Source organism: Vulpes lagopus, chromosome 3 (assembly GCF_018345385.1).
Source record: "Vulpes lagopus strain Blue_001 chromosome 3, ASM1834538v1, whole genome shotgun sequence".
NCBI classification, from domain to species: domain Eukaryota; kingdom Metazoa; phylum Chordata; class Mammalia; order Carnivora; family Canidae; genus Vulpes; species Vulpes lagopus.
Window position 1 is genome coordinate 100,057,953 of NC_054826.1, and position 69,117 is coordinate 100,127,069.

General features: G+C 51.4%; 4 protein-coding genes across 8 annotated transcripts in view; 3 read left to right on the forward strand and 1 right to left on the reverse strand.

The window, feature by feature from the left end:
- The first annotated feature begins 8,101 nt into the window (after nucleotides 1-8,101).
- ZNF853 (zinc finger protein 853) lies at nucleotides 8,102-15,581 on the forward strand. 2 transcript variants are annotated; one of them, XM_041747901.1, is made up of 3 exons: nucleotides 8,102-8,449; nucleotides 9,261-9,378; nucleotides 11,936-15,581. In XM_041747901.1, the coding sequence occupies exons 1-3, from the start codon at nucleotides 8,438-8,440 to the stop codon at nucleotides 14,200-14,202; spliced, it is 2,397 nt and encodes a 798-aa protein (XP_041603835.1). In that variant the 5' UTR covers nucleotides 8,102-8,437; the 3' UTR covers nucleotides 14,203-15,581. The 2 variants fall into 2 exon arrangements, with proteins under 2 accessions (XP_041603835.1, XP_041603836.1); XM_041747902.1 differs by having other exon boundaries at nucleotides 8,103-8,449; nucleotides 9,256-9,378.
- Nucleotides 15,582-26,376: 10,795 nt separating this feature from the next.
- Nucleotides 26,377-44,760, forward strand: ZNF316 (zinc finger protein 316). Of its 2 annotated transcripts, none has more exons than XM_041747898.1 (6): nucleotides 26,377-26,511; nucleotides 30,564-30,949; nucleotides 31,127-31,266; nucleotides 32,134-32,260; nucleotides 32,796-32,909; nucleotides 40,549-44,760. In XM_041747898.1, exons 2-6 carry the CDS (start codon nucleotides 30,592-30,594, stop codon nucleotides 42,876-42,878), a joined length of 3,069 nt encoding a protein of 1,022 aa, XP_041603832.1. In that variant the 5' UTR covers nucleotides 26,377-26,511; nucleotides 30,564-30,591; the 3' UTR covers nucleotides 42,879-44,760. The 2 variants fall into 2 exon arrangements, with proteins under 2 accessions (XP_041603832.1, XP_041603833.1); XM_041747899.1 differs by lacking the exon at nucleotides 26,377-26,511 and adding an exon at nucleotides 26,844-27,109.
- A 16,362-nt stretch (nucleotides 44,761-61,122) lies between these two features.
- Nucleotides 61,123-61,791, reverse strand: LOC121487067 (vegetative cell wall protein gp1-like). The gene has a single exon (XM_041748516.1). The coding sequence runs from the start codon at nucleotides 61,789-61,791 to the stop codon at nucleotides 61,123-61,125; it is 669 nt and encodes a 222-aa protein (XP_041604450.1).
- A 376-nt stretch (nucleotides 61,792-62,167) lies between these two features.
- Nucleotides 62,168-69,117, forward strand: part of LOC121486271 (zinc finger protein 33B-like) — a 40,122-nt gene continuing 33,172 nt past the window's right edge. For all 3 annotated transcript variants that reach the window (XR_005986592.1, XM_041747124.1, XM_041747123.1), the window contains exons 1-2: nucleotides 62,168-62,295; nucleotides 63,907-63,965. Coding sequence is in view for 2 of the 3 variants with exons in the window: in XM_041747124.1 (XP_041603058.1) it covers nucleotides 63,909-63,965 (57 nt within the window). In the remaining variant the exon portion in view is untranslated. The remainder of the gene's footprint in view (nucleotides 62,296-63,906; nucleotides 63,966-69,117) is intronic.

The following is a 69,117-nucleotide window of genomic DNA, read 5'->3' on the forward strand; positions in this document are numbered from 1 at the left end:
CTCCCTGCAGGGAGACTGATGCGGGGACTCAATTCCAGGATCCCAGGGTCACACCCTGAGCTGAAGGCAGATGCTCAACCACTGAGCCACCCAGGTGTCCCTTAACAAATACTTATTAAGGGATCCCTGGTGGCTCGGCGGTTTAACGCCTGCCTTTGGCCCGGGGCGCGATCCTGAAGTCCCGGGATCAAGTCCCGCGTCGGGCTTTCGGCATGGAGCCTGCTTCTCCCTCCTCCTGTGTCTCTGCCTCTCTCTCTCTCTCTCTCTCTCTCTCTGTCTATCATGAATAAATAAATAAATCTTAAAAAAAACACAAATACTTATTGAGTGCTTATTGTAGTGAGTGCTCAGGAAACAAGGATGACCAACCTAGACAGACTCCTTGTCCTCAAAGCTGGCAGTCTTGGGAGGGAGGCAGACCCCAATCACATTGTAAAATCAGAGATCAGGCAAGTGCCATGGGTTCTTGGTGCTCTGAGAGGGAACACTGGGGGTTTGACCTGAGGAAGCAATGCCCAACATTTGGCCCCTAGGCCACCACCGTGCATGCTTTAGATACATTTCAAGCCATCAGTGCTGTTCCCCAGCTTGTCATTCTTCCCTGGATCATATTCCAAACTTCCTCCATCATCCTCAGTGGAAGATGAAACTTCGGCAGCCCCAAGCCGCCATTTGGGTGCAAGTCTGTCACATTCCATTCGCCAATGGGGCCCCCTGCTCCGAACCCACTGTCTTTTCCCTTCTGTCTCTCTTTCTCTCTCTTTTGCTCACTGTCTCTTGTCTGTCACTCTCAGTAAGGAAAAAAAAATTAAAAGCACAAAATTTTAGAAACTAGAACACAGATGAACTGATGAGTCTGACATAACAGAGTACAGAAAGTTGAAAGCTAAGCTATCAAAGAGGGAAGCCAAAAAGAAACAATGAGATTCCCCCCCAGAAAGCCTGCAGAATCTAAGGCTCCCGGTATGGCTGAAAACAGAAAGGTGGCTACAAAGTATCATAAGGGGCCAGTGGGTCTCCTTCTTCGCATCTACTCTGGCAAAAACCTGGTACCAAACAGGCTCTGACTTTGGAAACACTGGGCAGAGCCAGAGGCATGAAACCATGGGGATTTATGAAATCTGCTTCCTGAAATGTGAGACCTCTTCCCAGTCTTCCCCTCAATCCCCATTTGGCTTCTAGAATGCTCAGGGCCAAGTTACTTCTCCAGCCAGGAGGTCTTTCTAGAGAAATTGAGTGGCTTGAGAGAAAACACTACCAGATGTTGCAGGACACCCCTCCCCGTGGCGTCCTCTCCTTCTCTTGCTTGCTGAGCGACTTACTCCACACATGTCACTGAATAGCCCGGCGTCACCTGGCATATGACGAAATCCTCCAATGGAGGAAATGAAACAAACACACAAACACTTTTTTTTTTAATTAACTAAAGAAAACAGTGATAATGGAGGAAGCAGGAACAAAGTTGACTGTCTTCAGTGAGACAGAAGCAAATATCGCAATCATGCAGCAAGAGCATGTATAAGAAAAAAAATCCAGTCTGAGAATAAGAAAGCTCTGGAAATTAAAGACAGGATTGCAGAAATAAAAGCAGATGGGTTAGAAACAGTGACAAGAAACTCTTCTAGAAGGTGTAACCAAGAGGGGTGCCGGGGTGGCTCCATTGGTTAGGTGTCTGATTTGATTTTGGCTCAAGTCATCCATGATCTCAAGGACGTGGGATTTAGCCCCATGTTGGGCTTCTCATTCAACACAGTCAGCTTGTCCCTCTCCCTCTGCACCTCTTCTTGCTCATTCTTTCTCACTCTCAAATAAATAAATAAATAAATAAATAAATAAATAAATAACATCTTTAAAAAAAAAAAAAGAGAGAAAGTGTAACCAAGAGAGTAAGTGATGAAAAATGGAAAGCATAATGACGTCAGAGGATCAGAACAGAAGGTCCAACATCCAAATAATCAAAACTCCAGAAAAGCAGAAAAGAGAATATGAAAGGGGACACTATCAAATAAATAACTCAAATTCCTTCCTCAGACAGAAAAGCATGAGTCTCCTGATTGAAGTGGCTGCCTGAGTGTCTGTCATCATGGAACTTCAGAGTACAAGTTTAAAAAAAAAATATTTTCTCAGTTCCAGAGAGAATATACCAGCAACACAGAAAGGATCCAGTATCAAAATGGCATTAGGCATCCTCAATAGCCACACTGGAGGCCAAAAGACAATGAAAGGCTGTCTTGTTTTTTTTTTTTTTTTTTAAGATTTTATTTATTTATTCATGAGAGATACAGAGAGGGAGAGGGGCAGAGGCACATGCAGAGGAAGAAGCAGGCTCCATGCAGGGAGACTGATGTGGAACTCAATTCCGGGACTCCAGGATCACACCCTGAGCCAAAGACGGCGCTAAACTGCTGAGCCACCCAGGGATCCCCTGAAAGCGTGTCTTTAAAATCTCAGGAGAAGTTCGTACTCAGTCACATATAAGAATAAGTTTTTTTAATCTTTTATTTAAGATTTTACTTATTTATTTGAGAGAGCCATAGTGAGTGAGAGAGAGAACACAAGCAGGGTGGCATGGCAGTGGCAGAGGGAGAAACGGGTTCCCCTCTGAGTAGGAAGTCCAATACAGGGAGGGATCCCAGGACCCCAGGATCATGACCTGAGCTGAAGGCAGCTGCTTAACCAGCTGAGCCACCCAGGTGTCCACCGAATAAAAACTTTTTAGATGTGAGGGCTTCCCAGATTTTACTTGCCATATACTCTTTTCTCAGGATGACCACTGAGGAATGTGCTCCCTTGGAATGAAGGTCAGGATAATCAATACTAGTGGCACAGCATTCCCATCTCTGCCTAGCTCACAAATGTCTGAATTCCCAACATGGGTTGGCAGGAGGCTTGCTTTACAGAGTCACCAAATCTCTTTGCCAGCTCTGCCAGCTCTTTGCCTGTTGCCTCTTGACTCAATCCCCATCCTTCCATATGCTCCACTGCGGGAGCCTGGAAGATGGGAAATGACACTTCCCTCAGCTCCCCTGCCAGCTGGCCTCTGGCTAGATTTTGCTAATGGGAAGCACCAAAGAGGGATCAGAAGTCAGGATGGAAGAGAAGACATTTCCTGTTTCTGGTGGAGCCGTCAGTGGCTGGTCAGTCTGGGCTGGTTGCTTCTTGCTTACAAATCACAGTTCCAATACTGGTCACACCAGCCTCATAAATACAGCAATTGTGTCTATAATATCATTTTTCCCTCTTGCCCCTCTAGCCTAGAGATCTTTTTTTAAAGATTTTATTTATTTATTAATGAGAGAGAGAGAGAGAGAGAGAGAGAGAGAGAGTCAGAGACACAGGCAGAGGGAGAAGCAGGCTCCATGCAGGGAGCCCGATGCGGACCTTGAACCTGGGCCTCCAGGATCACGCCCTGGGCCGAAGGCGGCGCTAAACCGCTGAGCCACCCGGGCTGCCCTAGCCCTAGAGATCTTAATCCCTGGGTAGTCTCATCATCCCCTATGTAATGCTCCAGGCCTTGTAATTTTTATCATTATTATTCATGAGAGACACAGAGAAAGAGGCAAAGACATAGGCAGAGGGAGAATGGGGAGCCTGATGTAGAACTCGATCTCAGGACCCTGGGATCACAACCTGTGTCAAAGGTAGATGCCTAACCACCCAGGTACCCCTATACATTTGTTTCTTTACCACTACACATCTCCTCCAAGTTCCCACGGCAAGGGAGGTGTGAGAAGGAGGTGGCACACCAGTTCCCATGTGTTTTGACTTAGACATAGCACAGGTCACTTCCCTTCATAGTCTCCTGGCCACATTAATCATTTAACCCTAGCTGAACTGCATGTAACACTTGGAAATATAAGGGAACACTTGGAATATTTGGTGAGTGCTAATTGTCTCTATTATGACTTAAGAAGGAGAAATATGTGGTATGAGAAAACAGATTAATGCAGGAGAGAAAGAGACACAAAGTCCCAGATGATGACACTAGACTCCCAGGCTGGCAGCAGCACTCCAGAGGGCAAACTGCCCAATTTGGATGCAAAGGAAGGAGGCTCCAGAAGGGATGTCTGGAAAAAAAAATGAAACAAATAGATTTTCTGACGAGTTTGACCAGGTGGAAATTTGGGTTCACAGGCATTTATAGAGCCAAAGGAGGACACAAAAAGACTTTTCAGGAGTTTCTAAAAAGGAATCAAAGCAAATTTTAAAAAAGAAAAGAAAAAGGGGCACCTGGATGGCCCAGCAGTTGAGCCTGTGCCTTTGGCTCAGGTCATGATCCTGGGGTCCTGAGATTGAGTCCTCATAGGGAGCCTGCTTCTCCCTCTGCCTATGTCTCTGCCTCTCTCTCTGTGTCTCTCATGAATAAATAAATAGTTTTTTTTTTTAAGGGAACTCATACAAATACTTTTACTGGACTTGGCAGTGAAAATTATTTCCAGAGATGTACTTATGGGAATAGTAAATGTGGATTTACCGCAGACTGTGATAAAACTGTGTGGAAAGGGCCATCCTGCCCTGTAGTTCTGCAGCTGACCACCAGAGTTGTACAGACTCCACAAGATAATGGCATCATGCCCAGCAAGTAGACAACAGCTGCAAGTTCAGGAGTCCCCAGGAACCCCGGAACTTCTCACTAACTGGCTACAAATTCAGGGATTCATTTGTCCTACTCAGGTTGGATAATTAACTAGATTAACTCACAGAATTCAAGAAAGTGCTGGACTTATGATTACAGTTTTACTACAAAGATATAAAGCACGACCAGTCATGGTCCCTGAAGAGATCCAAGGTCTGGGAGAGTCCTGAATGTAGAGCTTCCGTGTCCTCTATTCTGGACACAGAGTGGCTCTCGCCAACCAGGAAGCTCACCTGAAGCTCACTGTGGTGCCCACAGTTTTTATTGATATTTCATTACGTAGGCATGATCGATCGAATCCTCGGCCATTTGACTAACCTCAATCTCTAGTCCCAGAGGTTGGTTTGATATCACCGGGTTCAGAGCCCCAACCCTGTAATCACATGGTTCTTCTTTCTGGTATGACCAGCTCCCATCCTGAAGCTAATCCAGTCCCTTCGCCCCCTGAATAACAAAGACATTCCTATCACTGGAGAGATTCCAAAGGTGTAGAAGCTCTATCCCAGAAAACTGGATGAAGACCAGAAGTTATTGCAGGTAAAAGGAGGACATGTGCGTGCGTGGCATAAGGAGTTAAATCTGCATCTTCCAAAGTGGGATGTCCACAGATACTACCTAAAATGGAAAAACCAAATAATAGCATTATAAGCATATTATTTAGAAACATGGGAAGAAATATCAGAAGAAATGGGAGGGGACTCAGAAGCGAGGAGAGATTTTTGTGGTTGTTAAATCCTCGCAGAACAATTTGACTTATTCATTCAGAATATGTATTGCCTGGATTTAAAAAAAAAATCGAGAGGGGCACCTGGGTGGCTCAGTTGGTTAAGGACTGGACTCGTGGGCAGCCCAGGTGGCTCAGTGGTCTGATCCTAGAGACCCGGGACTGAGTCCCACGTCGGGCTCCCTGCATGTAGCCTGCTTCTCCCTCTGCCTGTGCCTCTGCCTTTCTCTCTCTCTCTCTCTCTCTCTCTCTGTCTCTCATGAATACACAAATAAAATCTTTTTTTATTTTTAATTTTTATTTATTTATTTATTTTTATTTTTATTTATTTATGATAGGCACACAGTGAGAGAGAGAGAGAGAGGCAGAGACATAGGCAGAGGGAGAAGCAGGCTCCATGCACCGGGAGCCCGACGTGGGACTCGATTCCGAGTCTCCAGGATCGCGCCCTGGGCCAAAGGCAGGCGCCAAACCGCTGCGCCACCCAGGGATCCCCTAAAATCTTTTTTTTTAAAAAAGGGTTGGACTCTTGATTTCAGCTCAGGTCATGATCTCAGGGTTGTGAGATCGAGTTCCATGTTGGGCTTCATGCTGGACATGGAGCTTGCTTGGGATTCTCTCTCTCCCTCTTGCTTGCCCCTCCCCACCCCTCTGCCTGCTCTCTCTCTCTCTCTCTCTCTCTCTCTCTCAAAAAACAAAAAAAATTTTTTTTAATTTAAAGGAGAAAGAGGAAGAAAAGAGGTGCTCAGTCATAGACAGGAGAAGTGCTTTTCAGGACAGAACCATTGATTTGGGAAGACACCTTACATAGGTTTTGATAGCGTATAGATGAGCAATGTGTTTGGTAAAGGAAGTGGAGCCTGCAAAGGAGTCAGAAAGGAGGCAGATAGAGAGGAAGGAGGAACCAAGGGTGGTACCTCTCATCAGCCACCAGAGAACTGTCCAAAGCTGCCTAGAGAGGAATAGCATGCGAGCTCTAGTGACGTGGCGGTCAGTGGTGACATTAGAGAGAGCTGTCTGGATGGAGTGATGGGGCTGAGGCCAAGTTGGAGAAGGAGAAGGAGGGACAGGTAGATGGAGATATGGCCAGAGCTGCTATGGGGCATCTTTCCAGGAACTTTGGTCATGCAGGGCAGGAGAGAGAAGAGGTTGCATATTTTTAAGATGGGAGAGCCCGGAGAATGAGCAAATGCTCTTGGAAAGAAGCCAGCAGAGAGAGAGAGAGAGAGAGAGAGAGATTAAAGATTCAAGGAGCAAGTGGATCATCTGGATCCTCTGGGCATGAGGTCTCCCAGGAGGAAATAGGAGGCAGAGACAGCTCTGCTCCCAACCCTCCCAGGGGAGGGAAAGGTGCACATCTGGCTGGCCAGAGGGGAGATGCTCACTTATCCTTAAACTCCTGGCTAGCAGAGTGCTGTTCCTATTCCACAGGTGCAAGGTAATAATTTGCCCCATTACCCAACTGGAAGAGGCCGTTGTGAATCCAGATTTCCTGCCTCCTTACTCCCTTTCCTGCTGCACTTACTCCCCTGATGAGGCAGAGGTGGTCCTCTGTCCTCTGGAGCATCTAGTCTGGGGGTGAAGCTGCCAGACAGAGTGCAAGCTTTTCAGAGGAGGGTTAGAGAAATCCAGAGCTCCACTACCTGTAGGGTCAGGAAGTATCCAAAAGTGGGTGGCCACGTGAGCATGGAGACAGTAAGGAGGGCAGAGGACTGTGACCTATGAGGGCTCTGCCCTCCTCCAGTGAGGCATTCTCATACTCTACCCCAGGAACAGCTCTCCAGGGCCAGATCTTTGGGTTTTTAAAGAGAATTCGAGTATCCCGATCTCAGGGTGAACTCTCCAGATTAGGACAGTGCGGTGCAGCAAAGTGATGGGATATCAAGATGGTCAGGTAGGGCGTCCGGGAGGAGGAGGCCCTGACCCAGGCAGGGAGGCCTCTGCACAGCCCCAGTAGGGACGGGGTCCTGCAGAGGGCGAAGGGGGTCAGCTACTGACGGGGGTGGGGTGGGGGTGGGGGTGGGGGTGTGGCTCTCGGACTTACCCTTCAGTTAACAAGGGTGGCGTCCCAGGGCCCTGTCCGGTCCTTTGGGGTCCGAGCGCGCACAAACTCCGCGCCGCCCCCCCCATCGCCATCCCAGGCTCCCGGAGGAGGAGTGCCAGGTGCGAGGTGCGGAGGGGGCGGCCTCCCCTGGGTCCGCTGCGGCGCGGAATGGGCCTCCTCAGGTGAGGGCCATCTAATATGCTAATGACCCCCGCTGGGACGGGCCCGGGGCGCCCCGAGGCTGCACGCGCGCCCCCGGCGGCCGCAGGCCCGGGCCGGGAGCCTGCCCGCAGCCCCCGCGCAGCGCCAGGCGCCACCCGCCACCCGCCACCCGCCACCCGCCACCCGCGGGCGAGCGGCCGGGCCTGGAAGGGTTAAGCCCACCGAGCTCGCGGCGGCCTAGAGCGGCGGCGGCGGCGGCGGCGGCGCGGGGGCCGGGGCGCGGGGCGCGCGGGGGGCGGGCGGGGGACAGGATGCGGATGCCGGGGGGACTTCCTGTGCCGGCCCCGCGCCCCCGCCCCCGCCCCCGCCCCCGGCCCGGCCCGGCCCGGCCCGGCCCGCTGCCCCGCCGCCGCCGCCGCCGCCGCCGCCGCCGCCCGCTGCCGGCCCGACGCACGCTCCCGCGGGCGGGCGAGCCAACGGGACCCCGCGCGCCGGCTCCGGGCACCTGTGGCCGCGGCGGACCCCGGCCGGGCGGAGACGGTGTCGCCCGCCCCGCACGCCTCGCGCCGGCCCCGGCCCCGGCCCCGGCCCCGCCCGCGCCCGCGCCCGCGCCCGCGCCCTCTCCGGGGAGCCGACACCAACTTGGGCTGGTGAACTCCGTTCGGCCCCTTTGGTGGCCCAGGGCGACCTCAGCAGCCCTGACAGCGACAGCCCCGCCGCGGCGCCCAGAGAGGCCCCGGGGGCCCGGCGCCTCCCCGGCGCTTTCTGGATGGAGGCGCCTCAGGAAGCAGCTGGCTGACGCTCTGGCCTGCACCTCCGGCGCCTGCTGACCACACCTCCCTGGCGCAGAGGCCGCGGTGAGGGGCAGGAAATGCTGAACCAGGTGAGGCCCGTGGGTCGGCGGGTCGGGGAGCCGGCCAGCCCGGGGGCGCTGCCCTTGAGAGCTTTGAGCTGGGTTCTGAAAAGGGGGGGCTGGAGTTACCTTGTGAGGGGGGGAGGCAGGACAGGACTGGATGCGCTGACACATCTGCAGGGGCCACGGTGGAGGCAGGAGAGAGCTGGGGAACCCTCCAGACTTCAGGATCCCCTGGGCCAGGCTGGTTCCGTGGGTTGCAGTGCTCTGGAATCCCGCCTTCCCAGGGAGCTGAGGTGGCATCTGGAACCTGTGGCCTTGCATGTGGGCTTGGAAGACCGGATGAACCCCAACAGCCGTCTGGGAGGCAAGAAACCAGGGAGGTGAACCCACCTGTCAGTTGCTTTGAAGGAGGCGGTGGAACGTGAGATGTGTCTCTTTTTCTGCAAACTTCCTCATGTGTCCCTCCTGGGACTCCAGCTCCCCATCCCACTGAAGGCGGGTTCCCACAGTTGGCCCTCAGTGTGGAGCACATGCACCCGCAGTCCCGAGGCAAGGGGCTGAATGTGGGCCTTGCAAGGTTGAGAGAGAAGAGAGAAAGGATTGCCTCTGCAGGGAAATGAAGGGGCCCTGGGAGCTGAGCCTCCAGGCAGCCCTGCTCTTCCCTTCCCCAGCTGTGGACTGCACTATCCTTTCCAGCCTGGCTGGAGCTGCTGGCTCTGGGGCCCGAGGCAGAGACTGGGGGGCTCTCTGGCAGTTACCGCCACCAGGCAGGCCAGAGGTGGGGTGCTCCCAGCACTCCTGCCCACCTGAACAGCTTCCTTCCTTCCTCTCAGCACAGCTGGCTCCTCAGGATCTGGGTCTGAACGCTAGGATGGAGCTGGGGGCAGTGGCCAAAACCTTCGTGCTGGAGCTTCGGTGTATTGAAGATGGGGCCCCAGGGCCTGACACCCTCTCAGGTGAGGGGCTCAGAGGGGTGTGGGCTCTGACCTAAAGTAGAAGATAGTCCTCAGGCTCCCAGAGGATCTTTTGACAGAGCCCCAGGCCTGCTGTGGCCAAGGGGGTGGGGGTGTGCATTCTGCAGGATGGTGGGCAGCCTGCTGTCCACAAGGGTGCTCACCTGGTGGTTTCCAGGTGGGGAGGGCACCCTGCAGCCACTCACATCACACCAGCCCACTTCAGTTCGCCTCAGGATTTTCTGAGGCAGCTGAATCAGGCCATGGCTTTGCTGGTGACAGGCTCTCAACAGTGCAGACATTCTCAGCCCATGCCCTGAACCCCAGATATGTGCTGGCTGGGAGCTGCTGCTTTGTCCCCAGTGGTCAGGGAGCCTCCATTGTCCTCCTACCTGTCCCTGGCTCCAGACTCAAGTTCTCATATTTAATTCAGGGGTTCTCTCCCCCTGCCCCTTGTACCTCAGGCATTGGCCCCTTGGCTTGGCTTCCCTTTGTCCTGTGGCCTTCTCTGACCTTGTCCACTTTTCCTGACCTCTGCTTTTCCATCCTTCTCTCTCCCCTTTTGCCCAGAAGCATAGGTGGCCCTGTAGAACCTTCCAAGATGCCTTCTCCATCTGAGACCCACTCTGGGCCAACTTTCTATGATAGTCATGCTCCTGGGAGCCAATTTCCCTCCCTGTGCTTTGACCACACCAAGTGGGGGCTGGGCCAGGGTTGAACAGCATGAAAAGAACCAAGGGAATTGGAAGGTTTGGTTAGGGATGTGTGGACTGAATGAAGGGTCTTCAGGCTCAAATATTTAACTGAGAAAAGTCTTGGAAGGGTATGCACTTCAGGTGACACTTAATATGTTTACTAAAACATCATCGTTAAAAAATGCTGACATTGCTGCAAGAAGCCAGGACTAGCCACACGGCCAAGTGCTGTGCTAGAAATGTGAGGATTCACACAGAGGCATGATGTGTCCCTGTTCCTCCCAGAGGTGCTGGGAGGCTGGTGTGGCTCAGACCTGCTGTGGGGGAGTCAGGTTTTCATGGCTGTTTTTGCTCACCAGCCACATACTCATTGCTGGTGTGTGTGTGTGTATGAAAAATACTTGTCCCTCTCTCTGTGTCTCTCATGAATAAACAAAATCTTAAAAAAAAATAAAAAAGAATGTTATTAGAAATAGTTTTCTTTTTTCTCTTTCTTTCTTTCTTTTTTTAGAAATAGTTTTCTAAAAGGAAATTATTTACATGGAGATATCCTTTCATTTTTTATTAAATCAATATGCTCCTAGAAAAAGTGGCCAGAAAGCAAAATTTTCTAAATCGAACCTCTGCTTTCTGTTACAAAACTGAACATACGAGGCTATAGGAAGAGCAGGGTTGAAATCAGACTTGGGAATGGAACAAGCCTCTTGGGATTTTCTATGAACACGGCATGAATGCTCAAAATGAGAAATAACAGGTGGATATTGTGCAGACAGTGAAACGTGACAGTGGAGTAACACCTATGTTGCACAACACTGGGTTGCACTTATACCCCCTCGAATTTTCACTGTGGCCCTGAGAAGGGTCTATCTTCTTTTGCTTTTCCATCTTCTCTGAGTCAGGAAAACTCAGGTTCCCAGAGGTTACATACCTGGCTACTCACCGTACTGACATGGGGCTGTGGAGATAATTCTTTCCATTCCAGACTAACAGTCTCAAACACGTCCAGTCTGTAGGCTGTTTCAAACGGAGTCAGTTGTGTCCTTGCTATTTCCAAACTGTTCATTACTTTGCAAACTAATTTCCTAACCCGTGGGCAGAGTGATTTGTCAAGCACCTGCCAGGTTCTAGAGGATATGCCAGGGCCCTACCTCCTTCACCACTGAAGCTGAAAGTGTGGATATCCTGAAGCTGTTACTGCAGCTCCGAGGCTGCAGGAGGTTGAGAGTTGCTAACTGGTAGAGTTGGGGCCCAATCTGAGAACTTCCCTCTGGAAGCCTTGTGCTCTCCCTGACACTTCGGTGACTTTTACAAACCACCTGTGGTAATACTTTCAGGCAGCTTTACAGAAATTCTTTATTATTTACAGAGAAGGAAAGTTTCACGTATTTAAGGCATGATCCTCACTGAGGTCTGAGTTCATTGTGCTCCTGTGGCTTGGCTGTGGGAATGGCTTGTTCACTGATTCCTACTAGATGGTGGTTAAGCATGAGAGGCTTCTCTGGGAATGGTGTTGGGGAGCCCCTGGAACCCAGGCTCTTGTCACTGCCAAGATCTAAGCATGGAACCTGTGTGGAGGAAAGCCCAGAGAAGAGGTTGGAGAGCCAGGGCCCAGAGTGACTTGACCCACAGTCCTTTGGGCACATTTCTAAGCCAACCCCACACCTCTGGGCATTTCAGTTTCTGCCACGCTGCCATGGCCTATCGATCCAGTGCTTTGGGGGCCTGGCTGAGAGCTCAGCAGTGTGTCCTAGAGTGGGCATCTGTGGGCCAGGGTAAGCCAAGGGGTGGAGGGGGGTCAAGGGGGTCGGACCCTGAGAGCTGTCTGTAGATCTTTCTCTCCTGGCTTCCTACCATTTCCACTACAGGTGGCAGCGGTGGGAGTGAGAGTCAGGAGGAGGAAGAAGCTCAAGAGAAGAATAGCAGCCCACCACGGCCAACAAGCTCAGCTCCAATGGGGGCCAGGGAACTCACCGACAAAGCACAGCCCAGACAACAGGAGTTGCAACTACAACAGTCAGAACAGCAACCAGAGCAGCAGCCACAAAGCCAGCCATCAGAACAGCAGTTGGAGTTGCAGCAGCAGCAGCAAGATGGGGAAGATCAGCTGCCTCAACAAAAGAAAGACCTGCAGGGAACACCCAAACCTGTGCCACCTGGACAGCAGAAACCCCAACTGCAGCTGATACAACAGCAGGAACAAGCACAGGAGCAGCCACAGGAGCAGCATGTGTATGAGCAACAACTGTGGCAGCAACAAAAGGAACAGTTACAGCAGCAGGACCAGTTACAGCAGCAGCAGGAGGAGGAACAGTTACAGCAGCAGCAGCAGCAGCACCTGCAGCAGCAACAATTACAGCAGCAGCAGCAGCAGCAGCAGGAGGAGGAACAGTTACAGCAGCAGCAGCAGCACCTGCAGCAACAGCAGGAGGAAGAACAGTTACAGCAGCAACACCACCAGCAGCAGAAGGAGGAACAGTTACAGCTGCAGCAGCAGCAGGAGGAGAAACAGTTACAGCTGCAGCAGCAGCAAGAGGAAAAACAGTTACAGCAACAGCAGCACATGCAACAGGACCAGTTACAGCAGCAGCAGGAGGAACAGTTACAGCACCTGCAGCAGGAACAGTTACAGCAGCAGCTGCAGCAGCAGCAGGAACAGTTACAGCAGCAGCACCTACAGCAGCGACAGTTAGAGCAACAAGACCTACAGCAGCTACAGCAGCAGCAGCAACAGGAAGAATTACAGCAGCAACAGTTACAGCAGCAGCACTTGCAGCATCAGCAGGAACTGTTACAGCAGCGCCAGCAGCAACAGTTACAGATGCAGCAGATGCAGCAACAACAAGAACTGTTAGAGCAACAGCAGCATCAACAGTTACAGATGGAGCAGCTGCAGCAGCAGGAACGGCTACAGCAGCAGCTGCAGCAGCAACAGTTACAACAGCAGCTGTTGCAGCAGCAGCAGTTACAGCAGCATCAGCAGCTGTTGCATCAACAGCAGCTGCAGCAGCCAGAACTGTTGCAACAACAGCAGCTGCAGCAGCCAGAACAGTTGCAACCACAGCAGCAGCAGCAGCCCTGTCCACTGGAGCCAGACGAGGAGGAGGAAGTGGAGCTGGAGCTCATGCCAGTGGACCTGGGGTCGGAGCAGGAACTGGAGCAGCAGCGGCAGGAGTTGGAGCGGCAGCAGGAGCTGGAGAGACAGCAGGAACAGCGGCAGCTGCAGCTCAAACTGCAGGAGCAGCTGCAGCAGCTGGAGCAGCAGCTGGAGCAGCAGCAGCAGCTGGAGCAGCAGCAGCTGGAGGAGCAGCAGGAGGTGCAGTTGGAGCTGACCCCAGTGGAGCTGGGAGCCCAGCAGCAGGAGGTGCAGCTGGAGCTGACCCCCGTGCAGCCGGAGCTGCAGCTGGAGCTGGTGCCCGCCACGGGGGGCGGCGGGACTCCGGCCCCGGGGGCTCCAGCCGCAGTCGTGGTGGCCCCCCCGGGCTACGTGGTGCTGCAGGAGCTCATGGTGCTGCCTGCCGTGGCCGCGCCCGCGGTGGTGGCCATTCCCGGCCCCGCGGGCAGCGCGGCTCTGACTCCGGCCAGGCAGCGGCGGCGGCGGCGTGCGCGGGATCGGCCCACCATCTGCGGGGAGTGTGGCAAGGGCTTCAGCCGCAGCACAGACCTGGTGCGCCACCAGGCCACGCACACGGGCGAGCGGCCGCACCGCTGCGGCGAGTGCGGCAAGGGCTTCTCGCAGCACTCCAACCTGGTGACGCACCAGCGCATCCACACCGGTGAGAAGCCCTACGCCTGCTCCTACTGCGCCAAGCGCTTCAGCGAGAGCTCGGCGCTCGTGCAGCACCAGCGCACGCACACGGGCGAGCGGCCCTACGCCTGCGGCGACTGCGGCAAGCGCTTCAGCGTCTCGTCCAACCTTCTGCGCCACCGGCGCACACACTCGGGTGAGCGGCCCTACGTTTGTGAGGACTGCGGCGAGCGCTTCCGCCACAAGGTGCAGATCCGCCGCCACGAGCGCCAGCTGCACGGCGCCGGCCGCTCGCGGGGCCTGGGCCTGCTCCGTGGCACACGCGCGGCCACCGGCGGCCCAGCACGCTCAGAGCAGGCAGCGGGGGCTGCGGACAAGGCACCGTGACTGGGACGGGCGGGGATGGGTGGGGACGGGGTGGGGGGGCACGCTGGGGTCCAGGAGAGCGCAGGCTCCTCCCGCCCTGATCCATGGTGTGTGCGCGCCTCCTGGAAGCTGGCTGTGGCCAGGCTTCCGGCTCTCCCCCTGGTTTGCAGAGGGGAGGCCAAGTTCACACATGGACCCTCGGGAAGGCTGCACCTCCATAAGAGGGAAGCCGCTGCGGCCAGGCAGCACAGATGTTGCACATCTGTACGAACAGCTCGCCGCACAAATTTCTTATTGGGTACCAATACGTGAGGAGTCTGCAAAGCCCTTCCCCTGGAAAACTGGACTTCGTAGAAGTGAGAGCCACAGCAGAAAACTGCCGGTGATGCGTGTGACAGTTGGTGACGTTAGACATGCATTGAACGCTAACCAGGGAATCAAATACATGTGGTGAAACGCACAGGAATAGGATTTGATCCTGGTGAAAATTTCTTCAAAGAAAAAAAATGGGGGAAGAAAGGAAATTTATCTGCACTTTGTAGAAAACTGATCAAGGCATTGAATTGTCCTCAGTGGCATTTGCCTTGAAAGTACTTTCTAGAATGAAAATTCATCAGGGTGGATATAATCCTGATTAAAATGTGTTCCTAAGCACAGGGTCAGAGTGTCCACTGGGTCAGTGCACATATGCCAGGAAGCCCTTCCCTGGGTGGGAGCTACACCTTCCCTCCAGGGGAACTAAGGGCTCCAATAAGCATGAAAGTCAGGCTCTAGCCGGCTTTGCTGCCAAGTTCCCGAGCCCACAGGGGCCTTTCAGTGTCCTCTTGACCAGGAGCCTGCCGCTGAAACAAAGGGCATTCTGAGAATGCTCCCTGAGGTCCAGCAGAGTGATCCCCTTGGGGACAGAGTTCTGAGGAAGCCCCACCCTGACCTCCCTGAGATCCACCAGCTCTAAGCATCTCTTTTGCTAGCCCTGGGGACTAAGGCTGTGGGGTGGGGGCCTTGAGACCCAGGGGCAGGGTTCTCCTGGGCCAGGCTATGCAAGGTGCTGGCCCGAGCAGATCCTGCCTCATCACTGGGAGAGGGGGGTCAGAAGGATAAATTGGGGGACAGAAGTTGGAGGCAACAGAAATGCTTTTTACAACGTTTACAGAATTGTCTGGGGGTCTGTGAGAGCTTCAGCAATGTTAATCCCTGTGGGAAGGCAGGATGGTGGAGGAGGCTGCCCGCCCCTGCTGCCCCCAAGGGTTTCCTGCTCTCGGCTTCCCATGTGTGGCTGCTTAGATCCTGCACCCCTCATTGTCCCCCTGCTTCTCCTTTACTAACACAGCCTGCTACATCTTACAAATGTGTTGGTAAGTGAGAAACAAAAATTGACAAATAAATTTAAATGGAAGAAATACATTGTCTTATCTCTGTGTTTTCACTCCCAGGTTTTGTGTCTTGCCATAAAATGGGATGAGGACCTGAGTGTAGATGCTCAAGAAGGCCAGTTTGGGCATCTCCTAAGGACAGCTTGAAATCATTTCAGAAGTGGCTGCATTTTCCCTTGCTCTGCCACTGTTTACAGTATTTGTGTACAATAGTGATTTCCTGGGTCCCTGCTGCCCCCCATAGGCCCTGATGGGCTAAAGCCATTTCCCTGAGTAACCCATTCACTGAGGGGGTGGGGTAGCAGATCTTTCAACTGAGGCTATGACCCCTCAGGGGTGAAGGTCTGAGTCATCTTGTTAGGCCTCTGAGACCAGCAGAGATCCTAAGGCAAGGGGACCCAGGGATAGTGGGGAAGATGAGGGGGCATGCGGGGTGTGAGTGGATCTGTGTGAGACAACAAGTGGCCTGGACAAGTGTTGATTCTCTGCCCACATCTTGGGTGGGTCCTTGTGCAGATACGTAGGCTCTCACCACCCTGCCTGGCTTCCCCCAGCAGCATCTGCAGCTCTTCTATCTCACACACTCTCAGAGAAGGGAAAGTGGCCCCTAACCCAACTCTGAAGAGTTGCAAAAGCCCAGCTCCCTTTCTCACGCTGGGACAAGTCTGAGGCACCACTTCTGCTCCAGAGGAGCCCTGAGACAAGGTAGAAGGCTCTTGCCTCTGTAGGGCTTTGCCTAAGAGCCTCTTTATCCCCTCCCCTGTGCCGCACCCCTGCTCCCACCAGCTTCCCCTGGCTCTTTCCTTGAGGGAACATTCTGCATTCTACTTCTGCGGAACCAAGGACAGGGACCTGCATCCAGGTGGAGAGGCTGAGCCTATTGGTAAGTGAAGGCCATGTGCTGGGGCCTGGGGTGGGGAAGGGGACGTGTTCCAGGTGTAGAACAGGTGGCCCCAGGTGTTGACAGGCATCGCTGAAGAGCTCACAGCCCAGTAGGAAAGAGACACGTGGTCATACAATGGGATGGGCTACAGGGGAGAGAGCACCTGACTCTGATATGGGGAGCCAGTGACCTCACAGGAGGTCTTGCTCCTCACAGGATGTGTTTGCAAGGTGAGGTCGGGAGGGATTGGAGGGGAAGGTGGTCCAGACAGAAGTCACATGGTAAAGTGGATCAGAGCCAGAGGGACTGATGTGATTAGGAACTGTGAGTTTCTGGGTGGCTGGGAGGTTGGTGCTACAGGAGACAGGTGATGGAATGAAAGGGAGAGCTAGGGGCTAGATTTTATAGAATCCATTAGCCTCAAGATCCTAAATTCCTCCTGTTTACAGCCCTGACTTGTCCCCAGAACTTCTCAGCATCTCTGTCACCTCTATTAGGCTTCTCCATTTCCATAGGCATCTAAGACTATGCAAACCTGCCCTCTGTGTGCCCCCTCCATAACTCCTGAGTCTGGAAGCCCAGCCAGGTGTGGCTCCTGGAAGGCTCCATGAGGCAGGCTCTGTCCATGGGGGCGGGGGGAACTGCCCACCCCTGATCACTGCCCTCATCACTCAACTGTCCTCCACCTTGCTTTTGCCACCTAACCACAAACCAGCTCAGTCCCCAGTCCTGGCTACCTCCACCCCCATTCCTATCAGCAGTCTAGCCAGCTGATAGACTGCTCTCCTCAGTTGAGACTGGAATAGGCACCCTCTTCCGCGCCTGAGCCATCTCTCACTCCTGTACTTATGTCTTGGACAAATGTCCAAATGTCATGGGAAGAACCCATGACACCTGACTTGCACCTGACTTGGTGCAAGTCAGGGTGGGGATGGGGGGGGCCTGATATAGAAGCTGCGCTGCCCACCCACCTGCCCTAGCCAGGGTGCCTAGGGCTCCTGCCTGCTGTCCCCACCCCAGTGTCCCTGCATCCTGAGCTCCTGTCTGTGTGGCCAGAAACCCAACATCGGCTCATCCCCATTCACAGCTCCCAGGACCAGTGCTTCCCAGACTGGGATTCCTGTGTCCAGAGTGGGGGAATCGTGGGCACAGAGACACTTGACACGCCAGGGCTATGTAGCAAGGAGGTAGGCTCCTCATCTCCTCGGCCCTGCAAGCATTCCCCCTCTACCTGGTAGCTGCAGTTCCATCATGTCCAACTCTTTTGGCTGGCCCTTGGGCTGTATTTGTGCCATATCAGGAGCTGGCTGGCTAAGCTCAGAATTCTCTAAAATGGAAAATCCCCAGGGAATGAGATAAAATCAAATCTATAAAGCAGAAAAGAGCCTGACTCATTACTGGTCTTTGCTTCCTTTGAGTCAACTTGGTATCTTTTAGGAAATATTAATGTTTCTCCAGGGAGGACTTGGGGATTGGAATTCTGGCCACCAGTTACTGTGTGACAACTTTCCTTGCTTCTAAAATGGGAGCAAGATTGTCTATTGTTCTGGGTTACTGTGTGTCAAACACAAAAGGCTAAGTAGTACAGGGAAACAGGCCCAGAGTTCCAATATGTTTGTTGCATCTAAAGCAAGAAAGAGTCACACACAAATTCTTTCCTCTGGTTGGATTTTCTATGAGATAAGGCTTTCTACTATTCCTACGTTAAAAATTTTAGACATTGTAGAAATGAACTGTGAGACCCCCCCCCTAGACAGTCAAAGGGCATAGCTGTGCCCTTAGGATCCTCCCCTGCAGGTAGGATCTGGTAGGGTCCCCAGGCAACTCCATCCCAGCCTATGACATCAGGATCTACCCTTGAACTTCTCTCTTGGACTTGAAGACTCATCGGTCTCCCAGACTTGGAGATTACAAAAATCTAAAGCTCAATAAGATCACACAGAGCTCTTAATTCCTGGCCAAGCCTGCATCTCCTGATTCCTCCCTTCACTGGCTGGCAGCACCAACTACCTGGAGACTGAGACAAACACCCAGGAGTCCTTCTAGATGTTCCCTGTTTTTCCTAATGCCCTCTGCTTCAGTTAACTATAATTGTGCAATAATCCACTTAAAATAGTGGCTAAAAACAACAGATGCTTTATTATTTTTCATGGTTCTGCAGATTGCCTAGGCTCAGCTGGGTGGTTCTTCTGCCCCATGTGATCATCTGATGGCTCAGTGGGGCTGAGACACGGGTTCATCATGAGGCTGGTAGTTGATCCTGGCGATCGGCTGGGAGCTCAGTGGGGCTGTCCACTGGAGCGCCTACCCATAACTTCTCTATGTGACCAGGGAGTAGAGTGTCTGAGTCCCAAGAGACCTGGGCTTAGATCTGCAAGGCTTCTTGTGATATAACCTTAGAAGTTGTGTGGTGTCACTTATGCTGGATGCTGTTTTTCAAGCTAAGTCACAGTCCCAGCGCAGATCAAGGGGCTGTGGAATCAAGCCCTGAGTCGGGCTCTGTGCTGGGCATGGAGCCTGCTTGGGATTCTCTCTCTCTCTCTCTCTCTCTCTCTCTCTCTGCCCCTCCCCCTCCCTAAAAAATAGAAGGCAGCTGTAAAAATAAGTACAAGGAAAACAAAACTGTTGTTAAATTATGGTGAGACCCAGTTGCTCAGTGGAAGTTCCAAATTCAAGGCCTGCTCTGTCTTTGTCTAAAGGGTGATGACCATGTGTGGGAGAGGTATTGGAGACCAGCAGCCCCATAGAGAGACCTTCTCTTTGATGCTATCAGAGGACCTGGAGGAGAAGTGGCAAGAAAGGTGACAAGGTAACAACTGGGTATTACCAAAAGTTCTTCCCAGCACCCCTTTAAACCATCTCTGTCTCACATGATCTGCAGGAGAAAATTCGAATTCCTTGCCTCGAATAAGAAGCTTTTCAGGGGATGCCTGGGTGGCTCAGCAGTTGAGCAGCTGCCTTCAGCTCAGGGCATAATCCCGGGGTCCAGGATCAAGTCCAGCATTGGGCTCCTGTGGGGAGCTTACTTCTCTTTCTGCCTATGTCTCTGCCTCTGTGGGTGTGTGTGTCTCTCATAAATAAATAACATAAAAAACTTTTCAGGTTTTCTCTGGCTGCCACCTCACACCCTTTTGAAAACCTTTTAGGCTCCTGCCTACCACGTTCTGTCAGGCAGTACAAACTGGCCATAAAATTGACTTACTCTCAACTTATTTATCTGTTTTCAGAATAAGTAAGCAATCAATGGTGAGGTAAGTAAATACATAAACACAAATCAAATTTGAACAAGGCCACTTAATCTGTGCACTGATGATTTTTGCCCCTTGCCCCAGGGGTGTGGTTTAGGAAACTGCTGCGGGACTCAGTCACGGGCAGGGGAGGGAAGGAATGGGCCTAGGGTGGGAGAGGTGGCGAGGGGAGGTTGTCCGCAGCCTTGAGGAGCTGCTGGAGCAGCCTGGGACTACCCCCATCAGAACACCTCTCACCAGAGGGCAGTAACACCTTGGTTTTCATAGACTGCTGCTTAGCTGGGGTTTTCTGCTACTCATTGCTGAATTCAATCTCGACAGATTTCCCAAATCCACCTGAAGAAGAAGTAACTAATTTAAAAACAGATTTTAAACAAGATGTAAGAAATCAAACGGTGTCCCCCAAAACACGGACTTTTGCTTTTGGGGGCCTGTTAAAGATGTAGTCATGAAATTGAGTTTACCAGTAGCCTCTTCTGCCTAATTCCTGCTCACCCCTCCAAGGGGATGATGGCCGTAAAGAGGTTGTCAGCCCCCCAGTGATTGTCATGAAGCTCATTCTGTGTGTCAGCCTTCCTGTGGTTCAACAGCAGGGGCACAGGAATGTGGGAGGTATGCGGCATACAGGTGCATTTGGAATTCTGGGAGGCCCATGCCAGCCATCTCCGTCTCTCTAGGAGCACACACACTTAGGGCTGGCGCTGCCTCTGCACAGACCCACTGCAGGTATTGCCACTGCCTTCAGGGACTGGCCCCTTGTCTGGGCAGAGCTCCCTCCCACTCTGCTCTCAGGACTTGCTCAACTGGCTCCTCCTGCAGGAAGCCCTTCTGGGATCCTCCTGGACTCTCATGCCAGGGACTGGCAAGGAGTCTAGCACAGAGGGATGCCAACCAAAGTTCCCACCCAGCCCCACATGCCCAGCACGGTGAGATGGCAGAAATGCCACTGCGAAAAAGAACCAGAGTCAGACAGTAGTTAAAGCAGTAAAAACAGGGGCAGCCTGGGTGGCTCAGGGGTTTGGCGCCGCCTTCGGCCCGGGGCCTGATCCTGGAGACTCAGGATGGAGTCCCACGTCGGGCTCCCTGTGTGGGGCCTGCTTCTCCCTCTGCCTGTGTCTCTGCCTCTCTCTTTCTCTCTCTGTGTGTCTCTCATGAATAAATAAAATCTTTAAAAAAATAATAAAGCAGTAAAAACAGATTTTATTCAGGACCTAATGCAATAGGGAAAAAGAGACCTCAGAATAGAACTGGACCAAAATCGGGATTCAGCAAGGACAAGTGCAGATTTATAGCCAAGGAGCAGGGTAGCGGGAAGTTGGTGCATGGACATTTACTAAGATGGAAGAAACATCAGGGGTGGGGGGGATTCTGGTTGAACAGACCAGACAGGATTCCTGCTGAAGGCAAGCCAGGGCAATCAGACATCCTGGTGGTGGGGTGTGGAAGGGTGAGGACCATGACCAGATATGGAGGGTGATCAGATATCCAAGGTGGGGACTCTGGCTAAACCGACTTGACAGGATTTTTGTTAAAACTGTGTGATACAGACAGGGAAGCTGGAAGTCAGGGCCTAATTGAGATAGAGGCCGAGACTGAAAGTTTGGTTAAGGAAATTGTTTTTTTGTCACCCCTACCCCCTACCCCGTCTGCCTACAGTCTAGGCCCCACCCCTGCCTGTTCCTTTCTGCTCCATTGCAGGCGCCTGGATTCACGCCCCCCCGCCCCGCCCCCGCTGACTGGACACATGTGTCATCTCTGCCTGCTCCTTCTTTCTGCCCTCTGGCCTGGCCTCAGTATGACTGCTCTCTCCTCGCCTGCCCTGCACTGCTGAGGTGGGAGGCTGGGATGGACTCATATGACAGACTGGGCAGGCATGGCTTCTAGGGTTGGGGGGATTGCGGTGGGGGAGGGGCTCCCTCTGGAAGGACGATGGGCAGAGTCCTTTACTGTGGTGCCAAGGATGCAGAACCTGGGAATGCTCCCAGAGTTATCAGGTTCCCTGTCCCACCCCCAGACAGTAGCAATTCCCATTTCCACAGCTTGACTCTGTCACCTTGAGCTGTGGACTAGATATTTGTGTCCTCCCCACCCCAGCCCCCCTTTCATCTCACACTAATCCCCAGTGTGATGGTATTAGGGTGTGGAAATGACTAGGTCATGGGGGTGGAGCCCTCACTAATAAAAGGGACCCCAGAAAGCTCCTTTGACCCTTCCACTGAATAAGGACACAGCCAGAGTGCCAGCTATGAACTTGGAAGCAGGTTCTCATTGGACACCGAATCTGCCAATGCCTTGATCTCAGACTTCCCAATCTCCAGAACTATGAGAAATCAATGTTTATTGTTTAAACCACTCAGTCTTTGGTATCTTTGTTATAACATCTTGAACCAACTAAGACACTTTGTCATCTTTAAAGCCCTGTCACTTCCCACCTAAGTTATTTCAACAGCCTTGGGTCAGCTGCCTGCTGCCCACCTGGACCCCTGCCATGCCCCCCACCCCTCCCCACGGTGCACCCACACCATCCAACCTGGCAAATCATGAGCCACCTCTGCTTGGTGCCTTTGGTGGCTGCTTGTCACCATGGGGGGCCCTAATGCAGCACTCAGTGGTCCCAAATCCCCTACTGGCCCCAAGCTCCCCACCTTCAGGTTCTTGCTCCGGTGGGATCTCACCTGCTCCAGTTTCTGGGCCTCTTTCCAGCTTGGCTGAAATGCCACCCATCCCACTTGCACTTCCCTCAACACCTGGCCCATGGCTCACAGGTTACAGGGAGGTATGCTCCTTTGTGTCCCTTACTGCTGTCCCCCCCAGACCAGTCCAGGTAGCACGGTGCAGGAGGAGTTCAAGCTAAGGCTAGCCCTTGTGTCTGGGAGAGGCTGCTGCTTCCCCTCTGGACAGCGTACCTCCACCAACCCCAGTCGCTGGCTGGGCTGAGTGGCAACGTCCACTTTGGGGCTCTGTTATTCTTTTTCTGTTTGCTTCCTGCTCTTTTGGGGTACACAGGCCTGGGTAAGCCTTACTCCTGGGACATACTGCCAACCACCTCTCTCCTCTCTCCTTGTGGCTCATACACAGCTGAGTGGAGGGTGGACCAGCCCCTGATACAGGTCTGCTTGCTCTCCTGCTCACTGTAACTTCTGTTGGCAGAGGCCTCGAGGGGCACCAGGTCCCTTCCTCAGAGGTTCCTTCTATTTCTGACCCACCAGCTACCCCTCACAGAGGCAGACAATCAGCAGAACTGGGGCACACCTAGATCCCAGCCTATCTATCTACCAAATCCCTCTCAATTCCAATGACCTCTAATATGGAATACTGACCCCTTGTTTACATTTATAATTGTTACCCAGGGCTCTCTGTCACTGCCACAAGGATTGCAATTCTGAGTTCTGAGAGCCCCCCATGGTAAATTCAGAGGGCTCTTAGCAGCATCTGCTTGTGGGTGGGACCATTGCCTTAGTGGAGTCTGGGCTCCATTTTGCTCTTGCTGGTCCTCATGCCTGCTAATCTCTTGCCCCACTCAGCCCTGGCACCTCTGGTCAGCTTTCATAGCTCAGTCTGCAGTCCTGACTTTTGGGGTCTGTTGAGCCAGGGGCCCAAGTGAAGGCTCTGTCCCCTTGCCCTCCTCACCACCTGGTTGGCGGGGCCTGAACTCTTTAGAGAACTCCTAGAATGAGCACAGGGCCCTGCATTCAGCGGGTGGGCATGCAGGTGTGCAAGGGAACAGGGCCCATTAAGAATCCCTGCTGAGAATAAAGGATAAGCAGAGTTGAGGCTGCTGGCCTCAGAGGGAATGGGGGTGCCATTGGAGACCTGAGGATCTACAGAGAGGCCAATGGCCAGGACTTGCCCAGGAAGTCAGGATTGTGATTCGTGCAACCCAAGCCTCAAGGCTACCCAGAGCTTTCAGGAACATCACTGCATGATGGAGTGAAGGGGAGAGGAGGAGGGTGGAGTCAAGGCTGGAATCTGGCTCTCTAGCACCCCAGGGAAGAGAGGCCTGCCTGGCAGGAGCCCCGCCCTATGGTTGTGCTCAGTTTCTGTGCCTATAGGTGTTGGGCCAGCCAGGTCCAATCCCTGTCAGCTCTGGGCTTCGATGGCTGGAAGGGTTAAGGCCAGGTGACTTCAGGACATGAGAGTCCAAAGCATGACCCGTTTGGGACAGCCTGGATCTGCTCAGAGTAGGCACAAAGCTGACTGGGGCCCAGAGGAGGGTCACCTCCAGAAGCTTGGCCAGTCTGAGGCAGTTGGCAAGTCCCACACCCCAGGCACCCAATCCGGATCCAGTGGAGAGCTGATCTGGAAGGAACCAGATCAGGTGGGGTTGTAAGAGTCAGGAATTATATTGATTTGACTATAAAATAAGCACAGATATGAAGGCTCCTATCAAGCAGCTTGATTTTCACTGAAGAGTGGGCAGGTCTACCCGAGTACACCTTGCTTCTGAAGTCACAGGTGTGGGGCAGGGGAGGACAGTACCTTGGGGGAATGTCCCAAGCCTAACTTTGACCTTGGACATGCTGACTGGGTGGTGGACTGTGAGGCCTTTGTGTGGCTGCCGCACATGGTGTATTGGACTGGACAAGCTTTGGGGGCTCTGCCTGTTAGAGGGCAGGAGGAAGGAGAGGCTTCTGGGGGTGGTGGGGAGGAGAGCCTCAGAGAGGGAAGAAATAGGCCAGAGGAGGCAGTCTCCCTGCTCAGCCTCTGGAAGGTAGTGGAGACTCAGGCGAGCGTGGTGGAGGGCAGAGTCTGCTGGGTGGGGAGAGGCCCATGGACTCCGTGCCTTTGAAAATCTCTTCAGAGAAGGGAGGGCAAAGAAAATCGGTCTTCATTTAGGTATCTGGTGGGGATAGACCAATAAGAGGTGTGTGTGTGTGTGTTTAAAAGATTTTATTCATGAGAAACGCACAGAGAGAGACAGAGAGAGAGAGAGAGAGAGAGAGGCAGAAACACAGGCAGAGGGGGAAGCGGACTCCCCACAGGGAGCCCAATGCAGGACTCAGTCCCCAGACCCAGGATCATGCCCTGAGCCAAAAGCAGACATTCAACCACCGAGCCACCCAGGAGTCCCCAAAAAAGAGTTTTGAAGAGATGCTGGGGTGATGCAGGGTCCCTGGGAGGGAGCTGTTGGTTTTGGGAGAGTTTCTGATTTTTGCAATCTTTTTACAGGAGACCCTCAATTTTTAAGTGTTAGTAATTTCAGAACATTTTAAAAACACCAGAAGCCAAAGACAATCACTGTGGAGACTTAGACTCAGCTGGAGGGTGGCCAGCTGGTGCTCTGGGCTGGAGGAGGTGAGGCTTGGGGGGAGGGGAGGAGAAGGGAGGGGAGTCTGTACCCCTCTGCAGGACACAGGTTTGACTCTTCTGTAGGCCTGAGAAGCTCACCAGCCATGGGCTGAGGTTTTGGAGGGGAGAAGCTGTTATTTCAGGCAGGTTTAAACCTGGCCTAAGCCTGGTCAAGTTGCTGCTCTGTCCCAAGAGTCCAAGGCTGGGGGACATTACAGAAAGTTTAAGAAGAATAGTACCTGTGGGGTGGGAGCTAGGGAAGGTGCAGGGCTGCACCATTCCTGACTAGGGTTTGCAGGCAGGCTGAAAAGGGCCTGGACCTCTGTTGAATTCAAGAGCTCACCCTCAGACCCAGCTGTGTCCCCTGGGAGTGGATGCAGACAGGTTTTGGGGAGGGCGGCAGGTGGACCCTGAGTCCAACAGCCTCACCTCACAGCTCCTACAGCCACTGACCACCTGTATCTCCCTCTGCTTGGAGGACCCTTCCATTCCCAAAGGTGGCCCTCTGCTTTGTCCCGATTACATGTCCATCCAGGTGAAGTTCTAATCGGAGGCCCTAATGCATTCAGAGGCTGCTCCAGCCCACCGCCCCTCGGTCCTCATCGTTCTGGGTAAAACCCTCACAGTTAGCGGCACTGGTCTTGCAGGCACTGGTGGCCCTGCAAGCAGGGCCAGCGAGCATTGGACACCTGGCCCACCTGCTACAGTCCCACTTGCCCGTCACCTGCAAGGGATCGCCCGGGGCCTTCTGGTGTCATGGCGCTTAGACCGTGTAGATGTCTCTGCGAGGTCCCTCCACAGCTCATCACCTACCTCCACTGCCTCAGGACGGGGAGAGGGTCCCAAGGCGGGGTGGGCCTAGCTCCAATGATCTGGCACTCGGTAGGCACTCCCGGAATCTTGGTCCAATCAGGAATCCCCACTGGGCTTGGGGAGAGGCTCGGCTGAGAGCTGAGGGATCTCACGTGGTGACTCCAGGGGGAGGGCAGAGACGGGGTGTCCAGGGGTTGGGGCCGGGGTCTTCAGAGGAGGGGCCAGGGCCTGGGAGCTGGGGGCGCTGGGGTGTCCAGGGATGCAGTCGGGACCGTGGGTCGGGGTAGGGGGCGCTAGGGCTCCCGGGGTGGGCTGGGGTCTCGGGCTGGGAGAGGGCGCTGGGGTGCCCTGGAGTCTGGGTCTCGGGCTGGCACACCAGGGGCTGGGGCGTCCAGGGGTGCAGTGGGGATCTCGGGTCGGGGCAGGGGCGCTGGGGTCCCCGCGGGAGCGGCGAGACCCAGGACCCAGCGCGCCCGCCCTCCCTCCCTCGCCGGGCGCCTCCCCTCGCTCCACGCACGCCCCCTCTGGGAGTCGCGCTCGACCCCGCGTGACCGGAAGTGGCCCCCCGTGGGCGCGGGCGGGGCGGGGCCCGGCGGCGGCACTTCCGGTGCCCACGCGCCGCCGCCGCGCAGCTCCGGGGCCGTCACTTTGTGTAGCGCGGGGCGCGCAGGCCCGGCCCGGCCCCGGCGTCCGGCGGCGGCTCGGCCGGCCCGGCGCGCGCGCGGTGAGTGGGCGGCAGGTGCGGGCGGCCGAGCGCGGGGCGCGGGGCGCGGGGCGCGGGGCGCGGGGTCGGGCCGGGCAGCCGCTCCACGCCGGCGCGGGAGGCCGCGGGAGGCCACGGGAGGCCGCGGGGCCGCGGGGCCGGGCCTGGGGCCTGGCGGGGCTGGAGCGCAGCGCCGGCCGGGCCTTGGGAGGCCGCGCCCACGGCCCGCGCGGCGCACGGCCCCTCGCCCCGGCCCGCGCGCTGGGGGCGGGCCCCGGGCCCCGGGCCCCGGGGCGGGCGGAGGCCGGCAGCGCGGAGCCGGCGGGCCGGGCAGGACACGCGCGTCTCCGAGTCTTCCGGAGCTGCCCGCCGCCGGCTAGGCCCGAGGGGCGGGGGTTGGGCCGTGGCCGCCCCCGGGGACACACCCATCCAGGAGGGGCTGTCAGCGCCGCGGCCTCTCCGGGCGGCCCGAGCCCGATCAGCCCCCTGGAGGGATGGAAGTGGCTTGGCTGGGCGCCCCGTGAGCTTGCTCAGTGACCTTGGGGGCCTCGTCTGGGTGCTCCCTCTCTGCGAATGGAGGCCGGTGGGCTGCCTGCCGTCTGCTACTGCTGGGAGTCGGGTAGGGGAACCCAACCCTGGGGTTGGGCCACAGAGGTGGGAAAGGGGTGGGTCTTGGGTGGAGGACTAGGTGGGTAGGGAGAAGGCGAGGTGGGCGGGAGGATGAGACTCCCAGTTGCACCTGTGTGGGGAGACTTTGGTGCTCCGCCTGGTTCAACAAGTGTTGGCAGGTCTGGGGAGCTGGCCAGCATGGTGAGGGGCTGGCCTGGGGGAACTGGGACGGCTGCATGCACGCAGATGCACCAGGAGCAGATCCTGGGAAGTAGGGGAGCGCAATCCGTGGACACACAGTGAGGATCCTAGTAGTCAGGGAAGGAGAAGACAAAAACCTGGAAGGCTTTGAATAACAGGGGTGTGGTGAGGACGGTCACCTAGAGGGAGGGAAGGGACCTAGATACATGTGCACCCACACATTTCTCCTTCTCTATGTAGGTTCCTTGAACTGGGGACTTTTGTGGAGAGTTTCCAACAGTTTCCAAACTTTGCTACTTTTTTCATTCTTGTCATTCTCCCTTCTCTCCATGGAGGGTGCCTTGTCACCCTCAGCTCCAAGTGTCTGCAGTGCTGTATCCTAGGATGCGTGGCCCGGGTGGAAATAAGGGTCTGGGATGATATGGGGGTTTATGTTCATGAGGCTGCTTACTTGACCCTCTGTGACTTCTGACCTGGAATTGGATGCCTGGAACTGGGCAGAGTGAGTGTCAGTAGGCTGACAGGATGGGAAGAAAGGAAAGCATGAGGGTCTGGCGGAGTGTGCCCAGCATGTAGCTGCCTGATGATGCAGAAGGAACCTGGTGCCTGAGTTACTGAAGTCTGTTTTCCAGGATGATTCTGTTCTCGATTCTGGGTTGAGGCATGTGGGGGTGTCTGGCTGTGCTAGGCCATGGTTGCATCTGCAGGGTGAGTGCCGACCCCTTCCCTTCTCTGGTTACCAGCAGGTACATTTTTGGGGAGAAGGGACTTCAGGCCACAGCTTCTTCAAAGGCAGAGATTCTTAGTGCTTCTGGAGTGGGTTCCATCTTGAACAGCCCTGAAGAGTGGTCAGTCTATTCCGGAATGTGCCAGTGCAGCCAGAATACGGAGATGTTTTGTTTTTAATGAGCTCTACACCATGTGGGGCTTGAACTCACAACCAGGAGATCAAGAGTCATGTGCCTTACTGACTAAGCCAACCAGGCACCCCTGAGTTTTTAAAAGCTCATGTTCATCACATTGATTACAGACTTTAGAGTCACTTCCTTAATAAATATTTGAGTGTTTGCTCTGTGTCTGGCACAAGGAGGATTCGGAGGTAAACAAAGGGACCTTTCGTCTTCCTGCAACTGATCATGTACTTGGGGGAAACAGGCAGTAAGCAGTTCCAAAAATATATAAAAATGAGGTGCTGTGAGGGCAGAGCTCATGGAACTGTATGAAATGGGGCCCAGGAGACTCCCTCCAGAGGATCAGTGAAGAGGAAAAGCAAGTTCTAGGGAAAAGGAATGTCATGGGCAAAGGTCCAGAGGTGGGACCAGCAGGGGGCCACTTTATTCCAGAGCCCTAGGGTTTTCTTCTTTAGTGAGTGGGTCCTTGGATATAGCAGACTGGCCTATGGGAGTCTGCTCTGGATGGTGACCAGGCAGGAGACAGCTCTGCTGGGCTTGGTTTGGTATCTGGGTTCAGCCAGGATTTGCAGCCTGAGGCCTGGGTGATGAAAGCCTTCTGTGGGTCCTCAGGTGGGTGGAGGTTAGGAAACGTTTGCTGTGCATTCTCAATACCCTGAGTGCTGGGTAGGGCTGCATCTTCTTGGCGGTGGCTTGAGTAGCATATGGCACACATGTCTATCTACACCTCAGCGCCTTTACAAGCCTGAAGAGCTATGGAGACCAACAGCACTGGCTTTGGGGTGGCCCACCAAGGCATAGCTCTTCCCCTGTGACCTTGGATTCAGGAATGGTAAATCTGCAATCTAGTCAGATAGAGGGGAGAATGAGGAGCGGGACAGAGGTAGCTTCGGGGTGCCTGTGCATTCCAGCCCCTGGACCGGGGCCTTGGTATACTGGGAGGCCTTAATGAATACTCCACATTCCCTAGCTGTTTAGGTGTGGATTTAAAGCAGCAGCTTAGAGCGCTTCAGAAAATGAGTGTGTGTTGCCTTTTTAATAGAAAAGCGATGAGTTGTGGAATAAGAGCTATTCACTGAGCAGGTTTCTCATAGGTTCCCAGGGTTCTGAGCCATTCTCATGACCCTGCGCATCTTTATGTGGGGGCCCCTATCCCATTGTAGGGGTTCTGTGGCAGATGTTGTCTACCAGTAGAGCTGGTTGAGGTACGGGTGGGCCCAGCTGTCCCATGTGGCCTGACATTGCAGTATCCTTCTGGCATTCATGCCCTCATCCCAAGATTTTGGGGTTGCTGTGTTTGCAGTGGGCTTGAAGCTCTTTGGAAATAGCCCTATTTAGGTCTTAGGTGCTGATGGGGTTGGTGCTGGGTGCTGGGCTCATTTTTAAGCTTTCATTCAAAAAGAAGCCATGGAAATTGACTTGTCAAAATTCTGACTCTGTCTTGCCCTTGGGCCTCCACTGGGCTGGTAAAGGGTGTGTGCCCAGGAGGGAGGAGTGGCCCCTGGACCTGTAGCCTGCTGTCCATCAAGTCTACCCCTTGGTCTGGGCCAAGCGGCAGCATGGCTGTGTCTCTCCAGAGCACTTGGGCTGAGCCAGCTGTGATGTTGGAGTGCGTAAGACCCTATAAGCCATTGGGGTTATGGTGGTTCTCTCCTGGGATCATCTGATCCTTAAATTTGAAGAGATGTCACAGGATATTTTAGATCATCTTTGCTGGTCCAGTGATGAACCAAATCTCTGTGATCCACTGAAATTTTTCCAGATGCTCTGTACAGAGCAAGGGGCAAGGGAGGTGCAGAGGTAACACATACGCTGCCTCTGTGCCGCCTCTGGCAGGAAGGAGCCTGACTTGCTGTTGTTTCCTTGCACCCCTGCGCATGCCTAGGCCTCTCCTCCCATAGCCCTGCCGGCACAGTGTGGGCATTGAGAGCTGGTTTTGCTGTTCCTCCCAGGCTGCACTCACCCCATTCAGCCAAAAGTGGGCCACTCTTGGCCGTGTTGCCTGGACTCCCTGTTCTTCATGGCCCCTGAGGATCAAGACCTGGGCTAAATCCCTGATTTACTTCAAGAAAGCACCACCGTTCATACCCAGCACATAATTGCTGGCAAGAAAGAGCTGAGGCCGCATAATGGGGTCATGGAGAGGGGCTCTGTGGTTTTTCAGGGTACAGAGTGTCCCAGTTGTGCTACGTGTGATCGTGGAAAGAGCCCCAGTCCTTCTTCAACTCTGGTACCGTTACTGTCTAGTGGGGGAGATAAATCCTGCCTCCATCAGGGCGGTGTGAGGCTCTAGGAGCAACTCGAGTGAGTGTGCCGTAGGTGGCTCATCACTGCCACCCGACTGTGTTTCAGGCCGAGCTGAGGCTGTCCTCCGGGGAAGATGGCAGCCCCGCGTGTGACTCCAGACTCACCAGCCACGCAGCTGGCGAAGGCAGAGGATGGGTTGGAATGTGGCCCTGCTCAGGAGGAAGAAGAGGAAGAAGAAAAGGGGGAAGAGGTGGAGATAGAGGAGGAGGAGGAGGAAGAAGAGATCATGGTGGAAGAAGGGGAGGACAAGGAGGTGGTGGAAGAAGAGGAGGAGGGGGGGCGGGCAGGGCACGTGGATCAGGTTGAGGTGGAGTTGGAGGAGGACGAGGACGTGGAGGACGCGGTGGCAGAGGAGCAGAGTCTGATGTTGGGGACCCAGGAGCGTCTAAGCCGTGGCAGTGATGCCAAGTCCCCAGTTCTTCAGAAAGAGGGTAAGAAAAGGAACTGGCTCCTGGGGGCGACTGTGGGGGCTTGGGAGGGCAGGCGGGAGAGCTCTTGGGCATGACATGCTTGGAGCTGGAGCATCAGGACCCAGGAGCTCCTGACCCTGCTTGCTGTCCCAGCAGAGGTGACCGTGAAAGCGGGCCCCTCAGAGATCTTCTCCTCAGCCTTGCAGGCCGCCCGGGGTCCAGCCACACCTAGGGATGAGGACCTAGAGGATGAGGAGGAGGAGGAAGAAGAGGAAGACGAGGAAGAGGAGGAAGAGGAAGAGGAAGAGGATGACGATTCTCTGACAGCTGGATCTCAGGTGAGCTGCTCTCTTGTTTGGAGCTCAGTAAACCAGGCAGGGTTTCCTGAGAGGGGGGCTTGGTACCTACTGTCCTAGAGACCCCTGTTGGCAAAGCTGAGGCACTGTGGACCCTATGGTCCTCAGGGTGAGCTTAGTCTGGGAGCAAGGACGAGGTGGCAAGAAGCAAGTGGGGGTCTGTAGCCCCAAGCCCTTGGCATGTGGTTCCATTTTCCTGGGGCCCAACACTTCCCAGGCCATCATGTCTTGATGATGTTGACTGCCACTCACTGGGCTGCATTGTGTTTAGTTCCTTAAAAGGCCTGGCTCTCCCCTAGGGCTGGGCTGCGTCCCCTGACCTCAAGTGCCTGTCACCTGTCTGGGCTCTGGTTTCCTGCTGAGCCCAGTTAGATTGGGCACCAGTGCCCCGAGTCAGCATAGCTGATGCCATGTCCTCACCCGGGTGTGGGCCCTCACACTGATGATATGACTACTGGCTTAAGCTGGATGATGATGTAGAAGGGGAGGATACAGCCTCCCTCGCAGAGCCTTGGGCTTGAGCCTCATGGTCTCCTGACCTCAGCATGAGTCTTGGCTCTGCCCCCCACGAGCTGGGCATTCGGTGCCTCTGAGCTTGGGTTCCTAATCCCTGAATGGAAGTGGGCTCCTTGCCTTCTAAGGCCACAGCAAGGATCAGACACCTTCCGTACTGTTGGGCCTGTGCAGGCCTGTCAGTGATGGGATGTCAGGCTGCATCCCTGTGAGTGCCATGTTACAGGACCATGGTCAGCTCTCTTCTTGAAGAGATTTTCTGCTCATTTTATAGGGGCTCCCCTGCCTCCCTCCTAGGGCAGCTCAGGGCAGTGGCCAGGGCGCTTTGTTTTCCAGGGGCTGGTAACCTTTGAAGATGTGGCTGTGTACTTCTCATTAGAGGAATGGGAAAGGCTGGATACAGACCAGCGAGACCTTTACAAGGATGTCATGCAGGAAAACTATGGGATCCTGGTGTCCTTGGGTAAGCAGGGAAGCTTCCTGGTGTGATGGCTGCCGGCAGCCTAGCTGTTTGGGAGAGTGGCTTCTGAAGCCCCAGGATCTAGGAGCAGGAGGTCCTGGAGCCAGCCCACCTCTTAGGGGAATTCCTAGGGACTACCTGTCTTCTGGATGGGGCTGTGTTCTGGGGTCTCCACGGTGGCCCAGAAGTGCTGTAAGCCAGGTGGATGTGTTCTGGGAGCTGCCAGTCTGGTGCTGGTCTCTGTGCTGTATACTCCCTAGAGGCCACCGGGGGTCAGGAGTCAGATGATAGAGGAGACGAAGGTGTGGAGGGGCTCAGCAGGAGAGCTGCAGGTATTGGGACAAAGCTCCAGATTCATGAATGTGGGATTTCCCCCAGGGTGGAGGCCAGGAGGTGGGACGGCTGGTCCTCAGAAGGATGGAGAAGAGGGGAGAGAAAGTGAGGAGCTGGTTGCCATGTCAGGGATGGCACTCTGTGGGGTGAGGGGAGGGCCTGCCCAGAGTGGCCCTGCAGCTGTCTATGTTTCTCTTGTGGCCAGGATACCCAATCCCCAAGCCAGATCTGATCTTCCGGCTGGAGCAAGGAGAGGAACCCTGGGTCCCAGATAGCCCCCGTCCTGAGGAAGGAGACATTGTCACTGGCGTCTACACAGGTGAGTAGGACATGGAATCTTGTGGGGTTTCTGCTGACAGAGCTCCTCAGAGCTTTGCCAGACTTTGGCCTGACCTGAGCTCTCTGCCATAGCCTTAGTGCTGGTGGTCTGGGATGTGGAGTGGGCCATGTAGAGACAGGGAGGTGGCCATGGTCTAACCTCTGCCTTTGTGGGTTGGCTTCTCTTGATTCTAGCCCGTGGAAGTCCAAGGCTGGGGAATCCTTAGAGAATCTATGGGTTCCTCTTAAGAACCTTTGAAAATGTCCCTGTCTTTGCCTTGGAGCCTCTCATTGTTTTTGGTTTTTTCGTTTTCTCTTTTTGGTAAGTGAGGGCCAGTTCAGTGTTTGGCTCAGAGGGACCAAGTGCAGGAGATGGGCAGACTCTTCAAGAGGGCTGGTGCTCACCTTTCAGGTTCCCACACTCGAGCTGGTCCTGTAGCTTTTCCACCATTTAGCTATTTCTGAGCGAAGGGTCTTGGAGGCAAGCTGCTGGCCTGGGTGGGCAGCTCTGTACCTTCCAGAAAGGAGATTTTGGAGGGATGTATACAGGAAGTGTTCAGGGTGGCAAATTCCTCTGGAGACTGCCAACATGGCTCTGGTTCTGTTCTTCCAACTTTCTGAGCTTCACTTTACTCACATGGAGAAGAATTTGAACTAAATCCATAACTTCCAAACTGAGGATGCAGGACTGGTTCAGTGGAGGCTCTTCAGGAGGTCTGTGAGTGAGGCTCGGTGTTTCAGAGAAGTCTGTGGAGGCTCTTTCCCTACCAGTGTGTCTGCCTTAGGGCTGGAGTGACTTCACCCTAGTGGGAGACAGTGGATGGCTCATGCCCATCACATGCCTGGAGAGACTCAGAGCAACTCATAGACAATACAAATACAGAAAAGCACAGACAATGTTGCTAGGCCTTTGTGTATACTCTTCGGAGTATTGTTTCATTTACTCTGTCTCCTCACAATGACCCCGTGCAGTGGCAGGGAAGAGGTGGCCAGTATACCTCGCAGATGAGGAAATGGACGTGAAAGTGGTGTCTAAGTGGCTTGACCAAGGTGGGCTCAGCCCCAGGGCTCACTTTCCATGGGGTTGCAGAATGGCCTTCTTGCCCTGGGTCTCCATGGTCTGCTGAGCCCTCTCTGGGAATCTTTCCTGGGCTTCAGAGGTGGGTGGGCTGTGGCTGGCAAGACCATCATAGCCGCTTCCAGGATGAGTCTGGGACAGAGGTGGTGTTTCACAGGGGGTCTCAGTGGGAGGTGGACCCTGTTTATGGACACATCTCAGAAAAGCCACCTGCAGATAAAGGGGCCACAGGCCTGCCTTGATCAGTCTCATCATGTGGGCTAGATGTGCCCCCGTTCTCCATGCTTCTTGGAGGCTCCTGGGTTACAGCCTTTTGCAGGCTTCAGCATGGGTGGTTCTCATGACGTGACCTGTGAACCTGGCTGGGGTTTGGCAGCACCCCAAGGAGGCTGGCTAGCTGGGCCAGTGCCCTTCTCTTCCCCTGGCTAGTCACTGGGCTCAAAGTTCCCCCTGTCTCCACCCCTGCTGCACAGGGAGCCCAAGGTGGGTGCAGGCATAATCTTAGATATGTCCCTGTCTGCTGGGAAGGGGTACAGTTGCCAGGGTTGGGGTCAGCTACAGTGGGGCAAATTCATCTAAGGCCATTTTTATTTATTTATTTTTGAGTCAGTGAGAGAGAGCATATGCAAGCATGTGTGTGAGTAGGGCGAGGGGCAGTGGGAGAGGGAGAGATAGAGAAAGAATCCTAAAGGCTGACTTCCTGCAGAGCATGGAGCCTGACTCGGGGCTTGATCCCAAGACCCTGAGACCATGACCTATGCTGAAATCAAGGGCCAGCCAGTTAACTGACTCAGCTACCCAGGTGTCCCATCTAAGGCTTTTCTTAACTATAACTATGGTCTGCTTGCTAAATGGTCTCCCTTCCCTTTTCTCCCTGTTCTCATTTCTGTGTGGCCAAGTCCATTGAGAATGAATTGCTGGGTCTGAGCGAGATGGATGCTGACTGTTCAGAGCCTGACGGAGTTTCTGGATTTCTCAATTGTAGTTTGGCAAAACAGAAATGTATTCCTCCTTGTGCTTCTTGAAAAAGTGGGCCAAAAGATTTGGACTCTGGCCAGATTTGCCTACTCAGGTGCCCCATGCCCTGCGCCACGCTGGTTTGAAGGCCCCTGCTCTGCCTTCTGGCTCCATGCTCCGGCTCCCAGACCAGGGCCACCACCTCCAGCTCACCTCTTTTTTTAAAGATTGATTGATTGATTGATTATAGATATAGGGAGAGAGAGGCAGAGACACAGGAGGAGGGAGAAGCAGGCTCCATGCCGGGAGCCTGACACCGGACTCGATCCCAGGACTCCAGGATCGCGCCCTGGGCCAAAGGCAGGCACTAAATCGCTGAGCCACCCAGGGATCCCCTCCTCACCTCTTCTGACCCCACTCCCTTTCCTACGCCTTTCTCCTCACCTGGCTTAGGGCATAGATAGCAGCACCCTATCTTTGTGGGAGTCCCTGGCAGGACCCCATTTCCTGTCCACGTCTGCACCGGGGCAGGAATCACGGCTGGAGAATAGCCTGCCTACCGGCTGACCACACCTTCTGAGGATGCCACCACTACCCAGGCCTGGCAGTCTGGCCTTGTGTCTTTGTTGTGTCTTTCTGCTCTCAGAGATGGACCTTTTTGGCCCTCGGGACCCCACATGGTCCTGGTTTCTGAGCTGCCTTCCTGGGTGCCTCTTCACCTACCTTTGCTTGTTTACAAGACCAGGACAGTACTGTGTCCTCTCTGTTCTCTCTCAGTGACCGGGGCCAGAGCTTTCAGTACCACATACATTTACACTGCGCATCCTCAGCTTCTTTCTCCAGCCCTCACCTTGTCTGCCTGTCCATCTGCTTGACATCTCCACTCACTTATCTGATGGATTTTTCAAAGCGAGTCTGAAACTGAAATGGCACTGCTTCTCCTACCCCTGGCCCCCCTTGCAGCATCCTTGGGCCCTGAGTGGGCCTGACTGCATGCCTCAGTAGTCCTTGTGACTCGGCCTCCCTTGCCTCACCCTGTCCCAGGCTTCCATGAGACCATCAGGCATGTGGCCACAGATGTTCGCACCCAAGCTGCCTCTGCCTTTCCCTCCAGCAGCTTCCCTGTGTACTTGGCAAAGCATCTGGGCCCTTCTCTGGCCTTGAGGCCTGCCGCTCCCCCCAAGCTCATCTCATGAACTCTTAGCTCTTCAGGCCCACAGACCACCTTTCTCTTTAAGCTCTTGCCTGCCTCAGGGGTGTTTTGCCTACTGTTCCCCTGTTGAGAGTGCCTTTTGTGTGGCTGGCTCAGCTCTTAGGACTCCATTCAAGTCCCATGGTCTCTGAGTATACAGACTTTGGGAGCACCCCCTCCATCACTCCAGGATGTCCCCCCGGATTTACAGCAAACAGCGCTGTCTGAAATGGTCCTGCCCAGATATTTGCTTCCTCATTTCCTGTCTGCTGCCTCTGGCAGACACTATAAGAGCTGGCACTGTATATTGTCCACCCCTGTGCTGTCTCCAGCATGGGCCTGGCACCCAGCAGGCCGGCAGCTGATCGCCCTCCTTGGCTACTATTCTTGCCCCTCATGTGAAAGTGAAGGATGGCAGAGAAATACAGCATGCAGGATTACATCTGCTTAAAGATGACCTGGGAAAGGATAGAGATAAAAGCAGTAAGAGAACACCAAGGTGAAAGAATCCCATGGTCAGTGAACACAATCTGTGGTTTTGGAGAGGAGGAAGTCAGGAGCAGCTGTGGAGTGGAAGCTCAGGCCTGGCACCAGCCTGCATGTGGTCCCTACCTCACATAGCCTTTGAGCACCTGGGCTGAGTACCTGGGCTGAGCACCTGAGCTGGGCACCTGAGCACCTGGGCTGGGCCTCTGGACTGGGCTTGTCTGCCCACAGGAGAACTGGGGTCAGGGGAGGTTAGTCCTTAGTGTGGGTCTTCCCTTCCTTTGCCACCCCCTGAGCGGGTCTTAGATGTCCCTGTATCCCCCTTTTTTTATAAGCCAGGAATAAGGTACTTGGGTTCTGACTTGCCTCAGACCCCTACACTTGGTGTAGGCAGGTGGAAAGAACCAGGAAACACTCCATGTGAAGAAGAGCTAGGCCTCAGGCTCCTGTTAATAACTGGCCCTTGGTATGATATTCATGGTACAAATGAGGATACTGAGGCCAGAGAGGTAATTTCCAGTAATGGAGGTGTGGGCCCTGTCCTCCTGGTAGGACAGATTCCAGTACAGAAGCCTGGCCCTGTCAGGAGTTGCCATCTCCCCGACACTTGAGTATAGCCCTAGTCACCAGATTCTTGCCCAGTGGGAAGAAGGGGCAGCTGACCAGCTGGAGAAAGGAGCCCACCTGCAGCTTTGGGCACACCAGCCTGTGTCCAAGTCCCCCTCTTGTAACTGACCCTAGGTAGGGGGCTCTCCTTAAGCCCACCTCAAGTCCCTGGGTCTGGATGGAGAAGGTGTTGACTTCACTCACAGGCCCCCACAGATATGGATTTGGTCAGAGCAAACCCACAGCTGACTCTCCATAGGGCCTGGGTCAGGTTGGGCCTGGGACAGGCCTCTGGGTTCCTGGACAGGGGCAGAGGTGGTTTGGGGGCAGGAGTCATAGAAACAATGGCATGGTTCTCAGAGCTTTGTGTCAGTTGTGCTGAGCAGCTCAGGGATGGAGGTGCACCAAGCGTGTGGTTTGGGGGCGTTTATCTTCTCCAAGGCCCTTTGATTAGTGCCTGGGTAGGGCACCTACTGGAGGTGCCCTTGGGGCTCTCCTGACAAGGCCACTGGTCAGCCCCTGGGATTGTTATTGGACCTCAGAGCACTGGTTCCAGCCTAGCTAATCATCACCCAGGGTCATAGTCCTTGGGAGCAAATGTCTCAGGGAGATGAAACAGCAGCTCTCACTTCCCAGAGTCCTCTTTTCTACCCTACTCCTGTGGGTTCTGGAAGAAGCAACTGTGTTTGACCTTATGGGCCACTGTAACAAAATACCCTCTTAACCACCTTGTAAAAGCATTTTTTTCTGCCCTGGCTCTTGTCTCACAAGTAGATCTGGTGAGACTTGGATTCTAGCAGACTCCCTGGGAACTGGGTCGCCCTTGCAGCCTGGAGTGACCCTTCCACTGGACACCCCTACTCCAGGGCCCAGCCTCCAGACCCTGGCCCACTTTGGTGATAGGACAAGGGAACAGACCCTGGCCTCAGGGCAGGCTCGTCTTCCTCTGTATCCCCTTCAGTGGCCCTGCTTTCTCCGGAGATCTTGGGGTGCAGCCAGCTCTGCCCCAGGTCATGGCTGCTCTTATTGTCCTTCACTTGGACTGTCAAAGTGCTGTCAGTGGTGCTGTCCAGCACTTTGCCATGTGGTTAGTGTTTTCTCAGGCTTGGATAAGCAGCTGTAGCAGCTCTGGAGGTCCCTCCCATGGTCGCTCCCTCTGGAGAGCTGGTTGTTCAGCAGCTTGAAGTGGGAGCAGGACAAGGCTCACCTTTCCTGGGGTGTGGGGGGGGCTTTCTGCTGCTCCCAAACTGCGAGGAAGAGTTGTTCTGGGTGAGTCACTGGTGCCAGGCACACCCTTCCCAGTCCTGAGTGGCTGAGGTTGCATTTTGGTGGGCCTTCATTTGACCTGCATGTCTGCTCTGTGTCCAGCAGGTGCTCACCCTGGCTAGGTGCTGGGGTGCACACAAACCCCACTAAGACATTGACCTTGTTCCTCATTTTGAAGTCTCCCTGCCTTAGGGGGGCCTCTGATTCTAATTACACAAGACCCTCACCTGAGTCTTGTAGCAAATTCCTTTTGAGGCTCATAGAAGGAATTCCCAGCTGAACTGCCTGTCCCTCCACCACCCCGTCTCGTCTCATCAGGGTGCTCCAGCCTCTTCTGAGCTCTTCAGAGGGCCACCCACGTCCCATCACCCACTCATGGCTCTGAGTGGCAGCTGGGGGTAAACTGAGCTTAGTTCAGGAAACTTTGGTCTCTTATTTTAAAGCTCATTTTTATTATAACATTGTAATACTAACTGTAGAAAACTTGAAAGTATTGCAATTATGAAAAAATAAAATAACCCATTTCTGTATCCCTTTAAATGATGCATTTTTTTTTCTTTTACAGCTGAAATCATGCCAGAACAGTTGTGTGTCTGGCTTTATTTCACCCCAAGCTGTGCTATTATCCCATATGACCATATCACCATATGTGTAGAGTGCCATACAGAATACAGGACAAGGGCTGAGCCAGAATGGGCAGCCCTCCTGGGGCCCGACCTTCCCTTGGGGGCAAGATTCAGTGATCCAGACTCACCCAGCCAGGTGATGCCTGACACTGGCCACAGTTTGGTGGTGGGCCCACATGGGGTAGAAGAGGGGCTTCCTACCCTCAGAGCTTGAACCTTCCAGAAACTAGGATTCTGAGGTGGGCTACACCATGGTGTGCCACCACTGTGGACACACGTGGGGCAGAGTGTACCTGAGGAAGTAGGTGCACAGGTGCTTTGGAATACCTGGGGCCACCATGGCTCAGGCGGTTTACCCCCTCTGTTTCTTGTGCCTGCTCCATAAACATCAGTTCCTTCCCAGGTGTGATGGCAGGCACGTCAGCACTCCATCTTTTAAAAGAGAAAACCCTCCAGGCCTGACTCCATGTCCACACTCTGCACTAAAGTGAGAGGTCAGGGTGCAGTTTGGCAGATGAGGTAGAGTACAACAGGGCTCTGGGGAGCAGGTGTCCTTGGTCTTCTGTGATGGCAAGGTACTTGCAGTTCCCCCAGTGTTAGCCAGCTTGGGGCTATTTCCCAAATGCACGGCTGCTACGAAGAAGTCAAGGTTTGGGGTGGCCTAGCAGGAAAACTTGGGCTGTGCTTGCTGGAGGCTGTTAGGATGAGCAGAGAGCTACGGCTCATGGCTCCTCTAGGTCTCCTTGGCTCAAGGCAGCCTTTTCAGGTTCTGCTCTGAGAGTGTAGGGGATGCTGAGCAAAGCCCAAATGCTTACAAAGGCAGGTCCTCAGCTGCAGGGTCCCAGGGCTGTGCTGGCACCAGAGCCTTGCCTGCCTTGGGCCAAGCAGGCCAGGGGCGGTGGTGGGGAGTGGCAGGGATGGGTGGAGTTCTCTGGAAGATAAGGGGATTTGGGGAAAACAGCTCAGGGGTCTGTTTTTCTGGCTACAGGACTCCTGTAATGGGCTTAGCCCCTGGTCTCCCAGGAAGCTATAGGCAAGGTCACCAACTTTGTAGAACTTGCTGTTCCTCAGCAGCATGGCAGGCCTTGGAGATCTGGAAGACGGATTAATTAGTTGATGCCATTTGAGGACAGGCCAAGAAATAATCTCAGCCTCCCCTAGGAGGGACACCCACATGCATATTTCTCCCCTCCACAGAGTTCCCAGTAACGGGGGAGGCAGTGGCTTTACTGTTCCCCATGTGCTGGAATGCACACAGCCTCTCCCTTGGTGGAACGGAGAGGTACCCTGTCCCCAGACAGGATGGAGGCTCAGTGCTAGGGGTGCTTAGGGTCCCACTCAAGCTGTGATTTCTCTGGGGAGGAGCCTGCAAGGGGCTGCCTCAGCTTCCTCTCACCTCTCCCTTCTGGCTTTCCTTTGTTGCCTTCAGGGGCCTGGTTCTGGACCGATGACCTAGAAGACCATGAGGAGGAGGAGGACGAGGACTTCCTGGCAGAGGTGGCAGAGGAAGAGAACGAGCCCCCGGGGCTCTGGTCAGCTGCCTACGGCGTGGGGGACGTTCCTGGGACATGGGGCCCCGATGACTCTGATTCAGCGCAGACTCCGGAGGGGTGGGGTCCAGACCCTGGGGGCCTGGGGGGCCTGGCCCAGGGTTCGGAGGCGAAGCCCTTCCTGTCTGGCCGAGAGCCTGGTGCAAACCTGCTGGCACCCTGGGCGTTCCCTACCACCGTGGCTGCTCCGGTGGGGCGGCCCGAGACCACGTGCGACGTGTGTGGCAAAGTGTTCCCGCACCGGTCCCGGCTGGCCAAGCACCAGCGCTACCATGCCGCCGTCAAGCCCTTCGGCTGTGATGAGTGCGGCAAGGGCTTCGTGTACCGCTCACACCTGGCCATCCACCAGCGCACCCACACGGGAGAGAAGCCCTTCCCGTGCCCGGACTGCGGCAAGCGCTTCGTCTACAAGTCGCACCTGGTCACGCACCGGCGCATCCACACGGGCGAGCGGCCCTACCGCTGCGCCTTCTGCGGTGCGGGCTTCGGACGCCGCTCCTATCTGGTCACACACCAGCGCACGCACACGGGCGAGCGGCCCTACCCGTGCCCGCACTGCGGCCGCAGCTTCAGCCAGAGCTCGGCGCTCGCGCGGCACCAGGCGGTGCATACCGCTGACCGGCCGCACTGTTGCCCTGACTGCGGCCAGGCCTTCCGCCTGCGCGCCGACTTTCAGCGCCACCGGCGCGGAGGCGGGTGCGCGGAGGCGGGCAGCGACGGCCCTCGGCGGGAGCTGTGCGACACAGTAGCCGCGGCAGGGCCCGAGGAGGCCGAAGCCGAGGCCGAGGCCGGGCCGGAGGGGCCAGAGGAGGCGGAGGCTGGCGAGGCGGACGGAGAGGTCGAGGTCGAGGCGAGAGAGGAGGCAGTGGCGGTGGGGCCCACCCCCGGGAGCAAGGAGGACCCCGAGCCGGACAGGCGGTTCCTCGAGCTGGGCAATGGCCTGGGGGAGGGCGAAGGACCCTCTTCGCACCCCCTCGGCTTCCACTTTCCCGTGCACCCCAAGTCCTGGCTCCACCCGGACGGCTTCCCAATCCTGGGCCTCCCGGACTTTGGGGAGCGGCTGCAGGCCGACGGGCGCCCGCTGTCGGGACCCCTGGGGAGCCGGCTGGCCCTGGTGGAGGGCGCGGGGCTGACCTGCGACCCTTTCGGCGGCGGCGGGCCGGGGGGCGGGGGCGGCGCTGGGCTGCGCGCGTTCGCGCCGGCCGTCGGGGGGCTGCTGGCCGAGCCGGCACCCGCCGCGCTGGCGGAGGAGGAGAGCCCGTGGATCTGCTCCGACTGCGGCAAGACGTTCGGGCGCCGCGCGGCGCTGGCCAAGCACCAGCGCTACCACGCGGGCGAGCGGCCGCACCGCTGCGCGGACTGCGGCAAGAGCTTCGTGTACGGCTCGCACCTGGCGCGCCACCGCCGCACGCACACCGGCGAGCGGCCCTTCCCGTGCCCCGAGTGCGGCGCGCGCTTCGCCCGCGGCTCACACCTGGCGGCGCACGTGCGGGGCCACACGGGCGAGAAGCCCTTCGTGTGCGGCGTGTGCGGCGCGGGCTTCAGCCGGCGCGCGCACCTGACCGCGCACGGGCGCGCACACACCGGCGAGCGGCCCTACGCGTGCGGCGAGTGCGGCCGCCGCTTTGGGCAGAGCGCGGCGCTGACGCGGCACCAGTGGGCGCACGCCGAGGAGAAGCCGCACCGCTGCCCCGACTGCGGCAAGGGCTTCGGCCACAGCTCGGACTTCAAGCGGCATCGGCGCACGCACACGGGCGAGAAGCCCTTCCGCTGCACGGACTGCGGCCGCGGCTTCGCGCAGCGCTCCAACCTGGCCAAGCACCGGCGCGGCCACACGGGCGAGCGGCCCTTCCCGTGCCCCGAGTGCGGCAAGCGCTTCTCGCAGCGCTCGGTGCTCGTCACGCACCAGCGCACGCACACGGGCGAGCGGCCCTACGCCTGCGCCAACTGCGGCCGCCGCTTCTCGCAGAGCTCACACCTGCTCACCCACATGAAGACGCACCGCAGCGCGGCCGGCGCGCCCGGCACGGCGCCAGCGGCCCCTGCGTCCAAGGCCGAGGCGCCCGCCAAGGGGCCGCCGGGCGCGGGCAGCGGGCCCGGGGAGCGCGGCAGCACCCTGCTGGAGTTCGCGGGCGGAACGAGCTTCGGCTCGGAGGCCACGGCCACCTTCGCGGGGCCCTCGGGCGCCTACGAGGAGAGCATCCTGTGATGGCCCGAGGCCGACGGAGGTGCAGCCCGCTGGGCCGCCGGCCCCTTGCTCCTCTGGCCTCGGGGTGCTGAGGGCCCCAGTCCTGGTGCGGTGCCTTCCCCTCGGCCCCCGGTGCACCGCACCCCCCGGCCTCGGGCGCCCCTCCTGCCCGGCCCCAGGAAACCCGGCCGCCAAGCTCGTCCGGCCGTGCAGGGGGCGCGTGGGGAAAGGAGGACCGCGCGCGGAGGAGGCGAGGGCAGGGGGCGGCCACCTCGACCAAGACTGCGAGCCAAGCGGTAGGGATGGCAGGCGATGTTATTTATTTCACTCGGATTCCGATTGCGGTGGCCTGGGGGACCGGTCGCTAATGAGTTTGTAAGTGGGTTGTACAGCGAGGGAGGGGAAGCCCTTGCGTCAAGGGGAGGGTGGGGTGGTCGAGAGCAGAGCATCCGGCTCCTCCCGTGGGTCTGGCTGACGACTTCTTCCCATTCCTCAGTGAGAAACTTCAGGGACCTTCTGGTCATTCGAGTGTGTCCCAGAAGTTTTAAGGACTGTGCGGGGCTAGGGGAAGCCTTTTATGGGTTTCCGGAGGACGATGGTCCTCCCTCCCCAGGGGGGACAGAGATGCAACTGGGAAGCTTTTATTCTGTCTACTGTGCATATTTATTTCCATCTCTTGTATGGCCTGAAGAATCTGGGGGGAGGAGGAACAGCCAGAAACCAAATTTGTGGCCCCAGGCGGATGGGTTGCAGGTGTTCGCAGGGTCCTGAGGGAGTTTGAAGCCTTATTCTGGGGGAGGGTCACTCACTCTCACCCCACTTGAGCACCTAGATCAGCCAGGCACTAGTTCTGCAGAGCAGGTTTTGGTCTCCGCCTCCCCCTTTGAGTCCTTCGGTACTGTCGCCTCTGGCAGCTGGAGGTGGCACACTCAGAGACCCTTGGGGGCGCCTGGCTGGCTGCTGCGGCCATGGCTCCAGCATTCACCTGCCCTGGAACAGGTGGACACATGGAGCCCTGCCCTCTGAGCCCAGTGCTTGTTTAGATTTAATAACCAATTGTCAAGTGACAGGTCAGCAGCAGGATCATTTCTCACATCCCTGTGGGGTTAGGGCTCTATGACGTCTGCAGGTCCCTTTAACTCTGCTTCTGTCATTATTCTATGCTAGAAGCAAGTAGTGTTTCTGTTTAGAACCCCACGTCACAGAGTGGGCAGTCTGTGCAGTGGCAGTCCACCTCTGAGGGTGTGGGACTTGAGCCTGTGGCTCCTTGACCAGCCAGGCACCCAGCTATGCAAGCCCCACACCTGGTGGGCACCCCACCTCCCCACTCCCCGGGCTGGGCCATGGGGAGCCACTGGGCAGGCAGCTGAAGTATGGCTCCCATGAGGTCCCTCCCTCTTTAATGCCTTTTGGGCCACTGTGAGTGGGGCCAGAAAACAGATTTTGAAGCAACTGCATTCCCTTTTAGACCTAGTTCCTTCTGTTTTAGTGTAGACATGGCCTCGGGGCCTGAGAGCCTACAGCCAGGCTGCTGGGGCTGGGGGCGGGGTAGGAGGCACGGTAGTTGGTGGGTGGGAAGGGGGTGTGGATGGTGGTGGTAAGAATTCACCTGGCGGGTGGGTTGGGGTCCTGAGGAGGGCAAGGGGCCCAGGGGGCATTAACAATGCTGGACGATGCCTTTCCTGTCCTCAGTTTCTTTCCTCTCCCTGTGGGACAGGAACCTCAGGGGCCAAGGGCAAGGTGGTGTAGCCCTGCATGGCTGAGGTTTGGCTCTGCGCTCATCCCTCCTTGTGCACCCCTTTGAGTGCATACCTGCGATGCCCCGCCTGGGCCCCAGTTGCTTCTGCCCTGGCCTGGAGCCGTCAGCAGGAGGACCTAGCTTTAATAAAGAGTGGAGAAATGAGCTTTCTGACTGGATTCCATGTTGTTGGCGCTCCTCAATGCCCTCAGGGAGGCTCTGCAAGGTCTCAGGCCTTTTTTTCTGGGAAAACAAACAAACAAAAAAACCCAACTTTTTTTTTTTTTAGGAGTTTCTCCTTTCTGAAACTAGAATTGGCCTGTCTGGAGTCAGCCAAAGATGAGCTTTGGTTCCTGCTACCTGTGTCTACCAAGTCTTTCTGCGTGTCCCCAGTGGGCACCCCACACTGCCACATACTCTGTAATACACCTATCTTGGGACCTTCTTATGCTTAGGACTGTTTTCTCCAGCCTTCCCATGGTCAGAGGAGAGGGACCAGGTGCCCTTCCTAGGGGTCCAGACATGTGCTGAGTCATAGACATTTCCTCAGAGAACTCAACGCTTCATAGGTTTAGCCAGGCTCATCTGCTCTGTGTCAGGGCAAAATGCATCTCCCTAGCACCCTCAAATACCTTCCTTTGAACTGATTTATTGACCACCTTCTCACCACATGATATCCCCACATCCCACAATCAGATCTGACCTCCCATTCTTTCCCAATGGTTTTGGAAAATATGAACTATGGAGTAAACTCTCAGATATGATTTGAAGGCATCAGAATAGAAACCAGCATTTCAGTTAAAATTTTAAAAAAAGCTTTGAGTGGGCAGATGGATGTTAAGACCTGGTTAAAAAAAAAAAAATGATGGCCTTGAGGATATTAAGGTCTATTCAGAAAAGGTAAATTATTCCCTGATAGAGCTTACATGTGTCTGGCCAAATTCTTTTTTATTTGGGGAAGGGGAGGGGGTGCGGCAATCCTGATGGTCAGAAAAGCAGCAGACAGCCTTTCTGGTTTTGGGAGGACTTTTAAATTTCTGGAGTCCCTGATTGATTCCCCAAGTGTCAGTTTAGCATCTTTATCACTGCCAAGGAATAGAAGACCCCATGAGATGTGACTCATGGAAGGTGGTACTTCAGAGCCGTGAGGCTCTGAGCACCCTTCTGGCCTCCACCTACCTTTGTTATTTCCGTTTCTCTAGTGCTTGCATTTCCCCAACTTCCTACCTTTCTCCTGACCCTTTTATTTGATCTCTTCAGACACCTCCTTCTCTTTTTTTCTCTCTAATTGGCTACATATGGAATAAAGTATTTTGAATTTTTTGGTTATATTTATTAAATAAAGCTTTATGATCCTTGTTCATTATTTTTTCCTGATTATAAGATACATGCTAGTTGTAAAAATTCCAACAATGCAAAATATGTGTTATGTGCACACTTAACCCCCCAGACTCATACCACATCCCGCTGTGGGACACCAGAATTGCTGCAGGAGGTGTGGGAGCATGTTTCTTCCACATACATGGAAATAGTTCACCACTGTGGACATACTTTACATGTTCCTTTGCAACTTGCTTTTTTCATTTAACAATAATATATTAGGACATTCTTTTCTCCTGGACAGAACTACCTCACTGATTTTAACTGCTCCATCGTACCATTTCATTTTGTGGATGTACCATAATTTATGTAACTCCTCCTCCAATAATGGATATCTGGTTGTTTCTAGATCCTCACAAACAGTGCTGCAATGTAGGTTCTTGTACATATTTCTATGCAGTTCTGTAGATTTTTAGTTACCTGTTTAAATGAGAAAAGGTACTAGATGGTCAAACGGCATAGATATTTAAAATTTTGGATACAGCTAAATTGCCACTGGAAAGGGTAACTCCAGTCCAATAGCATATTTTCCGAGTGCAGTGAGAAAGTGCTAGTGGTCTATGGCCTCGCCAATGGGGGACATCAACAGTTGTTTTAATCTTTGCTTTGTTCTTAATTTTACAGAGGTGAATGGCTTGCATTTTTCTATTTCTTTCAAACATGTAAATAGGTTATTAAAAAAAAAAAAAAAAACCTCATGGCCTTGGCTCAGGTATTTCTGGAGCTGTGGCTGTGAAACATCCTTACCCAGACCAAGTTTATAGCTTCCATAGTTTCTGGTAACACAAGATATCTCAGGTTTACCTTGGAAATTTCCTACCCAAAACCTATTAGCCACCCAATTCTCCAAGGAGTGAGGATTCCCTTAGTGGAAAATGATATTTAGGGACCACAATTTGGTGCCTGGGTGCTCAATGCTACTAGGTTGATTTTTTTCCTCCTAAGGAAAACTTTTTCAGCTAGAATTCTATATCCAGCCAAGCTGTTCAAGTTATGAGGACAAATGATATTTTTAGATATGCAAGAATTCAGAAAATTTACCATCCTTTAACCGTTCTTAGGAGGCAAGTCACAAAATGAAAGAATTGACTAAGAAAGAGGAAGATTTGGGATGTAGGAAATAGTGGAGCCATGAATAAAGTAAACTCCCTTCAGACAAGAACTGAGGCAAGAACAGACCAGGATCTTGTTTCCACTTTGAGACCCAGACTGAATATGGATTCCACTTCCCATAACTGGTGCCCACAGAGGCCACTATGAGGCTCTCTGCAATTTTTGCTTTTTTTTTTTAAATTTTGAAATTATGTCTGTATATCTTACTACCCTGAGCATACTTATTTAGGTTCTTACCATAGTGTTCCATAAAGCATAATCTGTATCATGCTTTGATTTGGTAAATTTCTTGACTGCTTTTCTTGGCATGAGATTCCTTCATATTTTGGAAACTTACTTTGCAGGCTCATTTTGAGTAGGAAGGTTTTTATTTGTTCGTTTTTTCTGGGCAGTGTTTGGGTTTCATTCTCTCTCTCCCCCTGTCCAGAAGTCCAGCGGTTGTTGGTTACCTCCACAGTAACCAGTGCTCTGAGACCCCGCTCCGGGAGGAAACCAGTCATGTTGCAGACCCATGGAAGAAGGCAGCATGCAACTGGACTGGATTCCTGGTCAGGAAGCTGGCTTCCAGTCCCCTTTGCCCACCTCTCTAGGTCCCCAGCTCCCTATAATCCCCAGTCCCCAACAGCAAGTGGGCAGCCTTGTTCTCAGCTCTGTTTCACCTCCATGAACCTGCTTCAGGTCCTTTTCTCACCAGGAGCTTTAACAGTGTTTTTTCTCCCCAGAGCTGAGCCCCCAGCACCTCCTGCTCACTTCCAAACCTAGAACCCCTGAGGCCTTTTCTCTCACCACTCACATTGCTTCTGCTTATTTTCGATCCAGAGATGTTTACCTTGCAGTTTGATCCTGGCTCTATCTTTTTGATTATTGACTAAATTTTATCTTTCATTAATATGTGATGGAAACAAGGAGAATATTGAATACAAACCTGATGTGCTATCTTGCCCAGATTGATATCATTTTTATTAACTCCCCTTAACTTTGTTTTCTTTACCCTCCCTAGTTGTCTAGTCTATATCCATTCTTCAGTTCTTTTGCTCTAAGAAAAATCTCTGTACTCCTGGGGGTGCCAATGTGCCCCCAGTGACATTTCCCAGCCTCCTCTGTAGACAGAAATGGCCAATTAAATGTAAGGAAAAGATCATTATGTGGGGCTTCCAAAAAAAGTTCTTTTAAAGGGCCTGTTTTGGCTGGGAGGTATACCTTTTTGCTCTTTGATCTTTCTTTTCTTGTATATGGAATGCAGATGTGATGGGTAGAAGTCAGCTGCCATCCTGAGACAAGTCACTTCAAGGATGGAAGCCCCATGCTGAGAATGGCTGAGCAGAAAAGCAGCAAGAACATGAGTTCCCCAGGAGCAAGATCACAGTGGGCTGGGCAGTGGAGACATAGCCAAGGTCCTTCTGCCCACCCCACCCCCATCCCTGCCAGGAACTTTCCAGTTAGGATGACCAACCTCTGCTGCTGCTGCTGCTGTCAGAAGTGGTTTCTCAATAGACCCTTTGTACTTGCATCATCCCCTGATGATTCAAAGTCCCAGGTAGAAGCATGTGATAGGATGGGCTTGGGTCAGGGGCACACTTCCCAGCTGCCAGGGGATTAAGAATACCTGGCTCCTTTAGCATCTATAGTGGGATACAGGCATTGCCTCCCACAAGACCCACACAGAGGATTCCTCCCTGGAGAGTCAAAAGCCATGGGTAATGTCCACTGTACTCCTATAGTAACTGATATATTGGGTAATCTCTGGCTGGAAATCTCTCCCCTTGACCAGGTGAGATGTGGCTCTTTTCTATTAACTACCAGTGTGGATGCAGAAGAAAACAGAGATAGGCTCCAGTCTTGGCAGGCATCCTGCCTTTCCAGGCTTTTCTTTTTTTTTTTTTTTCTTTTAAAAGATTTTATTTATTAATGAGACACACACAGAGAGAGGCAGAGACATAGGCAGAGGGAGAAGCAGGCTCCCTGTGGGGAGCCTGATGTGGGACTCGATCCCAGGACCCTGGGATCACAAACTGAGCCAAACACAGACACTCAAAGACTGAGCCACCCAGGCGCCCCTTTTCAGGCTCTTTTTAAATATTCTGGTGCCCATACTCTCTCCTGCAAATCCTGGGGGAAACTCTTTTCTTTGATCTTGGTTCCAGGCTTTCTGGGCTTTGGCTCTACCTCATGCTGGCACTTCTCCTGGCTCTCATCCTAAACCTAGCCCTTTACAACATCCGATGCACATAGGCCCAGCTCTAGCCTTCCTTCAAGGACTTTCTTTCCAGATGATCAGCCCATTCTTAGAGGGTCTGGGCCAGGTGTCACCCACCTAGCTCAGCCCCTTAGTGCAAGTCAGTTGAGAACAGTCTTAGGACCAGCCATGCCTTCCTGAATCACTATGCCAAGATGCCAGTTCTAGTGTCCTGTCCTCTTTAGGATTTCTTTCCAGACAGAGATGGCAATATGCTGGACAGGTGACAAAAGTGTGAACTTTTTTTATTTCCACTTGTCATACTCATTCATGGAGCTGGCGGCTGAGCATTGGATGGCCTGTAAAGAAAGCAATGTTTTTGCTAGCACCATACTCAAAGCATCAGGAAAATGTATCCTCCTTTCCTCTGCCTCCCAAATCTTAACACAAGTGCATCTAACTGGTTGGGCCTGATTTGAGTCCAGCAGCAGAGAAGGCTGGAAAAATGCAGTAGTTAGCGTTCCAACCTCTGTAGACACACTTAGAAGGAAATGAGAATGTAGACCCATGCCTATTCACCATGTCCTTACCCCCTGCCATCAAGAGGGAACCCCACAGGAAGCTACTTGTTGACACCAGGATTTGTAGGGCGTCACTGCCTGGTCCCAATGTCATAATGTGTCAGCCAGGCACAGCTCCCAGACAAAGCTACCTGCCAATGGCCAGCAAATCCTGTGATTTGCATGCACTGAAGAGGATAATCAGATGGCTCTGGCTTGTTTTAGTGAATCATTTAAGGAGACTGTGGGTGTGTCATACCAGTATTTGACTTAGAGTATCTTCTGAAAGTGTCATCAGCACATTAAGGAACCTTATTAGTGAATGGGATCAGAACACATCTGTCCTTCTCCCACTAAATATTGTTAACTCTTTCACCCCCAGGCCATTCCTAATGCTCTGGATCCTCGCCACAAAATCACATGTAGATTCTTCTTTTTCTTTTTAATTGAGGTGAAATTTATGTGACATAAAACTAACCATTTTGAAGTGTACAGTTGAGTGGCATGTAGTACACTTACAGTGTTGTACTACCACCAGCTCTCTCTGGTTTCCAGTCACTCCCGGTTCTCCCCGCCCACCCCCCAAGCCCCAGCCACATCCGAAGCTAGTGAGCCCCATCCTAGACTCTTTAATCAGGACAATAATTTTCCATTTTTGGCTTCTGCTCATTTGAGCTGAATTTCTGTATTTGCACCAGAAAGAGTCCTAAATGGCAAATCATCCCTCAGGTTCCAGCGTAAACGTGTTTGTCAGACAGGTTTTCTGTTCCCCTAAGCTGATTTAGATCTCCTTGGCCCACTCTCTTCCAGCAATGCATGGTTTTCACTTTCAGAGTTCTTTGCACAAAGTGCAGTATTACATGTGCTGCTGCTTTAACGGCTGTCTGCTCTGTGGGCCAGTACCATCCAACAAAGTGGGGACAGTTTGTTTTGTTCTTTTCTTCTGACCAGCACAATGTCTATAAAAAGAATCCATGTAATAAACATGCTGGGGGGGGGGAGTGGATGGGGGGATAGATGATGTCTGGACCTAAAGGCACCAGGTCTGGAGTGGTCCCTAGCTACAACTCGCTATTGAGTTGGGGAGCCTCTCTGCCCACCTGAATCTTCCAAAGCCCCACACCTCCTCAGCCCCAAAGAAACAAGTACAGACTACCTTTTTAGAAACTCCTACAAGACAAAAGGATGACAAGGACATTAAAATGCCATTGATACAAAAGTTTATATATGTTTGGGAAATTAATACACACATATTATACAAATTCAAACATATTAGAAGGCTTTAGTTTAGAGTGAAAATAGAAGTTTTTCTCATACCTACTCCCTAGTCGTATCTGCTTGCCATTCCCTTCCTGAAAGGCACCTACTGTTATTAATCTTGTGTCCCAGAGAAACAATATGCATATTCAAATGCATATATATTCCTACCTTTCTTTTCAACAAATGCTGGAATACCAAACAATGCTTTTATCCTCTTAACCTTATGCCCTCAAGTTAGTTTCATATTAGCACAATGGGATCTACCTCTTTACTTCAATGCTACATAGTCGCATTGTATGAATGTTGTTACTTATTCACTCAGCTGCCCTCCAATGGACACTTTAGATGCTCCTTGTCTTTTGCTACTACAACCAATGGTGGAAGGTGTATATGCCCTTTTTGCACTCTTGTTAATACGATCAATACAATAAATTCCTAGAATGGAATTTCTGTTTCAAAGGGCACATTCATTTTGAGTTTTGCTGAAATAATTATAACATCGTACACTCTGATCAACAACGTGAGCCCCTGTTTTCTCAACAGGCTTGCCAGCAATATGTGTTATCAAACCTCTTGATCTTTGGCAACCTGATGGGTAAAACAAAGCCATTGTCTTAACTAAAAATTTTAAAATAACCCACACTGAGATTGTACTATAATGAACAACCATGAACTTTTCTTATGTACCCAGACTCGATGTTTTTCTATATTGCTTCAGAATTTTAATTTTTTTTAGAAATAAATGTTACAGGTGCACTAGAACTCATATATGTATCCCTGGGTAATTTCATTCTCTTCCTTTCCCCTGTGGAAGTGACTATAATTAATTTGCTGTTCACTGTTTCTGTGCATTACAGTTATATGCACATTTATGTCTAAAAACAATATTTGTGAATATTTTAAAACTATATATATTAGTCATCAAATTCTGGGCATACATAACTGTGTTTAAATTGTATATATCACTATAACCTAATACACATTTATAACACTATGAGTAATATATGCTAATTATGTGTTGCAGTTATATATAGTTATTTAATTGTGTATATTATCCATCAAATTAATATATTTCAGTTGATCCAGAAAGAGCATTAGATAAAATTCAACTAGAACCAGAAAGAAGGGCAGTCTGGGTGGCTCAGCGGTTTAGCACCACCTTCAGCCCAGGCCTGATCCTGGAGACCTGGGATCGAGCCCCATGTCAGGCTTCCTGCATGGAGCCTGCTTCTCTCTCTGCCTGTGTCTCTGCCCTCTCTCTCTCTCTCTCTCTCTATGCCTCTCATGAATAAATAAATAAAATATTAAAAAAAAAACAGAAAGGAACTGTCTTAACCTTGTAAGGGTTTTATAGCAGAAATCTATGCAAACATTATACTTAATGGAAAAACAGATAGATTTCTTTTTCTTTTTTTTCTTTTCTTTTTTTTTTTTTTTAGATTTCTTTTAAAATTAGAAACATATGTGTCCACCATCCTCCTACCATTTAACGTAATGCTGAAGTTTCCAATCAAGGAAAGAGGGAGTAAAACAATTACAATGGAATAAATTAAAATGTTATAATTCTCAAATAACATAACCATCTCCCTGGAAAAACATAAGAATCCATTGCTAACAGATCAGAACTTATAGAAGTGTTCCTACAAGATCAACCTACAAATATCAACAGTGTTTCTCTACCAGCAATCTGAGTAAATGGTTGTATTGTGCTTTCGGAGGGGATAACTTAATATTATAAAGATGTCAATTGTCCTCCCAATTAATCCATAAATAACACAATTTCAGTAAAAATTTCAGTTGAGCTGTATGAGGGCCTTGGTAAATTTCTGTGGGGGACAAAGAGTAAAGAGGAATTCACTTACCCTACCAATGACATGAAAGCACAAATTGTTTTAGTAGACAATGTTAGGGAAACTGGGTAATAATACTAGATCCCTACTTCACATCATATAAAGAAGTGGATGCCTAATACACTGAAGATCTAAATGCACAGGTAAAAGCACAATATTAGCAAAAGAAAATGTAGGTGCTAGATTTGCACGACCTCAGGATAGGAAAGGACTCAACAAAACTCCAATGTCGTAGCCATGAGGCAAATAATTGATGAAACTGATTATTTCAAAATTTATAACTTTTGCACTATGAAGGACTCCAGAGATAAATACATAGATATCAGAGGAGGAATATCTTTGCAATATCTAAAGTTCACAAGGGACTATCATCTAAAATACTCAAGGACCTCCTATAAATAAACTTTTATAAAGATAGCAGTTAAATGGGAAAGTGGGAATTTTTAACTTTATCCTGCTGAGAACCTATTTTGTGAATTGGTATATGAACATATTTCCTAAGTCTGGAAAATTCTTAGCACTCTGTAATATTGACTTTCCCATCATTTTCTCTACTTTTTTCTGAATTCCTATTTGACTACTGGACCAGAGCGGTACCTTGATCCACATCTCCCTCAACAGACCAGAATTAGCTCAAAGGAGATCAGAGACCCAAATGTAAAACCATGAATCTTTTGAGAAAACATAGGAGAAATTTTATAAATGTTTGGTTAGGCAAAGAATTTTTTTTATATACAAGATTATAAAAGAAAAAAACTATACGTTGGATTTCATTAAAGTCAAGAACTTCAAAAGATATTGTAAAGACAATGAAAAGGCTGAAAGGAAATATTTACAAATCACATACCCAATGAAGGGATTGTATCTAGAAATATATAGTTTTAAAAACTCTAAAAGTTTGATAATAAGGGGAAAAAGAACACCATTTTTTTTAAATGGGCAAAAGATTTGGACACAATCTTTGGATGGGAATTAGGCATGTGAAAAGGAGCTCAGCACCATTAATCTTAGGGAAAAACAAAGCCATGATAGGATACTACTACACACCTATTTAAAATGACTATAAATAACTACACAAACTGACCGTACCAAGTGTTGACAAGCACAGGAAGCTACTTAAACTCTGATTTGTCGATGGTAGGAATGGAAAATGGTCAGCCAGTTTGGCACTTTCTTAAAATGTTAAATATATGCCTACCATATGACTCAGCTCTTCAATGCCTAGGTATTTACCTAAGAGAAATGAACTGGAACCTACCCAACTGTCCAGTAACAGGTGAATGGGTATACAAATAATGGTTTGTTCATACAGTGGACTACTTGGCAATGAAAAGGAGTGTTAATACACTCAATAACATTGATGATTCTCAAAATAGTTATGTTGGCTTACAGAAGCCATTCAAAAAGGAATATAATCCCACTAGATGTAAAAGTCTAAGATTCTAGAAAATGCAAATTTATCTATAGTGACAGAAAGCATATCTGATTGCCTAGGAGTTGGGGGGGGGGACAGGGAGAAGTGGGAAACTAGTATTATTTTGGGGAGTATATTATTATGTTCATTATCTTGATTGTGGTGATGGCCTTATGGGTATATACATGCGCCAAAACTTCTATGTTCATTTCACTCTATGTCACTTATTTCCCCAATAAAACAGCACCTCTGTTATCTCCATACAAAGGTTACCTTCCAGAATCAGAAGAGTGGAAACCATTGAAACCGCTCCTGGCCCTTTTAGGGTTAAGTTCTCAGAATGCATTGTTTCATGCAGTTGTTACAAACATAAATGCTCAGAAGAGAGTTTTAAGAAAGTTATTTATTTCCTATTAAGCAGGAAATGTTACCTTCTAGGGGGTAGGAAAACAGTACAGGAATCAAATGCCTTGAAATTAAAAGTAAAATTTGTTAGTGTTCCTAGAACTTTTTTTTTTTTCACTTTCTAAAAAAGGAAAATTTTACCTTAAAAAATGCAAATAGTAAAAAAAATCCAATTGATAGCCAAACAAATTCTAATTTCAGATTAGATGCTTGGATGATAACTTCCTAAATTCTCTAAAATTCTTATTTTGTGAGGATCTAAATCCTGTGGAGAATTCTGGGACATTTTCCCAGAACAGATGTGTGGGAGAGAAAGAACCAAGCGTCTTTCTAGTGCAGAAGATATTACTGTTTCCCATTAATAACTGAGAACTTACATTTCCTACAACAAGCTCCTTAAACCAATTTCTGCAACCTGCCAAAAAACATCTGCTGGCTAAAATGGTTTTTGCAAAGGGACCTTTGGTGGGATAGATGACGTTTTCTAATTGGTTGAAGGGTTCACCAAATACACCCAGGCTGCTCCCTCAGGATTGGCTAAGGCTGGCTTCCCACGCTCCCTGCTTTCTCAGGATTGGGGAAAACAGGCTTTCCATGCCTCCTGCTGCTCCCTTGGGATTGGCTGAGTCAGCTAAGTTCTTCCCGCCTTCTCCCAGCTGCCTTCTAGTTTTCTTCCTTCTTGCCCTCACTAGGGCTAGGGAGGGAGGGGGTGCTTTTCTTCTGGTTTTGCATTTCTTCCCTTCCCAGGTTCCTCAAGACTTCCCTGTCAAGTAGTGTCCGCATCCCTCACAGTTAGAGAACCTTTAGTCTGAGATCTGGCTTATTCAATGAATGTGGACAAGGAGCTTTGTCAGGATGGGGTGGTTCCCAAGGAGGAAGGAGAGAGAGTAGGCCCTGAGAGAGGTCAGGGTGGATTTCCTCGTGGAATGACTGCATTTCTCTCTCCTCCTTTTTTTTTTTTTTTTTTTTTTTAAGATTTTACTTATTCATGAGACACACAGAGAGAGAGGCAGAGATATAGGCAGAGGGAGAAGCAGGCTCCTCATGGGGAGCCCAATTCAGGACTCCATCCCCAGGATCACGACCTGAGCCAAAGGCAGAAGCTCAACCACTGAGCCACCCAGGCACCCCTCTTTCTCCTTAAAGATGAGAGAGGGCAAGGGATGCAAACGCAACTGTCCTGAACAGTTTCTGTTCTTGTGTTTTAGGTGGAAGAGGAGGGAAGAAAGAAGACATCAGAACAAAACAGATGGGCTGTTTCCTCACCTGACTCAGTTGGCCTCTCCATTCTGGATAGCTGTTTTTTCTCATGGCCTCTGGGATGGATCTCCCATAAAGTTTGCTGGCAGCAGGATGGAACACATACTTTTGTTAATGGTGCTAATCTGGTCTTATGCTTAGGAGTTGAGTGTGAGAAAATGGCCATGGTTCAGATCTTAACTCCAATATGTCCTGGTTTTATGACCTCTGCAGGTTACTTAACCTCCAAAAGTCTCAGTTTTTGCACATTTATAGGACTGCATAGCATAAAACCCTTCATGGTACATTGTTGCAAGTTACATGTGGGAAGAGCTTGGTACAGTGTCTTAGACTTTGACGTGGTGACAAATGACTGGCCCCAGATTCTGCATGGCTCCACATGACAGGTTTAACTTCTGTTGTTGATAATACCTGTGATGTGTGTTTGGGGGGGGTAGGGTGAGGAGGAGCAGCTGCTCTATTCACTCAGACACCAGGAAGACTGATCAAGAGGTTTTGAAGCTGTACCACTTGGAAAACATGGCCTGACAGGTTGCCACAGAGAGGATGGAGAGAGTGCAACATCCCATGGAATCTGTGTTAGTTCAGGCTGTTGTAACAAGTAGCCATAGACTGGATGGCTTAAACATCAAATATTTATTTCTCCCAGTTCTGGAGGCTGGACATCTAACATGCGCCAGCATGGTTGGATTCTGGTGAGAGCCCTCTTTTGAGTTGCATACTGACTTCTCCTAATGTCACAACTAGCTCTCTGACCTCTTCAAATAAGGGCACCATTCCCATTCATGAGGGCTCCACCTTCAGACCTAATTACCTCACAAAGGCTCCACCTCCAAATACCATCGCTGGGATTGGGGTTTCAGCCTGTGAATCTTGGGGAGACACACATAACATAATAAAGTTATTACTTTCTTACCCTTTGGTTTATCTATAAACTTCCTTATGTCAAAGAAACTGAAGTGCCCCCTGTACCACAGAGCATGTAACCGCACTCACACAAGATGCAATATACATTCAGATGGATTCCTTAAAAACACCTAAAAGCCGCTAATACCTTGAACAGCACTCTGTCTGCATACCCTGGTCCCTGGCTTACTGGGTGCGTGCTCTACCTCCAGTAAGGGTGTTTATCCCCATTTTACAGATGAGGAAAGTGAGCCACAGAGAGCCACCCAAAGGTATCAAGGTCTGATAAGCTGGAGAGTTGGGATTTGAGCCCAGGCACTCAGATTCAGAGCCCCAGCTCCACGTCTTTGCATAGCTGCTTCTCAGACACACTCTAAGAACACACTTGTTCAAATAGACACAAACATGTTTTTTACCTAGTCATATTTCCATCAACATGATGTCATATAGCCAGCTCTCTGCCTAAACAGCAAAGCAGTGTCTTTCTTTTTTTTAAATTTATTTATTTATTTATTTGAGGGTGAGAGAGAATGCACAAGCAGGGAGAGGGGCAGAGGAAGAGGGAGAGGGAGAGGGAGAGGGAGAGGGAGAGAATTTCAAGGCGACTTCCTGCTGAGCACAGAGCCTGATGAGGGGCTCAATCTCACCACCCTGAGATCATGACCAAAATGAAGAGTTGGCCGCTTAATCAACTGAGCCACCTAGCCTCCCCAGGTGTCTTTCTTTTACCTCACAGTGTGAGGAGGTTGCAGATCCCAGATTTCTAGGAGTTTGGAGGCTTATTTATTTTTAAGATTTTATTTATTTATTCGTGAGAGACACAGAGGGAGAGAGGCAGAGACATAGGCAGAGGAGGAAGCAGGTTCCATGCAGAGAGTCTGGTGTGGGACTCGATCCCAGGACCCCAGGATCATGCCCTGGGCCGAAGGCAGGCACTAAACTACTGAGCCACCCAGGCATCTCGAGTTTGGGGACTTATGCTGGAATTGTCAGATCATAGGCATGTGACATCTCATAGCTGGAAACTCACTGCACGATCCATCCCTTTGCTCTTTCTGGGTGGAAGTGCTGAAGTCTGGGCAGTTGAAGGGTCTTGACCAAACTTATCCACCGCAAGGGACAGGCTGTCCCTGCTTGGAATTGTCTTTGCAAATGTGAGCTGACCCCCTCTTTAGGGTGGGACTATTGTACAGTGCTGCCTTGAGCCTTAAAAGTCCACAGATAAGAGTGCATATCTTTTCCCTGTGGGAGAAGAAAGATGTTTGTAGAGGAGTCTAAAATCTTATTTAGACTAAATCGATCTAAAAGTCCACTCCTCCAATGAAATCACCATTGACAATTGTACAGCTATCCTGATCTTTCCCATGACTTTATATGCAAATATAGTAGCTATAGAGGAAGCATAGTAGAGTGCTGTTGTATTCCTATAGGTCTTTTAATCATACAGATTTGAAGTAATGCTAATAAAATATTAATAATCTAATAGCCCCAAATTTAAAATAATACAAATTCATTAAATTATAAATTTAAAATATACAGGACTCGTAGAATAGTAAAGCTGACATGCTTTGCTTGCAATTCAAGATAGTGTCCCTCTAGTTGATATTCAGATGTTAATTCCATTCTTTAGATTCCTGTGAATGAACCATGTCTGGAGTATCCACACTGTTCTGTACTGTTATGTTTGTGGGTTTGTCTTTGTTTGTTTTTAAAAAGACTTTATTTATTTATTTGAGAGAGAGAAAGAGATAGCAAGAGAGAGCATGAGCGAGGGGCAGAGGGGGAGGGAGAAGCAGGGTCCCTGCTGAGCAGATGCTTATTGATTGAGCCACCCAGGCACCCCTGTCTTTGTTCATTTTTAAAAGCACGTATTTGTTGATATTCTTTAGAGTACACAAGCAAATAAAAAAAGGACCCTATCATGTATTTATCTGGTAGTATACTTTGATTCCAAAATCGATTATGAACATTGTAACATGTGAGTTATTTACCTTACATTATTGTTATAAATGACCACCACTGGGGTGCCTGGGTGGCTCAGTGATTGAGTGTCTGTCTGCCTTTGGCTCAGATTGTGATCCCGGGATCCTGGGATTGAGTCCCACATTTGGCTCCATGTGAGGAGCCTGCCTCTCCCTCTGCCAATGTCTCTGTCTCTTTCTCTGTGTCTCTCATGAATAAATAAAATATTTTTTAAAAATGGCTACCACCTTGTGCAAAATATTTTGCACATTCATTGACTAGACATTTAAATAGTCTATAAATTTATATTGCTTCCATTATTTTTCTATTATAAGTAAGTTGAATGTGATTCATATACATACATCATTGGGTCATTATTTCATTAACATTCACTACAAAGTATGGAATTACTAGATCAAAGGGTAGTTTTTGTTAATAGAGTAGCTTCCAGAAAGTTTGTATGAGTTATCCTCATACTAGACATGAGAGAAATGAATATTTTTCTAAGTTTGTACCTACCCTGGATATTAGTATTATTTTACCCTTTTCAAATTTTATTTTCCAAAAATATCTTTTTAAAAAATTATTTATCTTAAGTAATCTCTATATCCAACACGAGGGTCGAACTCACCACCCCAAGATCAAGAGTCTTATTCTCCTAAGAGTGAGTCAGTCAAAAATGTCCTAAACATTGCATGTCTGTTGTTTGTCATGAAGGACTTTTTCATATATTTATCATTCACATACAACTTGTCTTACTAATTCCCTTTTCATATCTTAAAGGAGTGACAATAGTAATGCTGATCTTCCCAATGATTTGTAAGAGCTGTTAATAAATTAAGATCACAGAATCTTTTCCTGGTTTGTCTTTAAGCTTTCTTCCAATTTTTAATCTGAAACTGAAATGTGTAACTTTCTAACATAAAACTAGTTAGTTTTCAGCTTAATGATTTCTTAGTGTGCTGTCCCGTGTTTTCCCATCCATGGATTGTATATTCTGAAATTCACTTATCCTTTAAGAATTTGCCTTTGAAAAAAAAAAAAAAAGAATTTGCCTTTGAGGGGATCCCTGGGTGGCTCAGCGGTTTAGCGCCTGCCTTTAGCCCAGGGCGCGATCCTGGAGTCCTGGGATCAAGTCCCACGTTGGGCTCCCTGCATGGAGCCTGCTTCTCCCTCCTCCTGGCCTCTCTCTCTCTCTGTCTATCATAAATAAATAAACCTTATAAGAAAAAAGAATTTGCTTTTGAATTTTAAAATCTTGAATCCAGGTGAAACATACTCTGATGTGTGAGCTAGGAACTTAACCTTAATTGTATTTGAGCGTGGTCACTGTTTGAGCTAATCATGTATTACATACTTGATTCTCCCACCAATCTCAAAGTCCCCTTCATCAGCGTTACAGTGCCCTCCACCTGTTCTCTGGCTCCTCATGAGCCCTTTTTATTTTTTCTTTATGGTAAAACTGTCAGAAGGATGCACTACTACCGGTTCAGGATAGTCATCTCTGGGAAAAAGTGGGAGATACTTTCGTTTTTAGTGTCTGTGTATTTTGGCTTAAAACTTCAGTTTTTGTGTATTATGTCTTAGACGTTTATTTGTCTTTATTTCATTTTCATTCACATCTTTAAAAATTGCTTGGCTGGGCAACTGATTGCAAGGGCTATTTTTTAGAAATATTTTATTTATTTATTCATGAGACAGAGAGAGAGAGAAAGAGAGAGAGAGAGAGAGAGAGAGAGAGAGAGGCAGAGACACAGGCAGGGGGAGAAGCCAGGAGCCTGACGTGCCGGGAGCCTGACGCGGGACTCGATCCCAGGACTCCCAAGATCACACCCTGGGCTGAAGGCAGGCGCCGAACCGCTGAGCCACCCTGGCTGCCCAACAAGGGCTACTTTGGTTAAAATTTTTCATCTATATTCCCGAGTGTGTCTGCCTTGTTTGGCAGCTTTGGGGAGGCCCCTCACCACCTGGCAGGAGAGGTGGCGGAGCTGGGGTTGGGGAGACTTGGGAGCCTCGAGGTGATGTGGAAGCGTGGAGGGGTGGGAGTGGGGTGATGTGGGGACAGGCTGGGATGGGATCGAGGTGACATGCAGGCAGGGTGAGGTGCGAGTAGGGTGATGTGGGGTGGGGTGGGGTGGGAGTGGGATGACATGGGGGCGGGGCGCGGTGGGAGTGGGGTAACTAAGTGGGGTCTTAGTTGGGTAGGAGTCCAGGTGATGTGGGAACGGAGTGGGGTTGGAGTCAGGGCGAAGTTGGGGAGGGGCGGGGAAAGTAGGAGAAGGGTGATGTGGGAGGTGGGGTGGGGTAAGAGTGGTGACAAGGGGGCGGGCGGGGTGAGAGTGGGCTGATGTGGGGGCAGAGTGCGGTGGGAGTCGGGGTGAAGCTGGGGAGGGGCGAGGGGTGGACGTGGGGCGATGCGGGGGCGGGGCCTCCGCGGGGCTCCCTGCGCGCCAGGCCGGCGGGCGTCGGGCTCAGTGCGCAGGCGCGCTTCTCTCCGCCGCGGGGCGTGCTGGGGGTCTGGGGCCTGCCCAGGGCGGTGCGGGTGCGGGTGCGGGTGCGGGTGCGGGTGCGGGTGCGGTCGCGCGAGGGCGGGCAGTGTGTCCCAGAGGACCTGGCCGAGGTCCGCGCTGGCGGCCTCGGGCTGCGGCGCGGGGCGTGGGAAGGGGGGCAGCAGACCCCGGCCCGCTGCGCTCGCCCCCTCCCGGCGGGGGCAGTATCCACCCGGAATAAGGGCGCCTCGGGGGGGGGGGGCCGAGCGCACGCGCAGGGAGGGAGGCTGCGCTCGCCGCGGGAGTCTCCATCCTCGTAGGTGCCGAGGGGGCCCGACTGCGGCCCGGAGGACCGCGCGCCGGCCGCCCCCGGCGGGGGGCTCGCCGAGGTAGGACCGGGACCCGGTGCCGTGCCGTGCATGCCCTACACCCGTCAGAGCCCGGCACCGAGGCCCCACACGCGTGACCGAAATGCGCGTGTGACTCCTGGGGCTCCTTAGGGTTTCCCTGGGTTGGTGCGCGACTGGGCGCGCGGGAGCCGCGGGGCCGCTCCGCCGTGGACCGCCCCCCGGCCCCCGCCCCCTCCCCAGGCGCGGGGGACCCGCCTCTGCGCTGTCCAGGGGCTGAGCGCGCTTCTGGGCGGCCAGCCCGCCTTTGTCCTCGGGCCCCTGCTTTGGGCTCCTTGAGAGCAGCCGCGTGTCCTCAGGGAGGCGGGTCTGGGGCCCCCGATGAAGGCTCCAGCTGGAGGGGGTTTGTCCCCCCGGCTCTCCTGGAACAAAGCAGCTCCACTGAGGCAAGAAGAGCCTGGCTTCGGGAACAGGAATCTCGCCGGGAGGAACCCACCCTCTTGGAGTTGCAGAAGAGAGGCAGAAAGAGCGAGCCTAGGGCGCACGCCACGGCTCGGGTGGCTTCACATTCAGAAGCTGTGAGTCACTCTGCAGTTGGGAGGAGGGAGCCGGGGCCAGGTGCTGGCAGGGGACCCGCTGTGTGACAGATGTCACCTCCTCGGCTCTACAGCTGGGAAGCTCTTATTTCCGCCCCATCCTGAAGGCACTCTTTCCTCCTTTCATTCTCCACTGATTCTTTCCAGAAGGTGGGCAGCTCTCTGACAGCGACTAGTCACCAGGTCAGGCATCTGGAGATGTGTTCTTGTGCCTTCCTGATCTTACAGGGTCAGGTGTCATAGTTCACGGAGAGTTTGCCAGGTTTTCTGGTTTTGTCTCATTTGACAGAAAAGGGGAAAAGAACCTGAAAGGGGAAATGACTCGTGTAGGATCCCTAAGATTTGAATAGAAGCCGAAGTCCCTGACCCCTGGCTTGGTGCTGTCCACGCAATCACATCAAAATAAGTTTCCTCTTTTTTTTTTTTTTAAGATTTTTATTTATTTATGCATAGAGATGCAGAGGGGGGTGGGGCAGAGACACAGGCAGAGGGAGAAGCAGGCTCCATGCAGAGAGTCTGACGTGGGACTCGTTCTCAGGTCTCCAGGATCACGCCCTGGGCTGCAGGCGGCACTAAACCGCTGCGCCATTGGGGCTGCCCAAAATAAGTTTTTTCTTAAAAGATCCTTTGAGGTCTGCCCAGAGTCCCGGGATCAAGTCCTTCATCCACCTCCCCACATGGAGACTGCTTCTCTCTCTGCCTGTGTCTCTGTCTCTTTATGTCTTTAATAAATGAATAAATGAGATCTTTAAAAAAGGATCTTTTGAGAAACAGTGTTTTTTTAAGGACTTATGTTTAAGGTACCTATCCCTTTTTCCAAAGCTTTGAGGATTCTTGGACTCAAGGGCTGAATATTATTGTCAGTAAATCAGATACACAAAATAGCCTTTAAGGTTTGTTTTCCCCTGCAACATCAGTTGTTTTATTTTGTTTTTTAAATTATTTAGAAAGAGAACACGTGCAAGTAGGAGAGATGGAGAGGGAGAAGAAGCAGGAGAACCCCAAGCAGGTCCTGATCCCTGGGATCAAGTGGGGCTCAATCCTACAACCCTGGCTGGACCCAGAGTCGATGGCTCAGCCAACTGAGCCGCCCAGGTGTGCCCTGCAAGATCAGTTTTAATGAAGACATTGTATTTCTTATTTTGACCTGCAGGTATTTGCTTAATAGTTCTGTTTTTAGGGGCACCTGGGTGACTCGGTTGACTCTTGATTTCTGCTCAGGTCATGATCTTGGGGTCATAGGATCAAGCCTCTTGTTGGGCTCTGCACTCAGCGCAGAGTCTGCTTGTCCCTCTCTGCTCACGGCCGCCCCCCTCACCCCCCACTCCCCAAGCTCTCTCTCTCAAACAAATAAAATCTTAAAAAAAAAAAAAAGTCTTGTTTTAAACGTTTCTGTGTTAGTGGGAGAGGGACATAGCTAAAGCAGTAGGAAATATTGCAGGTTTAAGGAGTCACAAAGGGACAGATGTTACCTTCCTTCTCTTCTCCAGGATTGGAGATTACCTAGCTGGTGTGTAGAAGTTTGTACAAGAATCAAGGTGCTACAGGGCCGGCCAGCTGTCATTATCCTGTTGCTTTTTACTTGTCTTATAGGTATGCCTTCCCAGGTTTTGACATTCTTTCAACAACAACAGAAAATGAACAAATCCCAGGTGAGTTGTTTCTTTCCTTCATTCCCTGTTTCATTTTCCAGGAGATTTTGTGAGTTTTGTAAGTGTGTTCATATCTTAAAGTAGAATAGTAGAAATAGATAAAAAGCTAATTCTGGGTAAATGATGAGTGAGTGGTACCTGTGTAGCCTGCAGTGTTGGCTGTAAGTCATGTGACCTCACAGTCATCAAAGGTTTGTCCTTTGAGTTTCCTGACCTACGTAGGATTTTTAGTGACCACAAAGAGGAACCAGCCAGTTACTCCTGGGACAGAAAGACTTAGTGACTCTGGAGTCTGGAAAAAAATGTCTTTGAAGTTCTTCAGGTCGTAAGAACCTTATGGTGACCCCCTGCTGTCTGTAGTCCTTCTTTACTGGAAGTAGAGGTCAGAACTCAGGTTTTATTAGGACCAAAGTGCTTCTGGGCTCTGGAGAGCTTACTGAACATCCGCTCTGATCTGGTGACAAAACCCTAAGGCTGTCTGGAGGCATGAAAGAAATGGATGGCTTTTTCTTCACTCCTTAAAGAGTTGGAAAGCAGGTTGTTCAAACTTAGAGTGTTTGGTAAATGCTTATGCACTATCCATTCACATTTCTTTTACTTTTTAAAAAATATTTTATTTATTTACTTGGCGGGGGAGGGAGAAGCAGGCTCCTCACTGAGCAGGGAGCACAACATGAGGCTGGATCCCAGGACCCTGGGATCATGATCTGAGCTGAAGGCAGACGCTTAACTGACTGAGCCACCCAGATGCCCCTGCATTTCTTTTATTATGATAAAATATATATAACAGAATTCACCATTTTATTTTATTTTTTAAAAAATTTTTTAAATTTTTATTTATTTATGATAGTCACATAGAGAGAGAGAGAGGCAGAGACACAGGCAGAGGGAGAAGCAGGCTCCATGCACCGGGAGCCCGACGTGGGATTCGATCCCGGGTCTCCAGGATCGCGCCCTGGGCCAAAGGCAGGCGCTAAACCGCCGTGCCACCCAGGGTTCCCAGAATTCATCATTTTAACCATTTAACCATAAGCATACAGTTTGGTGGCATGAATTACATTATGTTGCACATCTGTCACATCTACTTTCATAGCCCCAGACAAATCCCTGTAATACTTAATCAGTAAGTCCTAGCCCCCCTAGTCACTGGTAACCAAATCTACTTTCTGACTCTATGAATTTCCATATTCTAGATATTTTGTATAAGTGGAATTACAAAAGGAATCTTTGTCCTTTTGTGTCTGGCATCCTACACTTAATATTTTTCAGGGTTCATCCATGTTGTAGCATATATCAGAACTTTTTTCCTTCCAGTGTCTGAATATTGTTCAGATACATTGTACAGATGCATGACCTCTTGTTTTCCATTCATGTGGGTTTTTTTTTAAAGATTTTATTTATTTATTCATGAGAGACAGAGAGAGGCAGAGACATAGGCAGAGGGAGATGCAGGCTCCCCATAGGGAGCCTGATGTAAGACTTGATCCCAGGGATCAGGACCTAAGCCAAAGGCAGAGGCTCAACCTCTGAGCCACCCAGGTGCCCCCATGCATGTGTTAATGGACACTTGGGATTGTTTCCATCTTTTGGCCCTTAGTGCTGAGTATCTGTTTATCTGTTCACATTTTAATCCCCTGGATGAAACCTCACTTCCCTACTACTTGCCTAAATGTGTCCTGATAAAGCTTGGCAGTAATGTCTTTACAGTGGACTCCAATGGATGTTTTCCAGACCTTACTTTACTCTTTTCCAGACCTTACTTTTTCTACTCTGATTTCTTTGTCTCCCTCATGGCATCTTCCTCCTCTTTTGCCCATTCTCGTGGCTTATCCCCAAATTTCCATCCTTCACTCTCTCCTGTAAGCCTGCCAGTCCTTTCTATTTTATACACTCCGTGGTGGTAGTACCAAGTTTTATTATAGCCTGGGCCCTTCTCTTACATCTTGTCCTTCTATGTGCAGGTGACTAGAGGCACCTTTGTTTCTGCAGTTCCAAAATTAAAATGGTTATTTACTGCTTCCTCCCTTGCTGTTGGATGATGGTCCATCTGTGGGACACAGTTAAGGAAGCACCAGAATGGGATTCATCCCAGCCTTCCCTTCCTTAGCCATATCCTGTGTGTAGCTCAGCTTTACTACTTTTAAGACGTCAGCAGTTCTTAAACCTGTTCTTCCTACAGAATTCCTCCTCCCTTATCAGAGCTTAATTTTCTCTCCCCTGGACTGTTGGAACAGCTACTTGCTTCTTTCTCCCCCAGGTTAGGTCTGTCCTCCTGAATAATTATTCTGAAATGTTATTCAGGGGCACCTGAGGTGACTCAGTTGAGGGTCTGGCTCTTGATTTCAGCTCAGGTCATGATCTCATGGGTTGTAGGATTAAGCTCTGCATCAAGCTCTGCGCTTGGTGGGAAGTCTGGTTGAAGATTCTGTTCCTCTGCCCCTTACGCCACACCCACATGCATGTTCTTTCTCTCTCTCTAAAAATAAATAAATCTTTAATATGAAATGCTGTTCAGATTATGCCATTGTAATATGGAGACCCTTGAGTAGCTTCCTACCACCTGTAGGGCCAAGGCTAAGTTCTATATAAAATTAAGGCTGTCGGGGATCCCTGGGTGGTGCAGCGGTTTGGCACCTGCCTTTGGCCCAGGGCGCGATCCTGGAGACCCGGGATCGAGTCCCACATCGGGCTCCCGGTGCATGGAGCCTGCTTCTCCCTCTGCCTGTGTCTCTGCCTCTCTCTCTCTCTGTGACTATCATAAATAAATAAAAATTTTTAAAAATTTTTTTAAAAAATTAAGGCTGTCGAGAGTGTGACCACTTCCTATTTCCCTGTTTTATTAAAAATGTTTTTTTGGTTTGGAAACTCTTTACACCTTATTCAACATTGGCTTACTGGACATTTGTTCAATGTACCAGACACTGAATTGTGTTCCACAGACTCCACTCGAAATGATGTAGAAACCTGGTGCTTTTCTTTTTTTTTTTTTTTTTTTTTAATTTTTGTTTATTTATGATAGTCAGAGAGAGAGAGAGGCAGAGACACAGGCAGAGGGAGAAGCAGGCTCCATGCACCGGGAGCCCGACGTGGGACTCGATCCCGGGTCTCCAGGATCGCGCCCTGGGCCAAAGGCAGGCGCCAAACCGCTGCGCCACCCAGGGATCCCCACCTGGTGCTTTTCTAATGGAATTCATAGTTTAGTGAAGAAGGTGGCATTTTAAAAGTAAACCTGTCGTGTTACTCTTTGGTGATTCCAATTCTGACATAGCTCCCTAAACATGTGGGGTTACTACCTGCCTGTGCATTTTTTTCACTTCCCTGCTCTGCAGGCTGACTTTGACCCTTACTGCATTTCCTTTTCGGAGTCTCAGAGCTCCACTGGGGGAGCCAGGAAACCTTCTTCTCCTCTCTCTTTGTCTGCCTCTAGATTAATTGCCTTTCTCCTCTGTGTTTCCATAATACTCCATGCTGTCCCTGTAACTGTACTTTGTCCATTGTGCAGAAATGACTCGTGTCGACAGAGCATTATCCCTTCAAAGTCCAGATGCACATTGTGTTCATCTTTATACTTTAATTTCCTCACCCTGTGCCTCACCCCTCGTAGGTGCTTGACACATATTTGTGGCGACTAGACAATCGGTAGGCTTTGTCTTCTTTGGGAACCAAACTCTGCTCTTACTGGGTAAACCATCCTGCCTGAACACCCAGCAGGACCATCTGGGAGAACTGGGGTTTCCTTTCCCTTCTCTGAATGCTGTCTCAGATCATGCAGGGTGGAGTTTTGTTGTTGCTATTTAAGAACTTATTTTTTGTTAGAGCAACGTTAGGTTTATAGCAAAATTGAGCAGAAGGTACAGAGATCTCTCATGTACCCCAGCCACCCCCCTCCAATCACACTCTTCCCTATTATCAACCTCCTCCCAGCAGAATGGTACATTTGTTATAATTGATAAACCTATCTTGACATATAATCACCCAGAGTCCATAGTTTATGTTAGGGTTTACACTTGGTGTTCACTCTGTAAATTTTTGACAAATGTATAACGTGTATCCACCATTACAGTATCATACAGAGTACAGTGACTCTTGAACAACACATCAGGGGCACCAATTCCTTGCTCTAAGATTTATATATAACTTTAACTCCCCCAAAACTTAATTACTAATAGCCTACTATTGGCTAGAAGCCTTGCAGATAACGTAAGCTAGAGAAAAAGAAAATGTCATTAAAATCCTAAGGAAGAGAAAATATATTTATAGTACTGTATTTAAAAATCTTGAGTATAAGTGGACTCATGCAGTTTAAACCCTATTGTTTAGGGGTCAAGTGTGTTTTCACTATGCTTAGAAATCCTTTGTGCTTTACCTCCTAATCCCTCCCTTTTCCCTCCCCCTGGGAACCACTGATATTTGTATTGTCTTCATAGTTTTGCCTTTTCCATGTCACATAGTTGGAATCATATAGTATGTAGCCTTTTTAGATGAGCTTCTTTTACTTAGCTGTATGCATTTATGATTCCTCCATGTCTTTTCGTAGCTTGATAGCTCATTTTGTTTTATTTTATTTATTTTTATTTATTATTTTTTAAATAAAGATTTTATTTATTTATTCATGAGAGATACAGAGAGAAAGAGAAGCAGAGACACAGGCAGAGAGAGAAGCAGGCTCCATGCAGGAAGCCTGACGTGGGACTCGTTCCAGGGACTCCAGGATCACGCCCCAGGCTGGAGGCGGTGCCAAACCCCTGAGCCACCTGGGCTGCTTGCTCATTTCATTTTAGCACTGAATAATGTTCCACAATCTGGATGGACCCCAGTGTATTTATCCACTCACTTACTGAAAGACATCTTAGTTGCTTTGAAGTATTGGCAGTTGTAAAAAAAGCTGAAATAAACGTCCATGTGCAGGTTTTGGCAGGTTTTTATGAGGACACAAGTTTTTAACTTTATTGGCTAAATACCAAGGAGTGTGATTGCTGGATTCAATGGTAAGACTTCGTTTAGTTTTGTAAGAACTGATTCCTCCATTCGTTTAGCCTAACTGGCTTCCACACTGGCTGTACCGTTTTGCATTCCCACCAGCATTGAATGAGAGTTCCTGTTGCATCCTGACCAGTATTTGGTGTTATCAGTGTTCTAGATTTAGGGCATC

What these genes read in the sequence shown, in the direction of transcription:
- LOC121487067 (XM_041748516.1), bottom strand. Translation starts at nt 61,791, where the DNA reads ATGCACGGCACGGCACCGGGTCCCGGTCCTACCTCGGCGAGCCCCCCG.
- ZNF853 (XM_041747901.1), top strand. An exon ending in AGGGCCTGACACCCTCTCAG is followed by an intron (nt 9,379 to 11,935) that starts GTGAGGGGCTCA and finishes TTTCCACTACAG; the next exon opens with GTGGCAGCGGTGGGAGTGAG.
- ZNF316 (XM_041747898.1), top strand. Translation starts at nt 30,592, where the DNA reads ATGGCAGCCCCGCGTGTGACTCCAGACTCACCAGCCACGCAGCTGGCG. An exon ending in CCCAGTTCTTCAGAAAGAGG is followed by an intron (nt 30,950 to 31,126) that starts GTAAGAAAAGGA and finishes TCTTCTCCTCAG; the next exon opens with CCTTGCAGGCCGCCCGGGGT. An exon ending in CTCTGACAGCTGGATCTCAG is followed by an intron (nt 31,267 to 32,133) that starts GTGAGCTGCTCT and finishes TTTGTTTTCCAG; the next exon opens with GGGCTGGTAACCTTTGAAGA.